General features: G+C 46.0%; 9 protein-coding genes across 9 annotated transcripts; 6 read left to right on the forward strand and 3 right to left on the reverse strand.

The window, feature by feature from the left end:
* Positions 1–4,691: 4,691 nt before the first annotated feature.
* Positions 4,692–7,999, forward strand: PtA15_15A477 (uncharacterized protein; the record flags this gene model as incomplete). Its single annotated transcript, XM_053163685.1, has 3 exons — positions 4,692–4,742; positions 7,258–7,719; positions 7,856–7,999. The coding sequence occupies 3 exons, from the start codon at positions 4,692–4,694 to the stop codon at positions 7,997–7,999; spliced, it is 657 nt and encodes a 218-aa protein (XP_053027636.1).
* A 92-nt stretch (positions 8,000–8,091) lies between these two features.
* On the forward strand, positions 8,092–11,724 carry PtA15_15A478 (uncharacterized protein; the record flags this gene model as incomplete). Its single annotated transcript, XM_053163686.1, has 5 exons — positions 8,092–8,535; positions 8,606–9,354; positions 9,420–9,959; positions 10,026–10,330; positions 10,403–11,724. The coding sequence occupies 5 exons, from the start codon at positions 8,092–8,094 to the stop codon at positions 11,722–11,724; spliced, it is 3,360 nt and encodes a 1,119-aa protein (XP_053027637.1).
* A 746-nt stretch (positions 11,725–12,470) lies between these two features.
* Positions 12,471–14,296, forward strand: PtA15_15A479 (uncharacterized protein; the record flags this gene model as incomplete). The annotated part of the gene is made up of 6 exons (XM_053163687.1): positions 12,471–12,836; positions 12,936–13,006; positions 13,102–13,414; positions 13,520–13,639; positions 13,709–13,995; positions 14,101–14,296. The coding sequence occupies 6 exons, from the start codon at positions 12,471–12,473 to the stop codon at positions 14,294–14,296; spliced, it is 1,353 nt and encodes a 450-aa protein (XP_053027638.1).
* Positions 14,297–14,714: 418 nt separating this feature from the next.
* On the forward strand, positions 14,715–17,389 carry PtA15_15A480 (uncharacterized protein; the record flags this gene model as incomplete). The annotated part of the gene is made up of 5 exons (XM_053163689.1): positions 14,715–15,509; positions 15,664–16,017; positions 16,097–16,153; positions 16,257–16,718; positions 16,853–17,389. 5 exons carry the CDS (start codon positions 14,715–14,717, stop codon positions 17,387–17,389), a joined length of 2,205 nt encoding a protein of 734 aa, XP_053027639.1.
* A 10,894-nt stretch (positions 17,390–28,283) lies between these two features.
* PtA15_15A481 (uncharacterized protein) lies at positions 28,284–29,618 on the reverse strand (the record flags this gene model as incomplete). Its single annotated transcript, XM_053163690.1, has 8 exons — positions 28,284–28,315; positions 28,383–28,405; positions 28,496–28,673; positions 28,745–28,835; positions 28,950–29,101; positions 29,175–29,204; positions 29,278–29,338; positions 29,448–29,618. The coding sequence occupies 8 exons, from the start codon at positions 29,616–29,618 to the stop codon at positions 28,284–28,286; spliced, it is 738 nt and encodes a 245-aa protein (XP_053027640.1).
* Positions 29,619–29,807: 189 nt separating this feature from the next.
* Positions 29,808–31,096, forward strand: PtA15_15A482 (uncharacterized protein; the record flags this gene model as incomplete). Its single annotated transcript, XM_053163691.1, has 6 exons — positions 29,808–29,918; positions 30,242–30,355; positions 30,421–30,517; positions 30,554–30,828; positions 30,898–30,992; positions 31,060–31,096. The coding sequence occupies 6 exons, from the start codon at positions 29,808–29,810 to the stop codon at positions 31,094–31,096; spliced, it is 729 nt and encodes a 242-aa protein (XP_053027641.1).
* A 1,302-nt stretch (positions 31,097–32,398) lies between these two features.
* PtA15_15A483 (uncharacterized protein) lies at positions 32,399–33,676 on the reverse strand (the record flags this gene model as incomplete). Its single annotated transcript, XM_053163692.1, has 3 exons — positions 32,399–32,560; positions 32,808–32,861; positions 32,957–33,676. The coding sequence occupies 3 exons, from the start codon at positions 33,674–33,676 to the stop codon at positions 32,399–32,401; spliced, it is 936 nt and encodes a 311-aa protein (XP_053027642.1).
* A 7,552-nt stretch (positions 33,677–41,228) lies between these two features.
* Positions 41,229–42,696, reverse strand: PtA15_15A484 (uncharacterized protein; the record flags this gene model as incomplete). Its single annotated transcript, XM_053163693.1, has 3 exons — positions 41,229–41,340; positions 41,397–41,532; positions 42,690–42,696. The coding sequence occupies 3 exons, from the start codon at positions 42,694–42,696 to the stop codon at positions 41,229–41,231; spliced, it is 255 nt and encodes an 84-aa protein (XP_053027643.1).
* Positions 42,697–66,927: 24,231 nt separating this feature from the next.
* PtA15_15A485 (uncharacterized protein) lies at positions 66,928–69,534 on the forward strand (the record flags this gene model as incomplete). The annotated part of the gene is made up of 6 exons (XM_053163694.1): positions 66,928–67,649; positions 67,746–67,877; positions 67,950–68,149; positions 68,228–68,761; positions 68,871–69,352; positions 69,454–69,534. The coding sequence occupies 6 exons, from the start codon at positions 66,928–66,930 to the stop codon at positions 69,532–69,534; spliced, it is 2,151 nt and encodes a 716-aa protein (XP_053027644.1).
* Positions 69,535–71,498: the final 1,964 nt, after the last annotated feature.

The raw sequence follows: 71,498 nt of genomic DNA on the forward strand, positions 1-71,498 counted from the left end.
ACTCTACTTCTTGCCACGCTCGTGAGCACCGCGGACGCGCCTGGTTGGTTTCTTTTTCTTCCTCTTTCTTAGGGCTTGGATTTCTAGGCATGGATATGGGACGAACAGTATAGGGACAGACTGCAAGTCGTGGGTGGATGTGGTGGACAGATCAGTACACGGGGCAAATTGAGGATTTCTTTGCGCACGACGCGCGCCGGAGGACGTCGAGATTCAAGGACTCAATATCTCAGGTTCATGGCGCAGCGTGGCGCGCATCCTCAAGACGTTTCAGGCCTTCTCCCTTCCCACTTTTTCTTTCCCTTCTTTATCCTTGTTTCTTTGTTGATGGTTTTTGTTTTCCTGTTAATTTTCTCTTCATTTAACTCTTGTTATTTTTTTTCCTTTTTCATTTTGCGCGCGTTGGTTAGGTTTTGGATGAGGAGGGTTTGTTTTGTTTCTGTTTCATTTTGTTTTGTTTTGTTTGTTGTAGCGCGCGCGTGCGCGCTAGGTTGTGATGAGATGTCTGCTACATGTCACCAACTCCAAGGTTTGAGTTCAGTTTGAACTCAGGCTTTGGAGCGGCATGGACCACTCTGAACCATAGTTTTCAGTTTTCCCATCAAAATCAAAGTTATACGTCTTGGCAAGCTGTTTGCCCGAAGTTTCTCCTCCTTTAAAGTTCATTACCCCGCCAACGCAGATCTCCTCCAACTCTTTGGTTTAGATCACACCCCGCCGGCAGTATCCCCGGCTCTCTCTCTCAAAACAAAACCCGCCAACGCGCATCTCCAGCCATTGTAAAATCAAAACCCCCCCACACTTACACGACTCTCAGCGCTTACTCACGGCCAAGCATCACCGGAGGGCATACGCAAGCTACTCATTTCTTTCCCATTCCCCTCCTTGAACTGCTGCCGGCCTAGCAACGGCCAGAGTTCCATACCGCGCGCTGATTTGATCTTCCTCTGCAAATCTGAGGATCTTGCTGCTGTCATGACTGAAACTGGAAAATGACTGGAAACTGCACGCAACGCCAGCACCACGAGTTTGGCCACCACAACGGACATCAGCTATTGTATCATCACAGACCTTCCTGAATCCCGCTCCTACAACAGCATACTGACTGTTGTTGACCGCCTGACAAGGATGGTGCACTTTATCCCTTGCAGAAAGTCCGTGAATGCGGAGCAGTTAGCGGACCTGATGGCAGAGCACATTTAGGAGCTCCACGGCACTCCAAAGACTATTGTCTCCAACAAAGGGAGGATTTTCGTGTCCCAAATCACCCGTGAATTGGACAACCAACTCGGCATCAGCCTCCAACCATCAACGGCATACCACCCAAGGACAGATGGACAGTCAGAAATTGCAAACAAAGTGGTTGCGCAATACCTCTGCCACTTTGTGAGCTACCAACAGGACTATTGGGCTCTGCTCCTGGCAACGGCGGAGTTTGTGTACAACAACAGCGACCACACGTCAACAAGGGTGTCCCCATTCCAGGCAAATTACAGATTCAACCCATTGTACAGCGGAGTTCCGTTGGCGGAGCAGTGCGTACCAGAAGTGGCTGAGCAACTCCGCCAGCTTGCGGAGGTGCAGGACGAACTCAAGCACTGTCTGGAAGCGGCACAAGAGGCCATGAAAAGCCATTTTGACGGCGGAGTGCGGAAAACACTGGAATGGAACAGCAGAGACAAGTTTTGGCTAGATGGACGCAATATCACAACAACCCTCCCCAGCCCCAAGTTGGAACACCACTGGCTTGGACCATTTCCAATAGCTATCAGAATTCCAAACTACGCTTACAAACTGACCCTTCCACTCTCCATGCAGGGAGTTCACCCAGTTTTCCATGTGTCAGTACTCCGCAAACACAAGCCCGACGAAATTGACCACCGACAGCGGCAGACCCCGCAACCGGTAACAGTCAATGGCGGAGATGAGTGGGAGGTCAACAGCATACTGGACAGCCGGCAGAGAGGGCGGACGACTCAATACCTTGTCAGCTGGCGGAGATTTTGTGGGAACCAGAGGCAAACCTGAAGAACAGCGGAGACTTATTGGCGGAGTTCAACTCAAAATCTCCTCAGGCGGCAGCCACGCATCAGAGGACGCGGAGAAGAAAGTGAGAGGGCAATCTTTTTCCCACTGGGTTTTTTAATGCTGCCCAGGGACAGAATGCAGAGCCAAAAGAGGAGGAATTTTTTTTATTTTCATTTTTCATGAATCAAACAGAAAAGGGGGTGGCTTGAACATTAAAGGGGGGATAATTTTATGAGCCGTAGCGCGGGCTCCGCAGCGCAGACTCACATGTACATAGACTACACGTACATGTCACGGACCATACTCAAGGTTTGAGAGGCTGGAGATCCAAGCCTCTTCCTCTTCCTGCAATCTACCATCTTGGATCCAGAACCCCAGACCCCAGACTTGGCCATCTTCCTCTCCCCAGAACAGACCATAACAAAGAGGAAGGTCCCGTTTGGAGCTGATATAATTGAGCAATATAATCTGGAATTTTGTGAAATCTGATCAAGTTTTGGCAGGCCTGATCAGATGTCACATAGGATTTCAGGAAAAAAAACTCATATATTGGCTCCAAACAGGGCCAAAGTTTGCAGTTCTTCTCTGCTATTTTAGCATTGTGTTAATTTTTTTTTCAAATTTGAACCAGATGTGGGTATCTTACCAAAAGTTTGAAATTTTGTTGATAAAGCGCATTAAATTTACATCAAAAGTTTTTTGACATTCAATTTTGAAGGCCCCTATTGAGAGCAGGTTGGTAAAAACACAGCCAGTACACATGTTCCTGATAGGAATGGCTTCACAATAACACAAAAAAGTGGGGGAGGCAACAATGCATCTATTACACTATGTTTAGAGAGTAATACACTAATTTAGTGAGTTTTTGTTGCTGCAAGGCTAAACTAAAATGTAGCTCACTGTATTACAGTAACAGCTAATATAAATTCAGGGGAAAAGTGTGATTTTAGCTCCAAATTACAGCTAATTTAGCTGTATCAGACCACTAATTAGCTGTAATTTAGTGTTAGTGGCTTTTAGCAGCTTGTTATTACACTAAACTAAAGCCAAAATCATGAGCAGCCAGGGCTACACTACATCTCAAGATCCACTAATTAAATTTAGGATAATGGATGCACCATTTGGGGAGGATTGCAAATTTGTATTGGTGGTTGGAACATCTGGTATTTTGGGGGATGTTGATGTGGGGTGTGCTGGTGCTGGCTGTTGGATGAAATGTCTATTACATGTCACATGCTCAGTTGCGAGCTCAAATCAACTTCCAAAATTCTCCCTCAGTCAGTTTTCTCAGGGAACGGACTCAGAGCCATCAAGATCAAACTCTCAAATCAAGTCTCAACACCAATCAAGGTAACGTCAACACTGTCTATTCATCAAGAACTATCACTTATCAGAAAACATTGCTCAATAGTGTAAATTGGTCAAGACTGTGTGGGATTGTATAACTGTCCGAGGATACTTTTTCAAGGGGAGGAGAGGTACTTCACTTGGTCAAATGTTATTTTCTCATTTCTCAAATTATCAACTTAGGCCCCGTTTGGCACCAATATCATTATAGGTGATATAATCACTGATTAATTCAATAAAACATACAAAATTCAACATAAAGCCTCCAAATATTTTTTTAGGCAACCTACAGTGCTGGTCTCTTCAACTTTCAAATCAGATTCAACTGATTCAGCCATCTTCAGCACCATAATACCATTATATCACTTTTGACTAAGATGAAGTGATATAATGGTATTATGGTGCTGAAAATGGCTGAATAAGTTGATTCTGGGTTCACAGTTGAAGAGACCAGCACTTTAGGTTGCCTACAAAAACATTTGGAGGCTTTATGTTGAATTTTGTATTTTTCATTGAATTAACCGGTGATTATATCACCTATATTTTTTATCAGTGCCAAACAGGGCCTTAATGTTTCTTTATTTTTTAGTTGCTTGTCTCTCAATATCATTGCCTTCTCATTAGTCTGCTTAATCACAAAAACAAAAACACAATAGGTAAAACATTGAAAAACTCACTACAGTATCATTGTTTTCTTCATTTATTAACTTTTGTTTTTTGTTAAGTTTTACTACTAATGGTGCTTAAAGTGTTCACAATTATAAAAAATCTCGCTGAACTACACTGGCAAAGAATGTGTCCCAATTGTGAGCTAGCAGAGGTGCAGCAGCGCCTTGAGCCCTGCAGTGGCAAAGCCGCCTTGGCCTCTAGTTATTTTCAAATTCACACATTCAGGAGGAGATTAGCTTCAAGTTCTTGGTAAATGGGTTTTTTTTCAGGTTACTGGTAATTTTTCCTTGTGATACATCTCAAAGATCTTCCTGAAGATCCCAAGAAAGTTGATGGACTTTTATTAAATCTGTGACCATTGTATATGTTGATTTTTGGTCCATTTTGGATTGTGCAAAATGTGAACTTTTTTTGCAGCAGAAATTGAGATTTCACTAAGATTTTACTGGACTGCACCGTGTCACACTTGATAAAGATAATCATGTGGGGTCTCATGCACAGAAAATGTTGATTTTACCAGGGAAATCATGCCATCAAGGCTTTAAACAGGCTCTGCATGGTTCCCAGATCTTGATGGGAAGTAAACCAGTAATGGCAACAATAATGGATGCATGAGTATATGAATGTATGTACTAGCTCCTCCCTGAATGGCCGTCCCGCTTGGACCCTTCGGAGGCGGGCGCTTGGCGCCCGGGAGGGTATGTACCACCTAGCTACACAGCGGGCCCCCGGCGACCAATCGGGGATGCACCCGGATGGTCGCCGCGACCCCGCAACAAGGCGCGGGAGGTGGGAGCCGGTTAGCTTCGGTCGCTGCGGCAGGGTTGAGTTAGCCCCCTCAAACTCTTCGCATGAGGCCCAATCCTCTACGTTGTATTATTTGTACAGCAGACACAACAAATGCTTTGGAAGTGTCAAAGCGATCGCCAGTCCGAGGCCGGGAGACCGGGACTTCTCGGCTCGCAGGTGAATACAGGGTGCACTCATGCATTGTTGGAGGCACATTTGCATAAGTTCTACATAGCCAAGGCCACACGGCCTCACGGCTTGCCCGGCCGGACAGACAAGCATCAGTTTGTGTACCGCCACGTTATCGACACAAGCAGTCATATGTACAGCAGTAATCGTACCGCATGTTGCCCCACCGGTGCTCATCAGCAGTCCTCAACCTTCCTCGGCTCACTTGGCGGCATGTGTCTCGACTCGCTCCTGCAAGTGCAGCCGAGGGAGTGTCATTTGTGCCTGTGCAGTCATTTATTATGTACTCCGACTTCTCCCCGATCCAATCGCAAACATGGGCCGTGGGTGGGCCGTGTAGCTCGAGCTAGTGCGACAAAGTTCCTCAAGTTTCGTAGGCCAAACTTGCAAAGAAGTCCGGGCTTTTCATGGTCGAATCGGGAGGCCGGATTCTAATCGGCTGAAATTTGGATGGAAGATGACAATCAATGGATAGGGGAGGGGGGAGCGAGGGGATCCCGATCAAAACGATTGTTTCGATCAGACTTGAGCCTGAGCAAGGAAAAAAGTAAATATTTACAATGTCTTGAGGATTAGCTCACCGGCCTTACCGAGGCATCAAAAACTCGGTGCTTGGCTCGGTCGTCGATGGACATCGGATGAGACAGGAGTCCAACATATTTCAATACACATTTGCATAGGATGATGATGGGAGATAAGAGGTTTTTAACGTACCGAGTCTGGCACCGGCTGTTTCGGCTCGCAAAGATGTACCGATCCAGCCTCAAATCCTGAAATCCCTCCCTGAGACGGCGCATCACATGGCCCACGGTGACAGGCACATTGTATCAGCCGGAAAATTGATAGATAGCACAGCCCGACTCCAAGGGCTCATGGGATCGTTTGTCCATAGCCGTTCCCCAAAGATTACCTTAACTACATGGCGGCCGCAGTTCTGCGGGATCGGGTCGGATGATCGATTATCTTCAAGGTATGTAGCAGTGCAGCCGAGGAGGTTATATATTTTGTGCATACTGGCGATGAACCCTGTTATAAAGGTATGTATTCATGTACCTTATGCTGCTCGAGGGTCCGGGTCACGAGCTGCCAGTTCCGCAACAGATTGCCTGAACGACCACATATTAACTAATATTGTCTGGCAACAGCTGACAAGCAATATGTTATCCCGCCGTCGAGTGCTGGAAATATCGCTTCTCTCCATCATGATAAACAGTCGACTGTGACACCAGTGAAGCAGGTAGTCCGTGTAGATCGATGCCGGTCGGCAGCAGGCGTATGCATGGGATGTATAATTGTTATATTTACATGCGATGAAGCATGGTGGCGAGTGCCGACGGTTACCGATGGGGTGTTTGCGACTCCGTTGCAAGGTGGCTGGTATTGTTGGGTTGTGTAACAAGAAACCCCGGTCATCCGATGGGAACCGGCGGGCATGGAATGAGTTGTATCATGCGTAACGGGGGCATTTCCATCACAGCAATGAGGTGATTTCCTCCTAGCGCAAGTATCTTGTTATATGGGTTTAGGGCCTCTGATACACGAATACCGTCCTCGGCTGCTCCGTCCCGTTGCAGCCGGGGTGGCTCGATTAGAAAGGAGCTCAGTCCCTGAATGCACGGATCGCCATACATACAACAGCGCCGCCCAGCCCACAGTGATTATGTTGTATTATAACACCCACTGCGGTGACATGCTGCACCGAGGCTCGGACGGTCGGACCCGCGACAGCCAGCTGGATGATGTTCAGCTGACTCTGGGTCCCGCCTGTGGCCTGCGATCGAGCTACACGCACCGCGCGATATCCCGGCCCCGGTCCTCGCCTGGATGCCCAGCCCTGTTCTGTTTCCATCCACGCCGGACAGTGGTGGCCGTGGGGGTCCAGCCCAAAGCATGTCTAGCTTGGGCAGGCTGAGCCGAATACATACGCATCGGCACACAGTCTCGACCGACGCCCAAGTCCATATTGGCATACCGCATAGCTATGCAGATCCGGCTTTCCATCTCCTCCACTCCCGGCCCCTTTCTCGACTTATTCAGATTAATACATGTCTATAACCTGTCAAATACCCTGTTTTCCCGGCGCCGCCCCTAGACCCATACTCCATACGGCCACTTTTTTTCCTTCTGGCTGCTTCTGTCTCGCTCGGTTGCCTGCTGTCCCTTTTTTTCTCTGCGTTGTTATTTCAACCGCCTCCGCCCCATTCTTTCTCGATCGCGCGCGCACCCCTCCTGCAGCCCATCCCGGCCGGTGGCTGCCAACGAAATGCATCATCATCCCACCCGCTGGTGACCAGCCCGAGCCGCACCGCACCGTGCTTCCCCCTCTTCGCAACGTCCTACCGAGCCAGTCAATCATCCATCTCCCCCCAGTCTCGCTCGCCATCCACTCCCCCTGCCTTGCCCTCCTGTCACCCCCCTCCGTCTCGCCCTGTACAGCCCGCAGCCTGCCTCGGCCTGCTCCGTCGTCAGCATTATAAGTATTCCCCTCTGAAGCCACTCCGCCCGTCTGTCCGCCCTCCCCACCCAGCCTCGTCCCGTCTCCAGCTCCCCCTGTCCGTTAATTTACTCTACAACTATCATCTTATATATACTTGTAATCCGCCCGCCATCAACCACCCTCGCAATTGTCAACTGTCGTGCTACAACCTCCAGCGCTCCGCTAGCCACCCGAGCTGTCTCCTCCCGTATTGCCTTTACGTGATTGGGTGGTGCTGTTCCACATAAACACTATCATCCGCTCAGCCTACATACCTTCCCACCCTCAGCACATTGTCTCTCTTCACCGCCGCTCTGCCGCTGTCTTCGTGTTGCCCAGTTTCCCTTTGGTTCACAGATCATCCCTGGTACCACCAACAGCCACCCTCTGGATCTTTGCACTGCGTGCCATAACCCTTACATCCCCGGCGATCCACCCGGCATCTCTATCATCACCTCGAGGATATTATACGTATTCTTTGAGGCCCAAGTTCCCGCTTAGCCAAGTTTCCTCCTCCGCAACCTTCTTCTGCTATCCGCCCCCCGCTCCCCAAATCAGTTTCTGCTATTCATACCTCGCATTCCTTTGAGACCATGTTGGAAGGCTCGTTCCGTCCGGCATCTTCAGCCGCCGGCCATCATCCTCAGTATCCTATCCCCAAGTCTGGCTACACCGAGCAGGCTTCCCCTGTGGTCAGCATGCGCAAGGATCCCCCCGGTCCATCATTCACGCCTGTGCATGATCGGCCGGTTTCGTCCCACTCGCCGGACTATGAGTCTGAAGATCATCAGCAGTCCGGCTCCCCACCCGGCGCTTCCCATTTCTTTCAATCCCACCACTCCATGGCCACCAACCCACAATCTAATCAGCAGAGCTCCGCCCACCAATCCGCTTCTGAAGTACCTCAGCCTCCTTCGATAACCAAGTTGGATGGCAGGCCTTCGCAGGAATCCATTCCGAAAATCTCCAGTATAGGTCCCGTGCGGGCCAAGAAGAAACCGGCCGGCTCGGCTTGTAATAGCTGTCATCGTCTCAAGGTAACTGCGGTCTTGCCTTTACTCAATGGTTTACTGGCGGCTGACGTATGCTTACTGCTCACTCCCGCAGACGCGTTGCTCCGGGGGTCATCCGTGTGATCGTTGTGCGGCTCATAAGGTTGCCTGCCAATTCGACCGGGACCTGATTTACCGGTCACCCCTTGCCTCTAGCTCCCAGCAGGCCTCCGCACGTCATCCCCATGGCGCTATCAAGGGTGAACCCTTGCCGGGCGGCAAGCCCCGGTCCCGCTCTGGTCCCAAGGCCGGCCGCAAATTCCCACCGGCTTCAGGCCCAAGCGGACTAACGCAATCCGCATCCACCACTCCTATCCTGTCTATGTCTTTACCCCAGGTGACTCACCTTTCAGCCCCCTCACTGCCAACGCTCTCTGCTCCCATCCCACCCCAGGGCAGTTCTTTCTCGGCAATGTCTTCCAAGCAAGGGAACAAGTTAACTCCGATCTCTACTCCCCAACCGCACGAGTCATATGTCAACTATGAACATAACTTGCCCCACCCCAACGGTTTACATGTCCGCTTAGCTGCACTCGAGAATAGTGTCTCTGGGCTGCTTCAAGTTCTTCGAGCCCAGCAGTCTTCCAACGCAAACTTTCCCCCGCCTGCTTCCGAGCCTCGACCTCCTCTGTCGCCACCTACCCCTCCGACTCTGGTGGTATCGGGTTCTTCGACTTTTGGCCCCGAGAAAGATCAACCGAATGACCCCAACAGATTGGGTTGTCCTAACCCTACTCCCGGTCTAGGGGATCCTCTGTCAGAGGGCATCCTATCTGCTACGCAATTGCAATATCTGTATGATGTGTGAGTTTGGAGAGAGATTTTTATGTATACTTCTAGATCCGAGGCTCATTTGAACCTCTTCACAGTTTTGTAGAGTTTTGTCTACCCAGCTTACCGATCCTTCATTCAGTTCAAATTGCCTCGATCCGAGCCCGATCATCGTTTTTATTCACCGTCATGGTGGCTATTGGGGCTCGTTTCTGCTCTTCCCAATCGGTTGCCCGCATTCCCCCTCAAAACTGCCTGATGTCAAGCTCGACAGGCGCCCGAGTCGATCTGTCGCAGATAACGATCGACGAAACAACATATGCTCGCTTGGTTGCTCTCGCCCACCAACACCTGTCCATTACCCTCCTCAGATCTATGAACAGCTTGGAGGACGTGAGAGCTATACTCTTCCTAGCCTGTTGGGCACTGGTATCCAATGAGGATCCCAGCGGGGCTCCGAATCGATGGGTGCTTATTGGTCATGCAGGACGCATCGGCCGCACAATTGGATTGCACCGCTTGGAATCCGAATTACGGACGACTAGCAACCTTTGGAATAACCCCGAGCTCCATGAACATCGTCGCAATCAGCTGGATGCAGTCAAGGCTAATCACGCACTACAAGCTGTTGAGACCATGTGGGCTTCTTGTTTGCACTCATCTATCATCTACTAATGCCAATCGACTGATTCCATTATTTCCAGCCTGAGCTCCAACCTTCGATTGGAGCCCAGTCGTGATTTTTTCCCCCCTCTGCAGGCGGCCACCGAACACGAACCTAATTTCACGATCGTCAAGCTTTCCAAAGGCTCCCCTTTCCAGTACGACGTTGTTAGCGCTGCTCAGATTGAGTCGCTTGCCGAGCTAGCTGAAATCTGGGCTGCAGCCAACTGCTTCTTGTCTGTAGCCGATGACCGAAGTCGCACTTTGACCAGTGAACAACTCATTGAACTAGGAGAACATCACAACAAAGTGATGGATGCATGGGCGAAGAAATGGACGTGGCATGGTATGCAAAGCATCAACCACTTTTGATTGAAACGTGCAGCAGCTGATATCAGTTTTCATTTCGTCTTGCTAGGTTCTTCTTGGGCTCCGTTGCTTGGTGCCAATTTAAGGACCGTCCGACTCCTGTCCGAATCACTGCGAATCACCCTTAATCTCGCTTTTACCAATGTTCTATATGCCATAGCTGCTGGCACTAGAATTACTCCAAAATTTCACGACACATTGGCCATGGCAATCGAAAGGGTAAATGGCTCGAGTACAGCAGTTATCCAAGCACATCGAGACTCGGTCCGAGAAGGTTTCAGCTTGGCCTTTGCACCCGATTTGGTAACCGACGGTCTAGTTTCTGCTGCCATTACCGTATTGCAACTTGCGTCTCCAATCGGACTGCCTACAATGCTCGTGTCAAAAATGAACGCCCAGGATAGCAAAAAGCGAATCTTAAATCCATATGGACCATCCTCGAACCTTGAAGCACTTCCCCGTGACGAGCGACTTCCGACGCCTCATTCTGGGGAAGACAGAGCGGATGTTGACATGACCGGAGCCAATGCTTCTAGCGCTAGCGGCCCTCATCCTCATATTCCCAAAGGACCAGCGTATGAATCAAGAACCTCGAGTCCGGGTAGCACACCGCGCAGGCTTTCTAAAGCAAGTTCGCCTCACACCACTACCTTCTTGCCGGATGCATTCGCAGGAGGCACTCAACTCTTCGGCAAGAAATGCTTTATGGAGCCCCCCGTCGCGGCCCACTACATCAGAATGGCGACGGATGTTCTTCAATCGAGCGACAGATCTCAGACACGATTGGGCACTACCATGGCGAGTAAAATTATGAAACTCGCCACTCAAGCTGGTTTGATGGGTCCCCCTAGCACGACAAACTTAGTGGGGCCGACTTCAACTACAAGTTACTCACCCAATGGCGGCATGTTGACTCTTGATGAACGCCCATCGATTTCCTCGACGTCCTCACTTTCTTCCACAAGGCCCGCGCCTATTTCCAGTGCCGAGCACCCAGAGGGCAACCATCAGCATAAACTTCACCAGGACGGTGTGAATGGCTCCGACAACAGAGCAACAGACATTTCCAATCCCGAATCCCCGACGAGGCAAGCCGAAGACGATGATGACTACAGCAGTGAAAACATCCAAATAGCATCCCAACAAAGGGTTGCTCACATCGCCCAGCCAGGGTCCGAAATTCCCGATGCGCAACAGGATGTGCACGAGGATGAGTTGCCGGAGGGAAACGAGCTTGGGGATGACAGTTGCGAAGGAAATGGGGACGTGGACGAGGAAGACCAGATGACTGGTGACTCTCACTCTTTCATTCATCATGAACATGAACCCATCGAGAGAGATGCGCACGACATGATGGAAGAAGATCAGTAGTCATCATTCCTTTTTTCAATTTTCAATGCCGAGTTGCCCTTAACATGTTCTTTAATATTTCGTCTCCTTCAATTTATTTGTTTTGCTTATATCTTTATTGTGCCCTAGCATTCTTTTCTGTAACCCCGCGCCCACAAAAATGTTTTTTTGAACTTGGGTCGTTGGCCCAATGTGACCCCACACATGCATGTTTGCTTTCGATTTTGGGTGTCTGCAGCACTAGCAAACCCAGAGCAGGCCCAGTAAGAAGAGACAGCTTGAGCGCTACAACATGCATACGTGTTTGAATTGTGAGTGGCAGATGACAGATGGCTCTAAAAGAGAGGTATTTACATCGACCTTAACACAAGTCCCAGCCTCCGTGCGGGCGTGCAGCATTTGGCTGGTCGCGAAGCGACCCCGACCGGAGGGAGGGAGACTGGGTTGTCACCCAGACCCGCTCACCACGAGTGGCTTGGTTAAGCTCGCATTTACATGGTTTATGTATGTGCTCGGCGTTGCCCAATGTTCGAGAGTGGCACTATCCGAGCCCGAAACCCCGCATTGAAGCCTCGGATTCCGGAGCGGCGCCGGCGCGTACAGCTGGTCGGATATGAATATATCGATGTGTACGGGTTATCCGGTAAGTCTCCCGAACCATCTCGAAACAAATGGAATTCTTGAGCAGTTCAAATGGGAGAGCTGAGTTGAAACTCATTGCATAAACCAATCGATACCCTCACTACACAATCGAACTCCCCGAAAACATGGCCGAATCACATGCAGAAAACGGGGCCGACGACAAGCCAACATGGGGCTCCGTGAACACGCTGGAAGGAGGAGGATTCACTGAGTCTGAGGAGGCACCACCGCAACTGCCGGTACCATCGGACTTGCTGTTCAAACCGGCGTCAGCCGACCATGTCCGACCGAAGGTCTTCTTCGATATCACCGTCGACACTAGACTGGTGGGCAGGATCATCTTCGAACTCTTCGATGATATCGTCCCTAGGACCGCCGAGAACTTCCGGGCGCTCTGTACAGGTGAAAAGGGAGTCAGTCAATCGTCCGGCAAACCGTTGTGCTATAAGGGTAGCACATTTCATCGAGTGATCAAGAGTTTTATGTGCCAGGTTGGTTTCATTCTTTCTTTCTTTCCTCTGATTCTTCCTGTTTCATTCTTTGGGGGCGGAGTAACACATTTCTGATGCCTGTGCTCAACTTGTTACCAGGGTGGCGATTTCACCGCGGGTAATGGTACTGGTGGCGAGTCGATTTATGGTGATAAATTTGAGGATGAAAAGTAAGATTAGCGATGGTCAATCCGTACCCTCGGTTTTCATTTGTCCTTGCTTCTACATACGTGTCTACTGATCTCGGAAATAATGGTTCTTGCAGCTTTGAGCTTAAGCATTCCAAGCCTTTCCTCCTGTCGATGGCCAATGCCGGTCCGGGCACGAACGGCTCCCAGTTCTTTATCACCACCGTCCATACCCCACATCTAGATGGGAAGCACGTCGTCTTTGGCAGGGTGATTGCTGGCCGGTCCATCGTGCGCCTGATAGAACAGACCCCTACCAAGCCTGGTGCAGACCAGCCCACGGAGTCGATTATGATATCAGACTGTGGAATGGCTACCGAAGAGGTCCTCGTTGACGGCAAGAAGCAGCCGGATCAGTGGGGCGACGAGTGGGAGGATCACCCTAGTGATGTGAGCATCTTAGACATACCCTCTCTGTATGGTTCAAGTCCATAACAGCTTGGAGACCTGGTCCTAGATATATAGACCCCTGATTGACCTCTGAACTTCCGACAGGATGATGAAAAGATTGAATATATCGAGACCTGCCTGAAGATCGCCACCAAACTGAAGCAGATCGCAACCACAGCATTCAAAGATGGTAACTTCGAGGTGGCAGCCAAGAAATATATCAAAGTGTGTCTAATGGAGAAATTAACCGATGGCTCTTGGTGAATACTCACGGTTTAATGACACTCTTCTCAGGCTGTTACCTATCTTGACACTCATACGGTCCTCCCCGATGGCTGTACGGAAGAAGAGGTGGAGACGTACACCTCCCTGCGAGTTACGATCCTCTTGAACGCCGGCCTGGCGTCGATTAAGGCTGCCGGCCAACCGGATGCATCCCCCCCGGTGGCCAAGAAGCACGCACGGACGGCGATGAAGTACTGCAGTAGGGTCTTGGATATGTACCATCCTGCCGGACAGCCACTTGAAAGGTCCAAGCAAGGCTTGATCGGGTGCTACAAGGAGCTGAGTAATGATGAACGGTGAGTGATTATAAGCATCAGCTATCTGTTTGACTCGACCCAGCCTGGCCAGAGATCTGAGCCACCTTCTTCTCTGCATCACTCTTGGCTGCTTATATATCATAGAGCCAAGGCACTCTACCGAAGGGCATTAGCTGGGGTGATCGTCCAAGAGAACGAGGTCAGCTTGAAGGACCTCGTCGAAGCCCATAAGCTAGTGCCCGGCGATCAGGCCATCAAGAAGGAACTCGAGCGAGTTCGACTCCAGATCGATAACCAACGGAAGAAGGAGAGAGCAGCGTTTGGAAAGATGTTTGGTTGAGAAATTTAGACCCATCTCCCTCCCCTCCGCCCCCAAAAAAAACGCAATCTTGAAGAACTATGAAACTTCCTCCAGTTTGATTTTTTGTTCTTATTGGAAGATGCGTTGGAAGAAAGTGTGAAATGATTGTTTTTTTTTCTTCTCCTTTTTACTGCGCCAAATTAAAGAAAGGTTGGATTGGTTTTACGAGGTTTTCTTTCTTGGTGGATGATAGACAAATCAAGAAAGCCAGCCAGTTGCGGAATATGTTCGTCAGGCCTGCAACTGTTGATGTGAATAATATGAGTTCCAAGAAGTGCTTCCCGTAATAACACTCAGACCAACGGAGTTTCCACGACGATGATGCCGCTCTTAACTTGGCCGGGGCTGTGATGGCCCAACTGGCTCGAGTTCACCCACTTCCCCCTCATCAACCACTATGCCAGCCCAGCACGAACAGTTCTCACTCTCCTTCCTCGTCCGAGCTGTTGCCGGACTGGCTTCCCACAAGCTTCCTACCCAGGCCCAGCTCTCCAAGATAATCACGGCCATCCTAGACTCACCCCTCTTCGATGCTGGCAGGGATAGTCAGACAAGCGGCGCGGATCACCAGCAGCCAGCACTGCTCAGCTCGATCGCTGAGTTCCTCGTGGTGTTCAAAAACCTGACAGACACCAAGAACAGGGACAGCCAAGCCCAACGATTGCTCAGTGCCTTGGTGGTCGACAGCCATCAGCCCCAACTCAGGCTGCCCACACTCCCCCCAAGTTTATCAAACCCATCCTCCAGTTCCCCAACGATCTTCCTAAAGAAATTGCTTCTATCCAGCGTAGAAATACCGCATGACGTCAACGCAATCGTCCAAGAATCACTCGATCTCCTCACCGAACTCTTCAACCCATCAAAACGAAAGATGACCAAGGAAGACGACCAAACAGTCGATCGGATCGTCTCCAAGCTGATCAAGCTCATCGTCCATCTGCGCAGAAGCATCGGCGGTCTGCTGAGGGAGGAGATCGAGTCCTTCCGGGTCACTCTTGCCGAGGACTTCGAGGGATTCAAGGTCAACGACGAGTTCCGTGAAATCATCGGGCTCGTTGGTCAGTGTGTCGATGGCTTCTGCGCTGGAGAGGATCATGCCCCCTCTTACTGGCACTCACTCACCGCACCTTGGAACCAACTCATCGAATTGTTTACGGAGCATAAGGATGAATTGCTGGCGCCTTTGAAGAAGGTATGTCACCATAGTCTCATTCTCTACATCATCTGAAGCCTCCGTATTCAAGGTGGAACCAGTCCGATCTGTAGCATATTATGTGTATCTGGAAGTCCCGTAGAGTATAACTTCCTACTAATCTGAGTCTCCTATCTACGAATGACCGATCCAGGTTCAAGTGGTAATCGTTCAGATGTTCGACGACTCTGACGACCAGCTGTATTCGCCCAGGCTGTATGAGAGCTTAGCTGTCGCAGTCAAAGAGTTCCAGGAAGCGAGTAGGCTGATTGGCCAGCCGATGGGAGAGATCCTCCAAGCCTTGGAGAGAATCCGGCTTCGGATCGTCGTCGAAGACCCTTCCTGGCCGGAAGCTTACCAAGCATTCCAAAGAGTGTCGACCGAGCTCCTATGCTCTACCACCGCCAACTCGAAAGATCTTGCTCGACACGTGACCGGAGGGGTGGCCAAGGCAACATTCAATACCTTGCTCGAGTATATAGTGCCTCGTTTGCTGTTGTTGATTAACGTATTTAAATGATTTCAATCTACTATCGGATCAAACCAATAGTGCTGGGATTCTGAGCTTATTATTTGCTTACCAACAGGAAATACCCTCACCAAGGATCGAGTACGTATCCCCTACGATTGACGCAGTTTTTGACGTGAGTTTTCAAGTCTCATTGAATTTTCGTTTAAATTTTTCAAATAAAAAGTAGGGGTCTAACAATCAGCTGCTGATATACCTTTGGACTATGTATGTATCAGCCGGCAAGTTTCACTTCGACCTCTGGCTTCTTGCCCAGTTCAATGATCTCGACAACCGTTCATCGGTTAGAAGTCAGTCAGCGCTCCTCTGAGGATCAACCTGGGAGGATCCCAGGACCCAATACATTATCGGTCCGGCCGAACACTTACCAAAAGATCTCCATCGTCGGATTAAGAGTGCTTTCGAAGAACGTCGGCTTCTACTTCCACAAGAAAGTCGACCAGGATAAGAACATTGTCGCTCAGAAGCTTGACTTTACAAACATTGAAGACGAGGGTAAGGTCGATATCTTCCTGGGTATGGGCGACCAGGATGGCCTGTCTCTAGACTTGGAGCTCGACTGGAATTATCACCGTCATCTTGATTGCTCCTCCGAAGTTCCCAGACGGGCGCGCCATGCTCCGAGCCTCCAGAATCCGGATGGATTGTTTTTGATCAAGTCTTTCAAAGTTGACTTGAAGGTGCGACATCGATCATTCCTACTTGAATTTTTGCGCTCGACTATCTTGGAAAGACTGGATTTCGATCATTCTTAAATTGTTTCTAACCATGAGCAAATCCTTCGCGCTTTGAATTCTCATTTCCGCCTGTATAGGGCTTTGGAGTTTTCCCGCACGACACCAGTCATCCTGTGCTCAACTGGATCTTAAAGCCGGGATTGGAACCATACATACATGGCAAGATCACGGAAACCCTTCAAGAATACTTACTGGATCAATTGACCAGGCTCAACAACTTGCTGGGTAAGATGCGGATCCGATGGGAAGAAGTGGCAGACTCCGGTCGAGGTACGACGTGGGAGAAGCTCTGGGAAGTGATCAAGGTGATTGCGTCTGGCTCGGAGGAGGCCGAGGAGGAAGACCAACCGGAGAGCACGTCGAGGATCGACGGGAGCGGGTTCGAGCTCGAGGCCGAGGACGGCTCATACACGATCCGAATCGGGATCGGCCAGAAGATGCTCCCCGGGAAAGGCCTCGGCGGGCCTGGAGGATTCAAGGAGCGGCTCGCGATTATCGCCGATGACGCCGGCGCAGCTATCGACCGTCGGGTGACCGAGATCGCGGACGGGATCAAGCAGGCCACACTCGATGGCGAGCGTCCAGGATGGCAGTCTGATGTCTTCGATCTCTGAACTCTGTCGGATCAGCCGCCGAAAGTTGCAACCATTTTATATTTCATAAAATATTCCAGTCAGACTACCGTTCAGCTCTCTCACTACTCAGCTGTTTCATATTTCATTCTTCCAGACAACATGTCCTTTACCGATGTGTAACACTACCTTGTAGCACGAGTCCCTGACCGATCTGTAACTAGTTATGCTAAAAAATGAGGACTTATCATATCGCAGCATACCACCATCTGTAGAAACATTCTTTGCATTCAAGCGCATATTCTACAATCAAAGAACGGCTTGTGTTTTCATGTGATTTACTGTGATGATTTTGCATGCCAAACCCTATTAGCTACATAAATAAAACTGTATATATGTATCTGACAAATTTAACAAAACCCATCATCAACATGGGAGTTGTCAATTTTCTAATCCTTGTTCCATCTTTGAAGGGCTTCTGGCCAATATTTAACTTCCCTACATGATGTCTTGAAGGACGGGCTGTAATCCTGTGTGCAACCAATAAGTTTGAAATTCACTTGCCACGCACGCGCATAGTTGGGTATTTCTGGTCTATATGTTTGTCTTGATACATTTCCTTTGGTTTGAAGAAATAAAAAGCCAAACAATACACATAATAATTCATGGTGGTGGCCTGTTCCATTTCTTCCTTGAGTGCAGGGCTCCATCCAAGCTCTCCATTTGGATGTCATAGTACCTGGAAATGGTAAGAAAAAGAATGATTACCTTCTACCCATATTGCAGCAATTTGGTCACCAGTTGGGAGGCTGTAAACTCTTTAATACACATTTTTAGCATTGTCAGTGAGCCTGTGTTGAGTCCAAGAGATTTAAATGCAAAGTTGACATTTATCCAGAATATGGATTTAATCACTTGATTTCCCTCAGCTGTGTGTTCTAGGGTTTCAAATTTCAACATTTGAAGTAATTCAGGTGGTGTTCACTGCAAGAAAAACTCTAGAAACTGCTTGCAGTTGAGATGCAAGAGCTCAAGGCAGATTACATGTGAATTGCATAATTTATGCAAGAGTGAGTCTAAGCTCCAAAAAAACTGAGTTCAGGCTCCAAAATACTGACTTGACACCTGTGTAAATTCCCCTTTTGTGTGTACATACTCCTTCCATGTGCACATATCCCTTTTTACGCATTCACCCCTTTCATAATGTGTCCATACCCCTTTCATATGCGTGTATCCCTTTCATGTGCATGTATCACTTTCACAATGTGTACATACCCCTTTCATCATGCGTTCATGAAGCTTTCATGTTTACATGTTGCCTTTGAGTTTTTTACATCCCTTTCAATACCCCTTTCATCATTCAGGTTTACATACCCCTTTGATGTTTGCATATCCCTTTCATGTGCACCCTTATTGCACATACTCCTTTCATACATACAAACCCCTTTCATGCATACATACCCATTTCATCATGTGTTAATACACCTTCTCACATTCCCCTTTAATGCTTGGATATTCATTTCTTATGTACATATCCCTTTCATGTGTACACACCCTTTTTATGTTATTCTGGCTGGATTCAATGGCACATGGAGTGTTTAATAAAATGAAATAAGAGGGTGCTCAGGGGGATGCTCATTTTCAAGGTTGAAAATTTGCCTCAGCCTACTGCATGATCACTACAGAATGTTCAGCATTGGGATGCTGAACAAGGTATACACCCAAGGTGCACCAGCATGGAATTTGGATGCTTGACTCCAGCTTGAGCTGAGACTTGATTCAAGCTTACTGCATCTCAACTGCAAGCAGTTTCTAGAGTTTTTCTTGCAGTGGTTGATAGTTTTTCTAAAGTGATCTTTCCTTGGTGACATCAAAATGTTTTTTTTTCTGCTGTGAAGAGTATGGTATCACTATCATACTTCACACAAATTCTTGCTGCTCTCAAATTTTATGGCCTGAATCAAGAATGTTTGGCCCAGCCTCATGAAATTGGCTATTCTAAATTTTAGGGCAAGCCTTTATGCACAACAAAAAAACCCACGCGCACGCCAAGGAAATGGTGTGATCTTCATTTCACACCAAATAGATTGGTGTGCCAATGTTGTCACGCCAATGAATATGGCGTCCAGTAGCTGTACACGCCATTTCTGTGGCGTCTTGGGTCCCACACGCCAAAACTTTGCTAAATAATGGCCTGTGGGACTCAAGACACCACAGTAATGGCGTGTACAGTTACCGGACGCCAAGATGTCCCTCCAATCTCATGTCACGCACGATTTCTGGCATGCATGGATGATTGTAGAGCTTGAGCCCCGTAAGAATCTTACTTAGCCAACCTTTAGCAGGAACAGACCGGTCATCAAGGGTGAGAACACCTCCTCTTGATGACCGGTGATGAACGGTCATTGAGAGGGCTCACACCTCTCGATGATTGGTCAGACCGGTCATTGAGGGGACTCACACCTCTCAATGACCGGTCATCACCGGTCATCAAGGTGAGTCACATCTCTTGATACCAGTCAGACTGGTCATCGAGAGGAGGTGCTACTCCCCTTGGTGACCGGCACAGACCGGTCATCAAGAGGAGGTGCTACTCCCTTGGTGACCAGCACAGACCGGTCATTGAGAGGAGATGTTACTCCCCTCGATGACCGGTCAGACCGTTCATTGAGAGATTTGACTCACCTTGATGACCGGTGATGACCGGTCATCAAGAGGTGTGCCGGTCTGACCGGTCATCAAGAGATGTGACTCACCTTAATGACTGGTAATCAAGAGGTGTGAGTCCTTGGTGATGGTGTTGTGTGCTTTGGGGTGCGCATGGAGATAATACAGAGCTATGTGGCGTGCGCAGTACTGCACACCATCTTTGGTTGGCCAGATTAGCAGATCTTTGGAGTGCACTGCATGTGCACTCCATATCTCATGGGGTGTAAGCAATTGCCACACCAAAAAAATGCTTAGGTCTGGCGTCTGGCCCTCCTCATGCCATCCTCTTGGCTTGTCTGCAGCTGCACACCAGAAATTCTGGGCGTGCAGGACCTTTTGGCGTGCGCGTGGTGTACTTTTGGCGTGCATAAAGGCTGCCCCAAATTTTATTGGGGAGTATTTCTTCAGGATTTGTTGGAATCTACTTCACCCTCTTAAGAGGAGTAACACTGGTGAGTAGTACTTCAAGTACACTTGCTAAAGCAACTTTAATGAATATTCATATTCATGTGTTATTTCAAACTTGTGACAGGTTTCCTGGACAAGTCAAATCACAAAATGCTAGGCGCTGCCGCGCTATTGTGCCGGAAAGTGACGCAAGCAATGTCATTGCCCAAAACTCAAGTGATCCTCAATCACTAAGCTCCAAGAAATTCAGTCGGAGATTTTGTTACTCTGTTTGATTGATAAGCTCATTGCTTATCTGTTTGATCAGAATGAACTCCAAAATCAAAGCTCAAAGCAAAAACCAAGAGCGTCGACTGATTTAATAACCCTCTAACAAGTCTATAGAGCCGTTTAAGCTTTCCAATTACTGACAAGCTCAATACCAAGACTGCCTAGACTTCTTTGACTTTTTTATGTTTTTTTGGATAGAAAATAGCCGTTAGCTAGGACTAAGTGAACACAAGCAATTTTAGTTATATTGTCAGGTCTATCAGATTTTGTCTGCCTTCAGGTAAAACAAATCTTAATTTAATTATAGTTATAATTAAACATTGTATTTCTTATTTTATCACTACTTATAAGAAATACAATTCTTCAGTTTTCCTATTTCTCAGGATTGGGTGTGGCAATGGTTGGCCAGCTACACTAACTGTCTTAGTCTGTAGCATAATTTTGCCAAGCTTTAGCATGGTGTTAGCACAATTCTGCAGGATCTGCACTAACGCTACGGGTGTGCTACACTGTGTTGCAGCACATTTCAGCGGCTTTTTGGAATTTTTACGGGTAAAAGCACTGTAGATTGGCACAATGTAGTTTAGCCGGGGTATTGGCATGATAAAACTACAGAAAAAAAGGGGCACTGTTAGCACCACTACTCTAATATTCAGTGACCCTTTAGCAAGGTTTAGCATAGCGGCCTACCACTGGTGCAACAAATCCAATACATCACCATGGGAGTTTGCTTGGCACTTGCATGCAAGTGCCATCACAAAATATTATTTAAGAACCCTGTTAGATATATCCTGGAACTTGAGCCTCAATGTATGCTGAATCCATGATGAATTTATGTTTAACTTATGCTCAATTGAGCTGAAGGCACTTTGGAAAGGAGTTGAATTCAATTGAAAACCAGCTTCAACTGAACTCTAGTTATTACTAGAACTATTTTAGACAACTAACTTGCAAATCAATATCAAATACTTGGCAGAAACGAGTTATTTACCACGGGAATCATATATTTCTAGAGCTGGCCCCTATCATCTGTTGGCGGGTACCTGTGGAAGTGCACAGGTATCTGCTGGGTGAGGGTGAGGTTGTCCAGTCTGGGTCCAAATTCAGGCATGTACCTGCGCACAAATCACCATTCTGCCACCAGGAAAAATAAACTGTTACTAGACTATAGGTGACATCAGCCTAAGTCCACTGAGCTACCCACCAGCTGCACAGTTGGCCGCATGGATAGCCCCCTGTAGGAAACAAAGGGGCCATTGTAGCCTAGTTGTGGTAGCACCAGAGCTGGAAAAAAGTGACAGTCATTGTTGCTTGATGTCACCTGATGTCTAGTGAAAATTGATTTTTACTGGAATGCACAGCTCTGCTTGCCCCTAGTGCCCATTGGCAGGTACTAAATACCTGTGGGTGGGTACACTACCTGTGGAAGTATGCAGGTAACAGCCAGCAGGTGCAGGTGTCCATTCTGGGTCAAAATTCAGGAAGGTACCTGCACCCGCTGCAGGTACCCGGGTGCAAAGTTCCAGCTCTGTATATTTCATTCTATCATGTGTTTATCATAAATCCCAAAAAGCTTGAGATATGTTAGTGGTACACAAAAAGATACATGTGTAAGTTTGTGTGACACATTCTTTAGTTGGTGAATTTTTTCACAAAATATTTGAAGTTCTGGGAAAAGTCCAGCGGAAAAAACCTCATATTAATCAGGAGTTGTGTATGAATTCAGAAAATATCCCCAAAATCATTTGTGTGCATATGGCTGAATGTTATAAACAGTTTTTGAAGGTTCCACCTAAGCCCCTGTCTGCATGAGCACTCAGGTTGGCATCACTTGGCTGAGTGATGAAAAATGTGACACACCAGCACACATGTGTAAATTTGTGTGACACATTCTTCAGCTGCTAAATTTTGTCCCAAGGGATTTAGAATTCTGGGACAAGTCCAGGGGAGCCTCAGATTACCCAGGGTTTGTGAATGAATTTCAGAAAATCTCCTCAACAGGATTTCTGTACTGATGGATGAAAATCAAATACAATTATTAAAGGATTCAGCTAATTTGCCCCTGGGATTGTGGGGCACTCATCTTGGCATGATATGGCTGGGTGATGGTCTACGTGTCACACAAACGCGCACGCGTATGTTTGTGTGACACAATTTGTCACAGAAACCCGCACAGCTCACATGGTTTTGTGACAGTTGGCCCCACAGCGCCAAAGTCAAACTGTATTACCAGAGCAAAATCAGACCTCTCACTAGAGCTGACACTTTTCACCTGGTTACCGCGGCGGGCATGTGGTTACCTGCCTGAATTTTGACCCAGAATGGACACCCGCACCTGTACCCGGCACCCGCTGGCAGTTACCTGCGTACTTCCATGGGTAGAGATGGCATCAGGTACCCGCTACCCGTTTGCGGGCACCTGCTTTCAGGAGCAGGTACCCGGAAACAGGTGCCGGTGCAGAACTCCTACTGTGCCAGGCGGTAGGCAGTTAGTGGAGGGGAATGGGGAAAAGAAACTGTGTGCCCTCCGGGGTGATGGTTGGGATGAGCAATGAGGATTGGTAAAGCAATTAGGTTTTTTTGGGGGAAGATTTTACGACGGCGTTGAGCGCGCGTTGGCGGTTTGTTGTTTTGAGGGAAGAAGGAAATGAAAAAAGCAAGAGACTCTGGGAGGATCAATAAGATTCAGGATAGCGCTTTGGAGGGCGCCGGATAATGAACAATAAACTTCTGATGGATTCCTAATGGGATCAGCTAGGTTCCATGCCCCCCTTCCTCTGAGTTTGTGGGCGAACTCAGACTCCAGGAGGAGCCGCGCACTGCGGACCAATCATCACGCCCTGCACACACAGAAAACAAACAAAACAAAACCCAACACCAACAACAAAAAGAGGAAGAAAACCAACCCTCCACACAACCAACCATCCAACATGCGCAAAGAAGAAACAAAACAAAAGACAAAGAAGGAAAAAAAAGGAAGACAGAGAAAAAGGGAAAGAAAGAAATGGGAGGACAACACTACATAGGAAGAAAAGAGCTCCTGCGCACCGTAGCACTCTTGAGGGTGGGAATCTTTATCTTGAGGCTGTCAGCTCCTGTCTCTTTGGTGACACGGAGATGATAGGGTTTTCGACGATCTGCAGCGGCTAAGTAGTGGCCAGATGTCTTATGGGTCACACTATAGCCAGAAGGCCAGTGGAATAAAGTCCAACTCAACGCCAAAGGGGGAGGGACTAGAGTAGACTAGCACCCTTACGTAAGTAAGGGGACGCGGCAATTACTCTAGCCAAGCGCCGTTGCTCAAAACAGGTTTACGGAAACTCTGTTCTTCTAGGATACAGGTATGAATACCTGTACCTAGGAGAATACTCAAAGGAATATGAAGCTGTAAGAGAAAATAGGTCAGTAGATTACTAGGAAACCCCACTCACTTTAATTTTAAGTAAGGTGTACGGGTTTGTATGTGCAATAATCTTGGGGGAAAGATCCCCCCCTTTTATATTACAGGATCCTGATCTTCCTTCAAGTCAAGGCACCAGAGGGATCCTTAACTCCAAGGAGAGGAAGAGGACCACAGAATTCAGAAGAGGTATTTACATAAATAATTATGTAATCTCTCTATTTGTGCATAGTTTGTTCTCAATGAAGATAAATACATAGAGAGGTAAGTTTATCTCTCTCTGTATGGAAAATACATAATAAGTGTGAAATCATATAGTTTAGTACATATAAAGTAATGATTGCAACAAAAGTAATAATATAAGACAACAGGAGGACTTGAACACAGGATCTTACACAAGATCAAGATCAAGCTTAAGGAAGCCTTTAGCCATTGGGTTACATGAATTGTAACTATCATTGTAGACACATGGACAATTGTCTCAGTGGCTGACAGAGGCCCTGTACCGGTTTGACCACCACACCGGGTGCGGGTGCGGGTGTCCAATATCAGTGAAATTTCAGGTAGGTACCTGCACCCGCCACAGGTACCTGCGCACAAAGTGCCGTCCTACAGGGTAGGGATGGCGCTGGTTACCATTTTGCAGGTACCTGTTGCCTGCAGGCGGGTACCTGTCTGGCGTGGCAGGTACCCGCCAGCCGGTGCCAGGTGCGGGTGCGGGTGTCCAAATTTTGTGAAAATTTGGGCAGGTACCCGCACCCGCCACGGGTACCCGGGTGCGAAGTGCCATCTCTATCCATGGGTACCAGCCCACAGGTACCTAGTACCCGCCAATGGGCACTAGGGGCAAGCAGAGCTGTGCAGGATGGTGATTTGTGTGCAGGTACCTGCCTGAATTTGGACCCAGACTGGACACCCGCACCTGCACCCAGCGGATACCTGCACACTTCCACAGGTACTCGCCCGTGTACCCGCCAACGGGTACCAGGGACCAGCTCTACCTCCCACAGTTTGACTACACTCCATCCAAAGTGTTAACCATGTGTAATAGAAACAACTTAAAAATAACTGGCAGCTTTTTGGTGTGTACCCTGAAAATAAATACAAAAACCGTTTCAGAGAAACCTACTGGGTATGGGTTCCCAAAGAGGTCAAAAACCATGATAATTGAAATATGAGGAACTTTGGTCAAGCTTGAGGATCAAGTAAACCTTATCATTAAATTGGCCTGGTTTTCAGCATAGGTATGGCATGAATTTTACACAGACATTGCACAACACATTTGGTATGATTCCAGTTCTTATATACTTACTTTGTGGCAGACATGAAATTGCCTTCCAACCAGCATCTAACTGAGATCCAACCAAATCTATGACTGAGTTCAGAGATGGCACTTGCACACAAGTGCCAAGGAAACTCCCATGGTGTGAGCCTAATAAATCATTATGCTCTGCCCGCCTCTCACGCAGACAATCCGCCAAGCCACACTCCCACACTAAAATGCATTTTGTTTCCACTCCACTCTCACACAGATCTTCTGTCAGATTTGCCACACATTGTTGGACTCCTCTTGCCCTAGCTTCCCCGCCCCTGTCTATCCTAAACCTTTAGGATCCCACTTGCTGCATCCTCCCCATCTACACCCGCTGACATAGACTGCTTTGGCTGCCACAGCTTCCCTCAATAACCACCTCTACTAGCTAGTCCCCTCTGGCCTTCTTAGTTTGAGTCCAGTTCTACCATTGAGCTCTGCCTGCGGCGGCATTGTGTACAATCACCCCACACACCGCCTTGGTGAACTTCCTCCGTGATGTGCCTCTCCGCGCCAGCCTTGCACACTCACATTCTGCAAGATCTGCAACCTTGTCCAGAAATATTTGAGTCCCTGGCCCAAATATATCACTCCATTGGTCCCAGGTCTCCAATCTTGTTTGCATTGCTAAGCTGATTGACTAACCTGCACACAACAGTCTGGTGGTGGGTCAGCTCTCACATGCTGGTCCCAGGTCTCCAATCTCTGTGAGGAAAGAGAGAAGCCCTGGAATGATATGCCATAACTGTAGGTGCTTGCTGGTGACAGGGATGGACATGGTGCCTCTCATTGACAGGTGTCAAACGTATGTACAAAGTGGTTCTAAGTACATAAGTCTAGCTTTAGCTTTTGCATGTTGTGATGCTAGAACCTGGTTGGGGACCCAAAGTGTCTGCATAGGTTTGCGGAGGTTGCGGGCTGCGTATTCTGCAAGGCTGGCTCAGAGCGGCACAGTGCGGAATGTGTCCACAAGGCGGAGCGCGGGGCTATGTCCACGGCGGAGCTGGACATGACTTTAGCAGGCCGGCGCGGACTGGATAGTATAGGCTGTGACTGGGGGAAGCCGTGGCAGCCAAATCAGGCTACGTCAGCGGGCGTAGCTGGGGCAGAGGCAATGTGTGGGATCTCAGCATTGAAGGCTAGACAGGGGTGAGGAAGCTAAGGCAAGAGGATTCCGACGGTGGGAAATGACGTGCAGCGACGTTGACAGAATATCCGCGTGAGAGCAGAATGGGAGGATGACGTGCGTGGTTGTGGGAGCGGGGCTTGGAGGATGGCGTTCGTGAGAGGCGGGTGGAGGAAGATGGTTTCTTTCTCTCATGATGTTGTTTTTCCTTTTTGTACAAAGGGGGGGGAAGTTTTTCCCCCATCCATCCATCCATCCATCATCTGATCATTTTTTTTCTTTACGGATTCTTACTTCTTTCTTGTTACTCTGGTACGGATTCCCAACGGCGGAGCTGTTACTACTTGCGGAGTTGTCTTTTGTGTACTTTACGGCGGATTTCACAGTGTTTGCTGCAGTTTTTCTATTTGTCTTGCGGTTATTTATACGTTACTTTACTGGCTCTTTGATCATTGTGCCCTTACACGTACTTGCAGAGCGGAGCAGAGTTTCCCAGATCACCCAACTTTTCCTGGGAAACATCTTGGAGCAGCGGAGGTCCTGACATTTCTACGCAGTGACCACTTTTGCTCACCACAATGTGTGCATGCCTAACTCTAACACTTACTTTGAGGCAGGTAGAAGAGTTAAAGTCAAGTTATATGTAAATATGTATTGAAGCCACAGGATGGCCAGATGGCCACTGGCACAATCCAAGTATTTGACATTATTGGACTTTAGTCCTGGATACTTGTCTCTTTTTTCAAGGCAAGTTATGGATTTGCAGTCAAGATTGTGTTTTAAGGAGCTTGGGGTTGGCTTTTGCAGTCCACCATCTTCAATATGGTATTCTAAGCAAAGCAGGATAAGCCTATGATGATTCTAGTGAATCAAAAATTAGAAAAGATGCACAGCTTTCAGAAAATCAAAAATAGTGGTGGATTCTTGGGAGGTTGCGGAGCTAGAGTAACATTTGTGAGGCATGGTGTTTTTGGGCATTGCTCTCAGTCCTAAATCACCAATACTGCATGAGTCCCTCCCATTTGCGCCTCCACCTTTGGAATTAGTTAAGTTAGGTAACATCATGGTTTTGAAACTGAAACAGAGTGGGCGTGGTGAGAAAGTTGATGAACAGACTCGGTGAGCGACTCCGTTCAAGCAGGAACATCAAACGGAGATACTGGACTCAAACCGAGTCCGTTCAAGCAGAGGCATTGAACACACACAGTTGATACAAAAGAAGAGCATTGAGACCAGTGTTACATTGCACACATTACCAAGGCTGGCGTTACATTGCATGACAGGCAATGTACAGGTTTGTTTGGTCCCCAGAGGCTATTCCTTTAGTTATATGTAGATGTAGATGTAGCATACTGCTGCATCTCAGTTGGTGGTCTTATCATCCAGATGATCAAACATTGGACATGCGTATATGATGAGATTAAATCAAGAATCTTGTGCGTAAATCTCAGTAGAGCGTGTATGGAGGGCTGGTAAGATGAATCAAACTCAGCATCTTTTTTATAGTGTTACACATTACAATGGGCTAGCCGCGTAAGTATGAAAAAGAGTGATAAGATAGGGTCCACCCGAGGCATATTGACAACTACCAATTATTTTATCCTTTAAAAGAGTTCAGCATCCCAAGTTTGTCGGATGAACATCTTGGAAAATTAAAGAGGCATATCTTTCCTCACTGGTTTTTTTGGGACGTCTGAAGTATTAGGTGTAATCACGAGCTGGTAAAATATCTATCTCCAAAGTCTTAGCAAATCAAATTTACCAAATGGTGTTAGTCCAAGTTCCTCGGCTAAAAAAAAGTTGATTTTACCTCCAAGTCCAGGGATGATATACCTGCAATATGTGAAGAATGAAATACAAATATAATGCTTTAGCTATCTTGAGGATGCTCTCAACATCGGGAAGTAGATGGGTTGACCCAACTTTTTATCATCTAAGCCTTCGTCGACCCAAGCACTGACCACCTTGACTGAGGGATGCTTGAAAAAGACGTTTGCTAAACCTTCCGGCGCAGCAACCAAGTTTAAAAATAGGATCCTCTCTTCGGGAACGCCATGTTCGATCAAGACGTCAATCGCCTTGATCGCGGACCCACCTGTAGCTGTTGGATGCACACAACATAGTCAAGACAAGTTCATGGAATCAGAAGTTGTCGACAGTGATCCAAGTTACCAAGCATGGGATCGAGCAGCAGGACGTATCTATCTTGAATATCGTCCGGAAGTTTTGCATAGAAGAGTTTTGGTAGCGCTGTTTCTTCATCCTGCCAGAAAAAACACACAAGATGGCTCAATAAGCAACACTTTTTTGTGATGGCGTCTTATGTGAAAAGATTTGAATGGGAAAGGAATTCGTAAAAAAAAAGATGAAAAACTACCCTCTGGATTAAAATTTTACCTATGCGGACTGATCTACAACATTCCCTCAAACCAGCTTCCATACTTTCTCCCGCTCTCATAATCGACACTCCACAAATTTTACCCAAAAATTTCACACCCTTGTATTCAGCGCCTGTGGGCGTTTCGACACCTGTAAAGGTCATTACAGGTAGTTCCTATTCAGTTCTCAAATCTCACGGTCAAGATTTTACTGGATTGCTCACTGCGAGACTCCACAGGCAGATGATTCAAGCCTGTGCAAGTTGGTAAGAAGCAACGGACATGTCAATAAGTATTATATTTCAAAGAAGGGATGACTTGGCAGACCTTCCTCCACGAGCAGGCGGATGATGCGATCAGCGGTAAAAATGAACTCCGATCGAGGGGTCTAGCAGTAGATTGCAGAGGTATCGCGGGTCAAACTCATCAGTTTATCGGTCTAATTATTCAGGCCATTCTAATCCCAAGAGATGATCGGATGATGTTTCCAAGCTCACCATTTTGTCCCGCAGGATAGTCATCAGTCCATCAAGTTGGGTAGTTTGAGTTAGCGTCAAGGAATTTGATGGTAGTTCAGAGCAGTTCGGTATTTCTCGAGAGTTTGTCTCGCGTGCATTATGTGAGTGAGCCCTCACGATCCCGTTGGCAGCAGGGTCAATTTCCGTCATTCTATTGTTGAGGCGGTGGGGTGATTGAAGCTTTGGCTATTTGGGTCGTCTTGATTCTTGAGGAGGGAACCGCAGTTGGATGGGACAGACAGCTCGTCGGTTGTTCCCTTTTGGCTGAGATCACGCCGGTCGTCAAACCATGCGGATCGCGATGACGGATTCCCTCTACTGGCTGGTAACCCGCGGAGCATGCTGATGCCCATCTCAGCGGATCCCCGCCCCCGAAGTTCACAGGTTCAAGCTGAGTTCCCGGACTCCGGCATCTTGAATTTGCCACCTGTCCATCGGCCGCAGCTCGCAGTCGAGACTGACGGAACCCCTTGTGACATGTCACATGCCCAACTGTGGGCGCCATGCACGATAACCACAAACAACTACCAGCAAAATACAACAGAGACGAACAGTGATTGACTTTATAGTATCGAGTTGAAAGATGGGTCAGTTATATTCTATTGCATTTTATGTATCTAACCCGAAACGAACACCATTATTATTCCAGCTAACTTCGTTCAACCCAATCAGATTTTCAGGCCAGTAGCAATCCCTTGCTCGATGAGACGACCAGGTGTGAATATCCATAAGCCTTTCGACTTACCTCTTCATATCTTTCTTTCTTCCTACAGAATCGAGTCGGATCCAAGTTTGGTGGAGGTGGTGTAGCAGGAGCCAGTGAAGCAAATGTCGATCGGCGTGAAAGGCTTCGAAAACTCGCGCTTGAGACGATTGACCTTGCCAAGGTGAGGAGTAGAATGCTAAGAATGACTGCTCTCACACTGCTGAATCGGTTGAAACTCCACCTCAGGATCCCTACATCCTACGAAATCATCTCGGTGGACTCGAATGTCGACTCTGTCTTACTCTCCACACCAACGAAGGATCATACTTGGCGCACACACAAGGTAAAAAACATCAAACAAACCTTGCTCGTCGAGCAGCCAAGGACGCAAAGGATTCCTCCCTATACCAGTCGTCCCTCCTAGCTCAGCAAGCTGCTCAGTCACGCTTATCGATTGTCAAGAAGCAGTTCATCAAGATTGGCTCGCCAGGTTATCAAGTCACTAAAGTTCGCGATCCTCTCACCGGTCAACTCGGCTTACTGTTTCAGATTCATTACCCTCAAATAACTGAAGGAGTCAAGCCGCGTCACCGATTCATGTCAAGTTTTGAGCAGCGTGTCGAAAGTGCCGATCGAGCTCATCAATATCTGCTGGTTCGTATTCAAGCTTATCAATCAAAACTCTTTTCGATCTAGAAACTTATGCTTCAAGGATTCATTTAGATTGCTGCCGAGCCATATCAAACTATTGCATTCAAACTTCAATCCCAAGAAATCGACAATTCCGAGGGTAAATCTTGGCATCATTGGGATTTGGAGTTCGTAAACATCTTTTTCATGTTTGCTTCCTCCAGCTATACTCATTTTGGCATCATTGGTCACCAGCACAAAAACTTATAGCATGCAGTTCTTGTTTGCCTGAGAGGCCGCTCCGACATTATCCACGGTTCGATAGGCTCTAGACAACTTTCATTTCTAGTTAGATAATTGTAAACCCTCCTCCCCACTTCATTGTACTTACCCTATGTATGCTTCTTGCATCACTTTGGAATACTAACAACGACAGGAGCATCGTCTCATTACCCATACGGCCAAGTCGCATGTCAAATGAAATGGGATCTGTCCGTACTTCTTGCTCTAAATAATGATCAACTCATTCTTCCATACAAGTGATTCTTCCTGATGAGCAGATAGAGAAGTTCAGAAACTGATGCGGCTTGACCCCGAAGGTCGGGAACCAAACCAATGCTCATCAGTTTAAAACTCCAAATCAACGTGATATTCGTAGCGCATCCTACATGACTTGATAAGAATGTGAGCGTAACAGGAAGGATAATCCTGTATGTAGCAAAAAAAAGTATGTCATGTATCCTCATTTTGGTTCACAATCAGCAGCGTCCATGATTCAACCTTGCAGCCATTGTTCGTGTGTTTATGCGGTCAATCTTTTCGAATCTGAAAGTTATACTCTGCTCAAGGCCCGAAAAAACTCGAAATTTTCAGGCAGAAACTCCGAAATCACTCACAGGCCCTGCATCGGAGGAAAGTAGCCAGGCCTCCAAAGAGAAAGACTTGGGTTGGGTCTGGATTGACGACACGTTGCGCCCGCGCTGAGTACCCTGTCACCCAGGAGATGCCAATATCATCAATTTCTTTCTTGGGGAATCTTTAAAGCGCGCAAGAATTCAGAGATTGTATCATTTGTGAACCCCACTAATTTAGCAGTTACACATTAAGGTAACTTATATAGCATCAAAACAACGATCACAAACCAATGATGAAATAACTCATATAAGAATTGACTAAACGATAACATAACGTGACCAGGGCTGCAAAACGTCAATGATGAACAACGAGTTGGTCGAGAAAAATTAAGTGAATAATAGCGAGGGGGCGACATAGAGAATAAATCTCCCGAATATCAATCCAATCGGTTTTCAAAAGCTAGAACTGTGGGACGATAGGTGTGTGTGATGACGATGAAAATGCTTAAAATGAAAGAAAGCAGCAAAAAAAAAAATAACAGTTCAACCAAGTTTAACAAACCAATGGTCAATTTTCAGCAAATCAACTCTCGCCTTGATGACAATGAGCGGATTCCTATAATATGACTGATTATTCTTGGAAACAGGGGTAATAGTTTAATAGAGAGCTAGGTGTCGAAGGCAATTCAGACGAGTAAGCTACGCCAGCAGACGGAAACGTCGAGTGACTCGGGACTAAATTAGAGGGTATAAACGTGTGGTCGCTTATAGAAGCGGAATGCGGAGGAAGACTGCCGGTACTCAAAAGTGGCAACATTGCCTGCGAATTTTCTTGCGCTGGTACCGGATTCCATGATAAGACACCCGGGTTGATAGAATGGTGGATGAGTAAGTTCGTCAAACTGAGGGAAGCAGGTTATCAAGTCAGCGATTAGCCGGATCGAAACAACGCTGGGCTCTACTCAACTAAGTCACTTTTTCACGCAACATGGCATTCTCTGCCACAATGGAACTCATGTGAATCTCTTGATGTTGCGCAGCTCTCTGTGTTGTAGAGAGAAACAAAGGAAAACAGATTAAGTCATCATGTGAGTGTAGGAGACACAACACGAGCCCAAGGTCAAGTTACATTCCGGACGTGAAACTCACTTTGCGACGCTCCCGCATAGCCCGTTGCGCTGCCCTATTTTGCTGTCGACGCTTCTATGAGTTTCGAACGGAAGTTACAACGCCACGGTCATTAGACAATTGATAAAACACAAGATGATATAAGAGCTGGTCTGTGGTAGCAATCTCACCTCTGATACTTTCAAACTAGAAGGCTTCTTGCCTGTCGCCGATTTGGATTTCGGGGAGTGTTCCGACTCAGATAATCCTGCCTTGTCAATATTCGCTTTGGTGAGGTCTTCGGCGTACTCTTCTTGTCTGGTGGGTGGTTCGTCTGCTGAGTAACGGCTATCGGGAGTAAGCTGATTGTTGATTGGGGGCAATGTCAACTCTTGGACGCCGCTAGAGCCGGATCTATTCTCTACCGTAGAAGGCCTTCTGTCTGGCGCCTCGTGAAATGGATGCGCTTCGTTCTCCGAGGAAGCTGTGGAAGCGTAAGGACGGAAGGAACATGTGGTATTGTGGTATCCAAACTCGAAAGGGTAAGCGGTCGGATGTCCATTCAGTAGCTCACGCTCATCTTGACTCTTGAGGTCCGATTCCCACGAGGAGGAAGAGTTCGGCCGGCAGTTCTGGTACTTACCGGCTGCGTCTCCTAAATAAGTAAGAGGTGGTCTATAGGTTGACGGGGCAGCCGGCAGCGGAAGTTGGGTACGATGGTAGGGGGTCTGAACGCCATTCATTGGAAAGTAGTATTCACCCATCTCAATCTTCGGGGGAGCCACTCCTGAAGATTTTTGGTATTCTTCAGGGTAATCAGAGGTGCATGAAACACTGTTTGGACACCCAGACGAGCAATGACCGACTGGATGCGAAGCTGGGGGATGTGAAGTATGGGTGAGCGGATCCATTGGTGCGCCTAATCTCTTGCGCGTCGTGGACGTTCCAGAAGCTAGCTAATTGACCTCTTGAAAGTCGAGAGATAAGGAGGCCCCAACAAGATCTAGCATCACGGCCGTCAAATGAGAGTGGAAGGAACTGTCAGCCAGAAATCCGCGAAATGATTATATCCTTACTTCGAGGCAGCAAGACACCAACACCTCAAGCGAATATGACACAGATGGAAAGGGGGGGGGGGGGGGGGGGGGAAGAATTCACGAGCTATTGCGCCGTAGTGCCAACAAGAAGGGGATAGTTATAGCTCCGTATTTTTTTGTTAAATCGTATCTCACTTACCAGGTCTAAAGAGCGTGAGGGGACACTGGTTTGTATCGTATCAAGCTGGCGTGAATCGTCGGCCAGCCGGAGGCGCGTGGTTGATTAATGAATGCGATGTGATTAAATTTTGGAAGCAAACTGCAAGGCCCACAAATTGCTTCAATAAGGCGAAACGATTTGGCGCAGGTTCAATAAGAGAGCGTGAGGGGCCAAGGGTAGGCGGATATGCCGGAGATGTTCTGGGCGCAAAGGATCCTAGCGGAACATTAGGCGAATAGGTACGTTCAACCAGTAGCAATGATATCATCAACAAACGCAAAAGCGTTAGATAGTCAGAAAGCAAGTTGGAGGGTTATGGGATTCCACTATACTTCAACTAGCCGAGCCACACAAGGATTTAGAAGTTAGCCTCAAGGAAAAAGTACATAGAAAGTATGCGGCTGAAGTGTGTTTGTGTACTCACAACTCTTATGTAGACTCCCTCTCGAAAAAATCACTGCAGTTGAAGATTGCCGCTGAGTACAAATAAAACCGCCCAAATATTCAATGAGCCGCCTATGGATGAAGGTCGAAGTCGCGCCGAGAAAGCTGAACAATCTCCTTGATTCGGGTAAAAATACTGCAAATGGAAGGTTGTAGCGGTCCAAGATATCGGTCTCAATTACGCGATTGGTCCAGCAATATTGTGTATGGTGGAGCGTAACCGGGACGAATTTTCAAGTTTCCAACTTTGCTGCTTAAGAAATGGCGTACCGGGGCACTAACAATGTCAAAAGCCCCTCCCTATAGTTTTGGGTCCTGACAGGTCGTTAGACTTGGGGAGGAGGTGCGGGGAGTTCGGAATTCAAGATGTTAAAGTATGCAAAAAAGATACCACCAGAAAACCAGATGATCCGGCGGTTTACTCCTTGCCAATCAAAACAGTATTGAGGGAAGGGTAGTTCGGTGTCCCCAAGGCAATCGAATCGGATGCTTAGGGAAGGGGACGTGATGGACAAAAAGAACTGGTTCAGCTTCGGGTTTCTAAATACCTGTTCAGCCGAGCAAGTCGGGGCGAAGAGCAGAAGTTAGATTTTTATGCGAATAAATGAGTATTTTCATGCAGTCACTGCTCTGAGCAATGAGAAAAGTTGATGAGAGACACAATGCAGTCATTTCGCTATCGATGCGATAAGACTCGGGGTCGCTCTGAAAGTTGGGTTTGCAAAAATTGCAGAGGGCGGAGATGAGACCACTTCAAACTCCATCAGGGACAGCCTATATGTGTACACTGCAAGAAAATTCGCATCTGGGCCCACGGTTTGGCTGTTTCCAGATGTGATTGACTGGGTGCACAATATGGAGGAAACTGCTTGTCCAAACATAACAGAGTTATTTTTTCATGTTTTAGCCTGTAGAATAACTCTAAAGCTCGTTCGTGATGGCATGACAGCCCGACTTCAACTAGACCTTTATCATTGACTCCACTACTTCTTAGGACAACCATCAATTCCGCACCGCCAAAAAGTCAACGAGCCCCGAAGACTTTATTAGACGCTTGCTTACAGCCCGGTAACGTGCTCTGCTGCGACGAACCAGTCAGTTCATGAACTACTCATTGTCTGGTTCGATCGAGAGGTCTGCAGCTGGTCTCTTCAGGCCGAGTTACAGAAAAAATGCCCGCAAATCGCTTTTCTATACTTCTCTACCAGCTTTTCTACCACCTGCGTACGACAAACCAAAGACAAACCTCCGTTTGTCCTAAATTGATGCATTAATCAAACTTTAGGAGTATAGCCATTTGGGGGTCTGAAATCAGTCTGAAATTTAAAAGCGGATTGTGATCAATCGCATAGGCATTTTTGGTAGTCTCGTGTACGAGCTTCCGCTCAAGATCAGAATCTTTCATGGTCTCTGGTGTTCAGTTTCAAGAGTAGATCAGTCGCCATTGCCCAGGTTCAAACTCACCGTAGCCTTTTCGCTTGAAAATTCTCGAAGCATTTTCGAAGTGGATATTAAAAACCTTGTTTGAGGGCCTAGAATCTATGTACATAAAAAAGAACATTCAAGTGTATCTAAATATGTGTATAGGCTTTCCGAAATGAGTTGGTTTTTGTTGATGCAAGAGTTCCCGTTTCCGAACTGTACATTGTAGTTTCTATGAAGACCTGGTACACCAGGACCCTGGAACACGCGGCCAGAACATAGTAACCAAAATGTATGAATGTTCCAAGCCACTTTGGCTCACAACCAAACATGATATACTCAATCTGAAAAGATGGGCACATGTACGCTTAAAGGGAAAATAATGTACTGCTATCTTATCCTAAACATGTGGCAAAAGTTTGAAAGAAATGAAGAAAAACCTCTTTCAAAAATGTATGAATCCCACGGTTTTGAATTGATTTTCGTTACTGTGTTCTGGCCGTGCGTTCCAGGGTCCTGGTACACCACGGGTGCACCAAACGTTTTTGGGATGGTTGTGAAAACCAAATTGATTGGTTAGTGGTTGTAGTGCTTATTGATTTGACATTGCGCACTAGGTGAATACTAGGTTATGTAGATACATGTGATGATGTTTTGAAGCTGTGGCTGTGTTGTCAGGGCCAAGGAGGGTCTGGTCCTGTCTGTTTTAACCTGGACAAATATTGGCAGTGGGATCTGGATGGCATATAAAGGAGGGGCTGATACAAGTACAAATATCCCCAGGGCATCCTCTGCCGCTGCACTTCCAGCTGGCGGTTTGTACTCAACCTCCTCCGCTGTTGCACTTACACAGTTTGAGGGGTTAATTCTTGGTGGCCCCCCTTTGCAATTGCCTTAAATGCGGCGCGCTGGGAGTCATCTGCCCAATACTTGCACCCTCTCTAGAAGAGGATGGGTATTGGGCTGAGTGTTTTTGTTTGGGCTTTTTTTTTTTTTTTTTTGATTATTTTGTAGGGGAAACCCTTGATTTTTGATTTTGTGATTGTCTGTCTTGAATAAACTTAGGGCCTGTACCATACAAATTCTGTTTTTCTTGCGCAGAGAAAACAATTTTTTTTTGCACTTTTCTGTTTTTTCAAAAAACTCTCATCCAGAAAAACAGATTTCAATAATGTGTACCACAACCATCACTTCAGATTCCACATCCACACTGCTCCTCCACCATCCATCTTGATCATCATAACACCAAAAGAAAATCTTTGGTACGCTCACAAATCTTCATGAGTAGGGAAGGGGTCAATGTGGTGCTTTCCCTACTCATGAACACCTTGGACAATCATCAGTACTCTGGCAAATCTTCAGACCCGTCCAAGAGGGAGGAGGCCTGCAATCACTCATCCAGCCCAAGAGGAACTCCCTCCTCCTGGTGTCAGAGGCAATGGGAGGATCAAAATATAATCCCCTCATCTTTCCTGTCGGATTGATTTAGCTCTATACATATGTCCAAGGGGAGGGAAGGAGGAGGGATCCGAGGTTTCCTCCTCCTTCCTATGGCAAAGATATTTCTTGTTCCTCCAGGAACAATTGAGTTCCTTTTTTTCTCTCGGAACAATCAACTTCTGTTTGGAGAGAAAGGAGAATTCCTCTCCAAACAATAGTACAGAGCGGTCCGAGTGGGAAGAGGGAGAAGAATGGTCCAAGGGAAAAGAGGAGAGATGAAGGACTCTCTTTTTTCCTTTGTCCGATTCAATTGTAGCGAACTCCGTTTGTTTTCCTTGGACCAATCCAGTTGTATGCTATATAGATTATCCTAAGGGGAGGGAGGAGTTCTCTGAGACGACAAGATGATTGATTGTCGGACTGCTCTGGTCTTGGAGTAATGAGGTGATGGGGCAGGAAAAATAGTCTTGAAAAACAGGGTCAGACCTGTTTTTGAAAATCGACCATATTTAGGGAAAACTGTTTTCTGGATGTCCCAAAAAACAGGCGCTGTGGTATGCGTTTTTTGGGGAAAACTGTTTTTTGCACAAAAAATTGATTTCTGCGGGAAAAACAGTTTTTTAACCCGCTATGGTACAGGCCCTTAGATTAAGTGTGACTGCATGAAATGTGCATAGCACAATGTAATGAGTGCAGCTGATTATGCAATGTATATGTAAAAGGGTAGACAGGTTGTCAGAGTGGTTCATGTAACGGATTAAATGGTCCTGGGTAAGTGTGGCTCATGGAACAGATTACATGAACTTGAGTATGGTGTTGGTGTGTATGTAACTGAATGATGTGTCTTGAAGGGACTGTAACTTCTGATCCAGAGGGGTGTAAGGTGTGTTGTCCATGGGGTCCTGTGTAGTTTTGGCTGTAGAATTCAGTGGTGCTGCTGTATTGGGTTATTTGTGAGTGTACATATGAGAAAGAAGAAAATTTTGAAATGGACTAGATGGGTAGCCATAAAGCATACCACAGCGCATAGCCTTTGCCAGCGCCCAGCAACAGTGGGTCAGCTACGCTACCATAGCTGTTAGCGTAGTGTAGTGTAGCGCAGCGCAAATGCACTATTTTTTAGCGTAGTGTTAGCGCAATCGCGCGCATCTGCGCTAACGCTACGCGCACAGGGTGCAAAGCTATTTTAGCTTTTAGCTTAGCTTTAGCACAGATTTGCGCAATGGCGCTAACGCTAAGCACGCAGGGCACAAAAGAGTGTTTGCTACGCTGCGCTACAGCGCTATTTGAGGCAAAAAAGGCCTTTTTTCCGCTAAAAGCGCCTTAGCGCAACGTAGCGGCTGTAGTGTAGCGCTAACGCTAAACAAAAATTGGCGTGCTGTTAGCGCTGCTGAAAATTAGCGCAGCGTAGCGGCGCTAATGCTATTCAAAAAAGGCCAGTGCTTTTTGCCGCTACGCTAAACGTTAGGGCTAAAATCATGTAGTTTAGCGTAGCGGCCCACTGTTGCGCCCAGGTACCAAATTGGCTGCCTGGAAGCTGTAGAAAAGCATATCAGGTTTGCCAAGGACTCCCCGAAAGGCTTCATGACAGCTTTAAAATTCTGGGAGTCCTTGGAAAGCTTATTGACTCACCAAGCCTGCTCGGCAAGAGATAACTCAGATAAGCTTGCCATCAGTACTTTCAAGCTAAAGTGCTGAACCATATTACCTGCACTCCTTGGAAAGCCTTTGCATTCTCACATAGTTAGCCTCAAGTCTGCCTTTTTCTACTCTTCTACACCCAAGTCCCCTTATATCTTTTTTATCTTAGAAGTTATCTTTATTTTGAATTCAGATTCTGTTTCCTCATGCAATTTTAACCCTGTTTAAAACTCACCACTTCTTTGTAGAGAATAACAATTTGGTTGGCACCCGGGTACCGGGTTTGTTTTTTTTCCCAAAGCAGGGACCAAGTACCGCGCCCGGCACCGCCTGTCAGGTACCAGCGGTATTTGTGGCTGTTAACGGCGGTTCTTTGTGCCTTGTTCTCACCTAATTGGCATACAGGACTGGGGACACCAATGGGGATGGCCGCTGGTGCCTGGTATCTGTCAGCGGGTACCCACCAGCGGATACCGGGTGCGGGTGTGGGTGTAAGGGCTAGCCAAAATTTCAATAACCGGGTACCTGCGCGGGAACCCACCTATCTGACCAAGCAATATGCATGTGAAGGGTTAAAAATGCATATGGATCCGTGGGCTTGCACATCCACCACCTCATTTAGCTCCTCATTGATCTCACTGCCAGCATATTTGGCTGGGATGGAATCATCCCAGTTTAAATGGGATGCACTCAACCAATTTGTAATGGGTTTATCTCATCCAATGAAATATAAAACCAAGGGGGGTAGATCAACCAAGTTTAAATTGGTTGATTTCATCCCAGTTTAACTGGGATAACCTCAACCCAGCCAATTATGCTGGCAGTGGATCTTGTCACCCCCATCAATCTCATCACCTCCATCACCTTGAACAAACTTGTACCCCCCCCCCCTCCAATAACAGCCCATCGCAATGACCAGGAGCAGCAAGAAGCGTCACAAGTTACCCTCTTCACCTGCATCTGTCAGTCAAAGGATAATCATCATTCAGCAAGGAAGGATAACAGTGAGGGGAACAACTAGGCTATATACATGTACAGTATAGGCTAAGTTGTGGGTGTATAGATTAGAAGCATACTACATAGAGGGATTCTAGTATACCATCTCAATACAAACACATAGCAAATTGGGAATTTTAATAATTTATTTAGGGAGAAGTACAGGCAAATCAAACTATCAAAAAAAATCACCAAATGGTGGCTTTCAAACAGTTTCAGTTTTCAGGCTGTGCACACACAGCAGGGGAAATTAAAAGTTGAAAGTTCATCCCCGCCGCTTTGCAATTGTGAAATTGCGAAGGGACTACGGGGTGTTAATTACCTGCGCAAGTGCAACAGGGTTTCAATTAAGTTATTACTTGACACCCGCTGGCCACTCACAAGTGCAATTGGGGGAGGGGATCAAGGACAAGTTCCCCTCAAACAGCCCAAGTGGAAATGGGGAGTTCAAACCGTGCAGGATATTCAAATGGGACACCAGGCTTCTTATTTATGCCAAACATCCTGCCTTCCCCCTGCATCTTCTTCCAAATAACCGCACTTGCAAACAACCATTTTGGGACCGTGGATGCCCCAATCCAGCACATGCTTCCGTATTCAGTTAGGAAAATCATGAGTAAGTTCTGCTGACCTCCTCCCTACTGTTTCCTGGCCAATGTTTCATGTATAATGCTCCCCCCTTTTGCCCGTTTTGCCGTATCACAGCGGGGATACCAGAATGTGTGTGCACGACTTCTCCAAGCTTCCCAAACACTGCGGTCAACAAGGACAAGTCGCGACCCTCACTATGCTTCAGCTTACCTTTCTGCCAAGGATTGGTTTTGAACTTAAGTGAGCAGGGTTTGACAACAAACCACACCCCAAAGATGAGGTACAACACAATCATGCCACCCCCATGTCACATGTCTAGAATTCAAAAGCAAAAAAATCAAAGAAAAAGATTCAAATCCCTTTCCTTCTTGTACTCAGGTGTCATGCTCTGAATACACCCATAAAGGGAATTTGATACCATCTCAGCGTCTTTTCAGCCTCGCAGTACACAACCATCACCAATGCCAATGTATATGTATGTTCACAGGCCAGTGCACATAACACCCAGGCTATCCATACAGCATAAAACTTGTTGCATGGCTTCTGTAACCTACAGGGAAGTCTGTGATGCTTTGTCACAGACCTGACAAGCGTCCAGCATAGGCCATTACACTACGGGTGCACCCAGACGGCAATCCAACGTCGGATACAACCTGTCTGACCAACCAGGGATCAAGCAGCAATCCGACGTTGGGAGGAAAAGTGACGGACAGGTCGGCCTGACCCTGACGTCAGCATTGAGGGTCGGATTGACCCTGACGTCTTCCCCGGGGTCGGATTGACCCTGACGTCAGGATTTTTTCCTCCCCAAGCAGAAGCCGTTGGGGCAGTCGGGCTGACCCCGACGGCGGGGTGGGTGTCGGGCTGCCCCTGCTGAGATGGCCGGGTAAAAACAGGGTGAGGGTGGGGTTGATCCCACAACCTGGTACGCCTGGCAGGGGGGCCGGGCTGACTGCAGAGGGGACCTCTCCGCCGGCTGCACTATCGAGCCATTATCAATACCTGTAAACATAAAAACATGTTAGCAAAGTTCTCAAAGATCACCCCCCATTGGAGGAAGTCCCTGAGTGAAATTTTAGACAAGTCAGCAAGGCATCTTTTTTTTTCTTTTTTTTTCTTGGTGTGGATGCTATGTAGATGCTCTTGTGCATCTTGTGGTGTAGGTTGAGGACCACTTTTTTTGAGTGGTTTCTTGAACTTCGCCGACGGACAAAATGGTCCGACTGGACGAAAACCGGTTGGATTGACTGGCCCGATAGCCTTGTCAGACAAGTCGGTTTATTTCCTTCGATAGCCGACTGCCTGACGAAGTTTTGGGCAAGCCGACGCTCCTGCCCCAGCCATTGGGACTGTCGGCTTGATCCATGCGGCGAGCCGACCATGCTGACCGGGGAATCGGCACAGTCGGGCTGCCCTTCCTGTCGGGAAGGGCAGTCCGGCGTCTATTTGGCTTCGTCGGACAGGTCAGTCTGACCTTGTCAGACAGGTCGGCATTTTTACTTAAAAGTCCGACCGTCTGATGACCTCTCGGACGAGCCAACTCTCCTGCCCTGGCCGTCGGGACTTTCGGCTTGATCCATGCGGCGAGCCGACCATGCTGACCGGGGCATCGGCACGGTCGGGCTGCCCTTCCTGTTGGGAAGGGCAGTCCGGCGTCTATTTGGCTTCGTCAGACAGGTCGGTCTGACCTGCTGAAAAGTTAGACATCAGCTCAGCTGGGCCGACCTGAATCTGATGTTGGGGGCAATTTGACGTCGGCCACCTTTTACAAGTGGAGCCGTGGTGTAGCCACCCCAATTCTGAGCTCAATGGGTTGGGTGACCTAGCTTAGCACAAGTGCTCCAGCACTGTTAATAGTGGCTCCAGCACTGTTCATAGTGCCTCCATCACTGTTAATACTTCCTCCAGCACTGTTCATATGCATAGTTCCTCTGGCAGCACTGTTAATAGTGGCTCTGGCACTGTTAATAGCACCTCAAAAAGGTGCTAGTGCCACTATTATATTAACAATGCTGGAAGAAGCTGTAACAGAGGCACTGCTATTGCAATCTAGTTCAGCTGCACACAATAAAATAACAAAGATTCCAAGCTATGAAAAGGATAATTTATTTCAGTGGAACCAAATATTCTCACAGCCCATGTGATTTTCCCCTATTCTATTTCTTAATTTCTCTCCTATAAAGTAGAGAACATTTTGGGAAGAATTTGAGTTACCTCAAATGCGTTGTGGTGATTTATATAGGCGAGTGTGGTAGAATGTCCACTCAGGGATAGCATGGGCGGGAATGCACAGAGCGGCGCAGGCAGAGTGCTTTCCGGTGACATGAGCACTGAGGATGATGTCAGAAAAGCACACTAGGAAAGCTTACGGAAAGTCATGCGCAGACCGGAATGCATGGATTGCGGATTTTGGATTGGGTATTCAGATTGGAGCGGAAAAGACAGGGCTGGACTGCGGCGGACTACACATGTGAACTGGTAGCAGCAGTGCGTCAGCAGCTGAGCCACAACAGCGAAGCGGGTTCCACCAGCGGGTGGAGCCGGGGTGGAGGCGGTGGCAAGAGACCGACTGGCGGGGGCTAGACAGAGGACGGTGGGAGGTCAAGCGTCGGAGATGAGCGGAGTCTGGGAGAGTGACGTGCGGAAGAGCGGGCGGAGCTGGAGGACTAGTGCGGGAAAGCGTCAGATGTGCGGGATCGGGTGGGGATGGTGTGGTGATTTATATAGGCGCGCGTGGTAGAATGTCCACTCGGGGATAGCGCGGGTGGGAATGCACAGAGCGGCTCAGGCAGAGTGCATTCCGGTGACATAAGCACTGAGGATGATGTCAAGAAAGCGCTCTAGGAAAGCTTACGGAAAGTCACGCGCGGACCGGAATGCACGGATTGCGGATTGGGTATTTGGATTGGAGCGGAAAAGACAGGGCTGGACTGCGGCGGACTACACACGTGGACTGGTAGCAGTGGCGCGTCAGCGGGTGAGCCACAACAGCCAAAGCGGGTGGAACCGGGGTGGAGGTGGTGACAAGAGACCAACTGGTGGGGGCTAGACAGAGGACGGTGGGAGATCAAGCATCGGAGAGGAGCGGAGTCTGGGAAAGTGATGTGCAGAAGAGCGGGCAGAGCTGGAGGACTAGTGCAGGAAAGTGTCAGACGTGCGGGATTGGGTGGGAACAGCAATGTGCGTGGAGGGAAGGACAGGAAAAGGGGGCTCATGGATTTTTCTCTTCTTTTTTTGGGGGGGGGGATCCGATTATCCTATTATCTTATGGATTACTCAGATTATTGTACTTACACTTACAGCCGTACTAGAGTTATTAGGAGATATATTTGTGACTTTACCCTTACTTTTCAAAGGAACTTGCGTATTCTGTGCTTACGGAGTGCGGAGCTTTATTCACTTGTGGATTATTACGCTATAGATCAGGCTCAGAGAGAAGCGCTGAAGGCTAGCAGATAGTAGCAGTGCGGAGCCAAGTTACCGACAATCACACAGCCCGGACACTAATATTCTTGAAGGAGGCGGTCAGCGGACATTTCCACCGACTAACCAGCTTTTATTCTCACAATGGCGATGTGCGTGGAGGGAAGGACGGGAAAAAAGGCTCAGGGATTTCTCTTTCGGGATCCTTATCCTATTATCCTATCATCAGGGGAATTACTCATTATTGTACTTACAACTTACAGACGTACAAGAGTATTAGGAGATATATTTGTGACCTTATCTTTTACTTTCAGAAGTGACTTGCGGATTCTGTGCTTACGGTGTAAGACTCAAAAGGTGTTGTGAGACCCTTTTGCTGAATGGCGAAAGGTATGGATGAGGTGCAAGCTCTGCCTTTCTGTATATCAGAAAACAAGACCACCAAGGTAAGCTTGGCAATTTATTTTGTGATAGGATATGTTCAAAGATGAGATATATAAGAGGATTGTTGTTGATGTCCGGGGTTGACGGGGTTACTGATGTATGAGATAGGTGACGGTGACTTGATGTCTCAAGTGGGGCTTTCACCTAGGTCCTTGGCCTGGGGGTATATAAGTTCAGAAAGTGAGGAGTGATGAGGGTGAGAGGTAAAAGAAATATTTTTGATGATTTGAATTGCTAAGTGAAGCCGACACACTTTGAAAGAAACAAGTTAGAAGAGTAGAACAAGAAATAAAGTAGAGAAACTTGAGACCAACATTTAGAGCAACAGAGATGTGAGGTGAGGCAGGGCTTGAAGAATGGACTCGGAGGGAAGAACAAGGAATGGACAGAAGACTGTGTAGAGTTTGTTAGTTTGAGAGTTTGAGATGTGTTTTATGAGAAGCAGGATCTCACCAGACAGAAAGGACTTGAGTTCGGAGGAAGAAGATAGAAAAGAAAATAAGAGTAAAGAGAAGAGAGGAGTGAAGCGAGGATAGTTGAGGAGTATGAGTGTCGAGATTGAAAGGGAGGATTTGAACAGATAGTCGATTGATCTTGAGGTGGTTGATTGAGGTGGGTAATTGAAGAGGAGCTGTCACAGGTGTGACAGTGTTGTGATTTTTACAAGAAGGAGCTAAGCTCAACCGGGAGTGGAACCGGGGACTGGTTACTGGTGAAAGGTGTGTGACTGAGTGGTGATATAAATTTCAAATAAAGTGTGAAAGTTATGTGAAACTGAGTGGTGATATGAGCGGATAACTGTGATATGGATAGAGTATAATATGAGTGATAGGTGAGTAGGGAATATAGACCGCCGGATGGCATGAGGAGGGAACAACTGGCAGGCAGAGGCCTCCTTATATAGACAATGATGAGGGAATTTAGCTCCAGGGGGACAGCTTTGAGGGAATTTGGCTGGTGAGAAAGTACAACTGAGGGAATTTAGCTAGACTATCTACAATGTGTCCCTTTGATATGCAAACAGGATCATATATATTCATACAAGGATTTTCCAAGATCAAAGATATGCAAATGGGAAACAAACATACACTGTGAAAAAAACTCAAGAAATTAGTGTCAGTTGACATGCAATAACTTTGATATTACTTTGATTTGAACCTGGGTTCTTCCCTGTTCATTCCATGATTCTTCCAGACTAGATATTTTCCATGTTCATTCCATCATCAAAAGATGTAGTGCATGCACCTATGAATGGGTTATGCTTGCATGAAAGGGGTATTTCCACATGAAAGGAATAACATCAAAACTGTATTCACACATGAAAGGGATATGTACGCATGAAAGGGATATGTACGCATGAAAGGGATATGTACGCATGAAAGGGATATGTACGCATGAAAGGGATATGTACGCATGAAAGGGATATGTACGCATGAAAGGGATATGTACGCATGAAAGGGATATGTACGCATGAAAGGGATATGTACGCATGAAAGGGATATGTACACATGAAAGGGGAATGTGAAAAGGTGTATTTACACATAAAAGGGATATTTTCACATGATGAAAGGGGTATGTGCACATGTAAGGGGTATTCATGAAAGGGATATGTATACATCAACGGGGTATGTGAAAATGAAAGGGTTACGTACACATCATGAAAGGGGTTTGTACACATCAAAGGGGCATGTAAAAATGAAAGAGGTATTCATGCATGATGAAAGGGGTGCATGCACAGGAAAGGTGTGAATATGAAAGGGGTGTGCACATGAAAGGGATATATACACATGAAATGGGTATTTGCACACAAAAGGGATATGTGCACATGAAAGCGGTATGTGATGAAAGGGGTACGTGCACATGTAAGGGGTATTCATGAAAGGGATATGTATACATCAAAGGGTTATGTGAAACAAAGGGTTACGTACACATGATGAAAGGAGTTTGTACACATCAAAGGGGCGTGTGAAAATGAAAGAGTTATGCATGCATGATGAAAGGGGTGCATGCACAGCAAAGGTGTGAATATAAAAGGGGTGTGCACATGAAAGGGATATATACACATGAAATGAGTATTTGCACACAAAAGGGATGTGTGCACTTGAAAGGGGTAGGGGAACATGAAAGGGGGATTGCACAGGTCTCAACTGAGTATCTTGAAACCTGTGCTAAGTTTTTTGTAGTTCAGAATTAGCTTGCATAAATTAGGCAATGTGCAAAGATTGCAGGGTAGAAGAAAATTGGCATTCATGGGTATGATCCTTGTTCTAATTGAGGATTAACTTGAGTATGCTGGAGGTCAACTGACAGCAGTTTCTTGAGTTTTTTTCATAGTGATATGCAAGGGGAAAATAGGAGGTGAGGACTGATAAAAGGAAGGAAGAAAAGTAATTCATGTGCCGTATGCATTATGCCAAGTATGGTAGCCAAGAGTTGAGTCTGTGTGTGAACCCACTCAGACTGGTGCGTGAAAGGGGTGATTTGCGTATCTTCTGATCCGGTAGAGATATGAGAGTGGTTTCAGTGGGTGACTAGGGGTTATTTTGGTCCTAGATTCCATTTCTGATTTCCATTTGGCTGTATCTTGAGGCGTTTTGTGAGTACACATAAAAGTTTGAATTTTTCTCCTACAAACACAGGAATAATGACCACAACGGAGTGCGGAACTTTATTCACTTGCGGATTATTACGCTATAGATCAGTCTCAGAGAGGAGCGCTGAAGGCTAGCGGATAGTAGCAGTGCGGAGCCAAGTCACCAACAATCACACAGCCTGTACACCAATATTCTTGAAGAAGGCAATTAGCGGACATTTCCACCAACTTACCAGCTTTTATTCTCACAGCGTAAAACAGAAAACTTCAGAGTAAAACTCAGACCACATTTTTTGGATGGCCACATTATGATAAGGTGGTTTGCACACCTTTGGGCTATTCAAAAGCTTTCATGATTTCTACTACTGATCTGAAGAATAAACCATTTCTGCACACATCCAAAATGAGAACACTAGATCTATGAATTGCTAAGAGGTTCGATGAAATGAATATTTTGTTTTATCATTAGCCCTGGCAATTTCTAGTTCTTGTCTCTTTTGCCAGCAAAGAATTTTTTTTTTTATTTCTTCAGTTTAATAGCTCTATACATCAAAGGCTTACTAATTTCAAGGTAGGAGCCATAATGAGTCATTGTAGGAGTTGTTTTAAACAGATCTGGTGGAAAACAGATCTGGTGGAAAACAGATCTGGTGGATATTTAGTGTGGTGTTCAACTGATTTACTTGCCCATAACAGCTTGATGATGCCCGGAGATGTTCCAAAGTCATTCTCACAATTAAATTCAGGAAATCAAAAGGCATGTCCTGGAGCTGAGCTTTCAGGGGAAATTGGAAGGCCTGTTGATGGGTTTATGTAGCTGAATAGACCGTATGTCCATGGGTTCAAGTCATCATCCTTGTGAGGGTTGTTTGAAAAGTTTGAATGAATTACAATTGCACTAGAGAAGATTCTGCACAGTCTTGTTTGAATTCATTCCATTTGCTGTTTGACCAACTTGGGATATCAAATGATTTCATAATATTGGCATTTTCCTGGAAAAATTGCTTCAAAAAATGTTGGACTCAGTGACATAGAAATTGGTTATGGTACTGGAGCTGATCCCAGCGTCTGTTATCATCATCCAAGACTGCTAGAGGAAGATTGTGCTGGCGCGCATACGTGCCTGCATATGCAAAAATATGAATAGATTAGATAAAACATTCATTGTGAGCCTGTGTCTCTTATGTGACAGCAGGACACAAGGAAATATAGGGGAAATGTTGGGATTTCTTGGGACAAAGAAATACAAACATAGAGAGAGAGAAAGAGAGAAGATCAGGCCTAGACTTTAAGGCCCCGTTTGGAGCCAATATAATTGCGTGATATAATCTGGAATTTTGTGACATCTGATCAAGTTTTGGCGGACCTGATCAGATGTCACATAGGATGTCAGGCAAAAAAACTCATATATTGCTGGTATTATATTGGCTGCAAATGGGGCCTAAGTCTTTCAATAAATGATATGGGCTATTCTCAACCTGGAAAATTTGGATGCCAGCTGTGCCAGGCCAAAAGAGAGCAACAGCATCCACTCACAACAAGGAAACATTGGTGGGATTCAGAATTAGGGTTACTACTCTGCTCTGGTTTTATAGGTCTTAACCAGAGATAACCTTTTGATCTTTGATGATTGAAAGAGTTGAGAGAAGCTGGTGAAGAGAATTCTGGAGCAACAGAGTTTCACTCTGAGATAAACAAGACCAGTGAAAGAGGGTACTACTGTCAATATCCTGTGGTGATACTGGGAGTGAAGTGGTATCTGGTTTAGTGATCCTGGGTGTCTCTGGGGTGTGGTTCTGGTGTGCTGAAGTCTGTAGATCCTACTCAGGCATGGGGGATCCTGACTTTGTAAATTTTCAGAGTTTGCTTACATAATTACATATGTACAGGTGGTTGGGGCGCCTTGTAGTGCTGCCACGTCACATCTGCGCATGCACGCCACAACTCAAGAACTCAGGGAAGGATTAGAGTTACAAAGAAGTAGAGCATAACAGTTTGGACCCATTGCTAGGTACCCGGCACCCGCCGGGCAGTGCTGGGTGCCTGTTTCTTTGTGAAACGTGGGGGGGTACCTGGGTACTGCTTGAGGTACCTGCTCAAGTGCCTTGCAATGCGGCAGGGGCTGGAGACCGTGCCTAATACATCACACCCCGAAAGCCAGACTTTGACCATCTCACCTAGAAAAATCCACACCTCTTGGCGAGCTGGATTTGTACCAGCTCGCCGAGAGGAATGCCTCCCTTCCGGTGAGCTGGAATTTGACCAGCTCGCCAAGCAAAATCTACAACTCTTGGCAAGAACTCCATCTTGCCAAGGGGTATGTCTCTTGGCGAGCTGGTCAAAGTCCAGCTCGCCGAAAGGAATACACACCTCCTGGCGAGCTGAATTTTTACACCAGCTCGCCAAGGGTGTTTTTCCCGGTGAGCTGGTCAAAGCCCAGTCCGCCGAGAGGTGTGCATTCATCTAGGCAAGCTGGAATTTGACCAGCTTACCAAGAGACATACCTCTTGGCAAGCTGGACTTGAGGGAATTGGTGTCTAGGGATGGCACTTCACACCCGGTGTGGTAACCCTGTTCCTGTTCATACTATCACCCTCATATCACCTAAACCCTTCATAAATACCTCATTATTACTTCATATTCAGGTTCTAAACCCCATTTTACCCCTAGTCACCCACTCATTTCACCTAGGATTTCCAAATGGATCAGCAGTTATTGGCATGTATAGTTTTGGCAGGCATTTTCTTCACACATATCATTAGCATTATTACATACATCATTCATTAGTATCATAGCTACATAGGACTGCAGATTATACATAACTTCATTACTCATTTTTCTCTTCATATGATATCAGCAGTACATTCCTTCATAGCTCTTGTAGTTATTATCAAATGCTCATCATTATTTCATCTTCCACATAGTTACCTTTCATGTACACTCCTTGGTAATTGCACCTTCATCATTATTGCTCATCTTCAGATATTGTTACTATGTGCTCATCATGTATCACCCCCCTGTAGTACTTCTCACATATATAAACACCCCTCTAGATGTTGTATCCCCATCATGCACTTTCTACTACATCCCCTCTGTAGCACCTTTTAAACATCACCCTTATATGCACTTTAACCCACTACACTTTGTATGCACTTTCCCCCACATACACTCAGTAGCACCTTTACACACCTCACTTAGATAACATTTCACCCCTCTGAAATATATCCCCAGCATATACCTCATTACACATCTCAGAGTGACTCCCAAAAGAGCTTCTGCTTTTCCCCTTCTCACTTCTCCTCTCTCACTCAGTAGGATTGATACTCCTCAACTCATTAGTGTTAAAGCCATCTAAGTCAAAGAGAATCATCAGCCACACCCTTTTCTTTTTCTTAGTGTAACCCTCTCTCCATCAGCATTAGTCAAGAGGGCAGCCTCACCAGCACCTGTAGCTTCTTCTACATTATTAGTAGTGTAGTTGACTATTTCCCCTCACAGCTCTTTCCTGATCTTTTAGGAGTTCCACACCGGGTACCCAGACAGAATTTCACTAAAATCAGACACCCGCACCCACGGAGCAGGTACCTGGCAGGTACCCAGATGCAATTGGCCAGTAGTACTGGCCACTTGCACTTTCACTCAAATCAGACACCCACACCCACGGAGCGGTACCTGACAGGTACCCAGGTGCAATTGGCCAGTAGTACTGGCCACTTGCACGCAAACGGACAGGACACCCATTTTGTGTCCTGTCTGTATGCGTGCAAACGTACAAGACAGCCCCAAACCTCTGTCCTGTCCGTTTGCGTGCAGGACAGAGGTGTTGAGGCTGTCCTGTTGGTTTTCACGTAAATGGACAGGACGATGATGCTGGGGTCCTGTCCGTTTGCACGCAAACAGCCAGGACAAAGGTGTTGGCCGTCTCACGCAAACGGACAGGATAGCCCCAACACATCTGTCCTGCATGCAAACGGACAGGACGCCGATGTTGTGTCCTGTATGTTTGCACGGAAACAGACAGGACACCAATGTTTTGTCCTGTCCGTTTTCACACAAACGGACAGGATGGTGATGTTGTGTCCTGTCTGTTTGTGTGCAAACGGACAGGACTTGGGTGTTGTGGCTGTTTTATGCCGTGATAGGGTTGCGACATCAGTCCCGGGATCACCCAACCCCCCAAAGGGTCCCGGTTACCGCCCAAGGAGTACCCCTTTGCCATCTTTAGCCAGTACTGGGGTGCAATTGGCAACTAGAGGCCAAGGCGGCTGCGCCGCTGCAGGGGTCACTGTCTGTAGTGTAATGATGCAATCTTCCTATGCATGCCACACCTCCAGGGAGCCCGCCTTATATCTACACACACTCCAACCATTGTACCTAATGGGTGCGCCACTTTCAAAATGTCAACCAAATTTTATATATTTTTCCTGATGTCCCATCTCTCAATAAAATCCAGAGGGTATTCATTTTGAAAACAGTATGCTGGATAGAGCAAATGAACTGATGGATGGGAATTGTGAAGCCCCAGACACCGTGGTTCACACAACTGTCACAACTTGGATTACATCAGCCACAAGGACGACTACTTAGCGCTCACTTCCCCGCGTCCCACCTAGCTCAGCAGAGAGAGCTGATTCCTCTCTCCTGAGCTAGGTAAGCTCTTATTTCATTCTCCCTTATCAACACCATTTTACATAGCAGAGAGAGCTGATTCCTCTCTCCTGAGCTAGTAATAATAAACATAAGTGGTTCCTAGAACCTTTGCTTTGGCTTTGGCCTATTCACAGTCTGCTCAGTGAAGAGTCCTAACGGACTCTTACAGGAATTCAGGCAGAAAACCCCATGCTGTTATCCTATGGCAGGCTTTCTCTGAAAGACAATTGACATAACATGTCCCTGCTGATAAAATAGGAGGGAGGGCAGCGTGGAGGACCAACAGGTTGCAGGTGGTTGGGGACCTCAAAGGTGGTGGACAATATGGGCAAATCAGGTTACATACGCAGCTACATCTTGATCATGCTCAGTGCCCCAGCATGCTTGCCGGCCAGTCTGCGCGACGCCTTGTTTGGGAGCGAGTTTGTGTCCATAGGAGTGGGCTTGAAGCCAGCATGATCATTCACAGGACGGGAGAGCAGACACGGGTGCAAGTTGGGCATGGCATGGAAGGGACTGTTGGCAGCCGAGGGCGCGTGGCCAGGAACTTGTAGATTGTCATCTGGGACAAACAGATGATTGGGAAGCCCCCCCTGGCTGGCTTTGGCTGCGTTGACCGGGGATGGGCGTGTAGTTTGCATTACTGAACAATTGCGGGTGAAGCCAAGGAAGCAATGGAGTGGGTTTTAACCTGTCCGGCCATACATTAGCATCCAATTCCTCAAAAACTCCGCCTGGTTATCTATCTACTAACTTTGTTTGTCACGGATTTTGTATAATGATAAAACAAATATAGGCTGACTATGGTGCAAAGCCATTGGTACCTCAATCAGATGGTCAAGTGATTTGGTGTACCAAATTCAACACTCCTCAGTCAAGGATGCCAGGCAAGACCCTGAGATCAAAAGCAACCTTATCAATCCCACTCAGTGACCAAGACAGCTTCTTCATACATGGTCAGTGCAGCTTTGCCAAAGGTTGCATCTCCATCAGCACCACTGACTTGCAAGATATCCAGATCCAGCTGGCCGCCTTGACCAACAATGAGGCCTTGATCAATCTGATGACGGTCTCTCATGTCAGTAGTAGCCCAGCTCAGAGTTTTGATCAGTTAAAAGTAAATCACCTGTCAGGTGGCAAGATCACATGAAGAAGCATGGGTTTGATGACGAGTTGATCAAGCCAGGATAGTAAACTTTGAATTTTTGGGCCAGAGGGTCTGGATTAAGGTGGTTAAACTGTATGATGATTGAGAGGGACAAGCGGCTCTACAGGGATGAATTTGGTTGCAGAAATTTAGCGAACGCAGTGGAGAATCAAGCACCTGAGCTTGAGACAGACGGATAGGTGGTAATTTGGGTTGCTGTGAAGGAGCTCCTAATTTATCAAGAGTGGTCTTGATGAAAAAGTTGTGAATCCTACTGGACTGAGTGGCAATGTGTTTGTCAGCCTTAGAGATACATCAAGTATCCAAAAGACTGCAATAACTCAGTAAATAATAATAATTATTAAATTATTATTGCAGAATCAGATTCCTCATCATAATTTAAGGGGGGTCACCCACTTGAAGTATCCCCTTATTCCTATTCCTTCATGTACTAAATGTATAAATAAGAATTGGCCACAGAAAGCGCCCAAAAATAGTATTACATACAAAAAATTAGTAAAACAATTAAAGTACATAAAATTAAACTGTTGTACAATAATGAGTAATATTACTCGTGTAAAAATACCCCGTGAAAGTATTATGTAGACTTCTACTGAAGCTCTTTCACATGACAATTGGTTATAAACATGTCATGTGACAGAGTCAGGGAAATTAGTCTATTTTAATACAATTAAAATACCCACAGCCAAGCCCTTTTCACGGCTACAGCCCTGGATACTCCCATAGGGAGAAAAGGACTCAGTGTTTACGCCCACTGAAGTCCCCTCTATATAAATAGAGGCCTATTTGGCCCTCAGGAAAAGATCCCCCAGACCATTCACCGCCCATAAACTGTAAGTTTGCCGTGAATATTCTCCTCTGCTACTATTGTAGCCACTTTTCCTTTTAAACCATCCCCAGCACGTAAAATCCACTGGATTAAACCTTTAAATATCAAAAATCCCTTATTAGCATATTTACAAGCTTTATCCTTAAAAGTAGTTGCCGTAAGACCTCCGCCTCTGACAAGCAGCCAATCAGTTTAAGCGCTTACCACCTACTTTTTACGCCAAATTTATTCCCTGTAATTAATAATTATATATTATTAATTACATAATAATCCTCCTCTTTTTAAAAGAGTGTTTAAAAAACCCTTCCAGTGGCTAAATTACCACGTAACAAGTTTAGTAATTTACATTACTAGTGTTTACATCAGCACAGTTATAGTGCTAGGGCCCAAAACCCTCAATTTTGACGGGTTTTTGCCCTAAGCTTCATAAACAGAGCTGTAATTTGGGGGCCTCATTGTGTTTTTTTACCCAGAGTACCTGTCAAGGATAAAACTGATTTTTTCCTTATTTTTTAGCAATTTTCCCCATATTTTTGCCGTCAGAACTCCAGTTTTTACATAAAAAACCAATTAAAACCACTAAACAAGTACGCCTGTTTCCTTGTTTCTGACTTATTGCGCAATAGAGATAAAAACAGTAAAATACGTATAAAAAATACATAAAAACTAAACAGTACAAAACATATCTTTTACGTTTTATCCTCTTTTCACCGCGAGTTTAGTGTCTGCTCCCGTGCCAGTTACTAAACCAGCCAACAACCACCTGGATACGACCAAATCAGCCAATCCGAAGACCGCGCCCGCAGACAAACCAGCAAAGAACAGTGAACAAACAGCCTCGCTCCCGCCAGGTTTTTTCCTTAGTCCGTACCAAGAGAAACGTAGACCGCACCTGGCAACGTTGCCCGCCAGGATCATTGAGAAGCAGTTCAACCCGAAAGCCGCGGCACTCAAACTCCTTGAAGGTTTGTAAAATAGTCTAAAGATCCGTTGAGCATAACAAACCTCCTCTATTACAAAAAAAAAAAAAACTAACAACCACCTCCCCGAACATGGTCGGAACCAGATCAGGAAAGGACCACGCAGCGAACCCTCCCCCCACCAAAAGAGGTAGAAGAAGGGGAACAGCCCGAGGAGGACAAGCTCGAGGTCATAACCGAGGAACCCCCTCGAGGTTTGTAGATACCCCTTCAAAAGATACCGTAGCTAACGATTCAATACTGACTTCCTTGGGTCCCAGTCCTGAACAAAGCCCAGGAGAACGCGGTGTCGATCTACAAAGCAACGAAGGCGGCGTATTTCAACGCCAAGAACTACGAGGAGATGGATCTCCTGAAATCCTACCTCGAACAGGCGATATCATCTTTCCGGGTGATAGAGAAATTTCTCCCCTGGAAGGAACTAATCACCAAGTATTCGGACGGGTGGAACCCGTACACGGAGAGGAAACACATCAAAGTCCTCAAGAACAACAAGAAAGAGATAAAGGTAAACAAAGCAAAAGAACCGAAGAAACCTTACAAGATCCCAAAGATCAACCGCTCCAAACCAAAAGCGTCAGGCTCAAAACCATACGAGCAAAAACCAAAGACCGGCGAGAACAAGTGGAAGGAGACATTCAGAATGGCTCGCGTTCTCATGGAAGTGAAAGACGCTATCGAGGAGTAGACCAGAACATTAACGAGCCTATCGCCTCATCTTCTTACTCACTTCATAATATCGAGCCCGTAGTATCAACTGAACTTGTCTTACTGTCCGCGAAAGAACCTATATTACCGTCTGCTAGCAAGTCCGTCTTATCGTCTGTCTCAAATGTCTCAATGTCTAGCAAGCCTGTCGTATCGTCTGTTTCACAAGTTTCAAAGTCTGCTAATGCGCCTGCTTTACCGTCTATTGCACCTGTCTTACCATCTGCTAAAGAGCCAGTAACAAAGTCCTATCTACATGTTATTGAGAAACATAGTCTTGTAAATCCAAGCACCGCTGCCATAGTAGGAGAAAGCAATCACATTCCTAAACCAAAAACTAAGATAGTGCGCCAAGAAGTTCAACGCTTAGAAAAGCAGGAACACAGTGAGAAACAACCCAAAGAGGCAAAAGAAAGTAACAAACAAAAACTCGAGGAGCTTATTGACCCAAATGAGCCTCTAGCACAAGTGGAAGATTTTTTTAATCAAATTTTGATTAAAAACATTGAGCATATAGATAGTAAAATCAATGCAATCCACCTTAATGTACATGATAGCGCTTTTAAAATTAAAAACTTAGCAGAAAATGCGGTAGAAAGCGCTAAAGATATTAAAATTATTGTACCAGAGGTTAAGAAAACCACAGGAATCATACAACAAATAAGCAACATAAAATTAGGACTTGTAGACTATAATAATAAATTACAAAAAGTTACTACAGAAATACAGACAAATGCTAAAGAAACTACAGTAATTGCCAAATTAAATGCAATACATACTGATATTAACAGATTGGATATTACCAGTAAATTAGACCAATTAAAAATAGATAGTGAGCATGAGTCAGAAAACCGTGAAACTCAAGATGAAAATATACTTGAGATAATGGACAAAGTTGATAAACTAGAACAACTTATTATACACAACAGTGACAGTATGGCAGATGAAATCATCAAAATTAATAATAAGTTTGATGAAATGCAGAGTAAACTCATGGCCAGCATGGATAACATAGCACAAAAAATTGGCCACAATACACAAATGCAACCTCAAACTCAGACACCATACAAACAAGGAATGAAAGATGTACCACCACATCAATCTAGTAATCCTTTCAGAAGAATGGCAGAGGAAGAAACACCCTTGAGAAAGGAGTACACAGTCCCACCAACACCATTCTTCAAAGAACAATCATATAATCCTAGTATCCAAACTATGAAAGACAACTCTAAAGATGTACCTAGAATTAAAGATTGGCCATCATTTAGAGGTGAAGGAGAATATGATCACTTGGACTTCATCAAAACAATTGATTTGTATCAAGAAGATTTTGAATTAAGTGATTCCTCAATTACTGGAAGACTTAACAGCCTCTTCAAAGGTTGTGCCAAGCGCTGGTTCACAGACCTACGCTCAGCAAATGGCAAACAATCTTGGGAATGGTGGAAAGAACAGATCAATAGCAAATGGGGAAGCCCAGCATGGCGCTTCAAAATTGAAAATAAATTTGATGAGAGCACATTTGATATTGAAAAAGACAATCCACTTAAATGGGTAATATCTCAGAAAGATAGGTTGAAAGCCATTTGGCCTAATTTAACAGGCAATGAAGTCCACCTGAGAATCCTTAAAAAATGTGGAGGAGATCTAGAGCATCCAAGTTTATTAAAGACACAGTTTTTCCAAAACTAAAAAAATCAAGATCAAGGGTTTCCCCTTACAATTAAACAAAATGAAGAAAAAAAAAAACATGGGTTTCCCCATTAACAAAATATCAAAAAACAGTTGGTGGGTTTCCCCATCACAAAAAAGACACACAATTTCTCAACCCAGCCTTCCAACAGCGGCAAAGCCGTGCCCACAGGCTCAACACCCAGCCCGTGTCAAGTGCACGGGTCAAAAGTGATGGACGTGAAGGCCCCCGGTCCACAGCAAAGGCTGCAGACCCGTGGGGGGCCCACTCTTTGCCCCTCAGACTGCGCATGCGCAACAGCGGAGGGGTTGAGGACAACGGATAGCTGGAAGTGCAGCATCTCCAATCTCCTGGGGATTCAACTCACTGCCAAACTATCCGCTTTTTGAGCTCTCCGCTCACAACCCCTGGACTCGAATTTCAACCTACTCTGGCCAGAACGCCCGCTCCCCTCTACGCAAACGCCACGCCGCCGCCCCGTAACCGTAATGGATTCCTCAGCAACGGCGTCAGCCATTGAGAATTTCAGGATGCCTGTGTACTCTCATCTCAACCCAACCCACCCCGCGGCCCTCGCAACTGTTACAATTACTTTGATCCCCTCACCACAGGTATCCCCAGGCACATGCAGTGTCTGCTGGAAGAAGAACGGCTACCATCGCAACATACGGCCCAGAGCATCCAAACAGGCCAATCAGCTTCGTCGGCCAGCCATCATCCCCACCCGCTCTTCCTCATCCCGCTCATGCCCCTGGCCGCGCCAGCGCCACAGCCTTCCAATCACGAACAAATCAACAGTCACCCAGGGGAACTTCAACATCCAAGATTGCATCTACCCACACGGCCTAACACCACCCTTACACCACATCCAAAAGCGACGGTTCAGGAAGCGGCTCAACAAACGGACAATTGAGACCGTCGAGAGAGCGGTGGAGAGACTACTAGAGGAGGATGGCCGGGCGGGCCGAGTGATCATTGACATTGTCAACAACGTCTGCGATCTCAGCGACTCGGAGGGCGAGGATTACCAGCCTCCTCAATCGGCAACCGTCGGATTCGGAAACCAGCCGCCTTCCAAGATTGTCTACAATAAGGCCCGGCCAAGTATCAGTCACACCAAACGCAGCTCCAGCCAACCATTCGATCCACATGGCCACCACCATCAACAGCAGCGTCACGACAAGCGTGCCAAAGATTCGCGATCCCGTCAGCAGCATCCGCAGGACCTCGATCCAGATGGCTCGGCCCAGACAATCACCGTCGAGACGCCAATGGGAGAGTCGCTTGGCGCGCCCACGCCAGCCGGAGAGGAGTTTGAGGATAGAGGGGCGATGGACTACAATGACAAGGGGAGCATTGACAGCGAACTCGTGGCGGAGATCGAGGCGGGCTTGATGGAGAGTGCGGCGGCGGAAGCGCGTGCGGCGGCCGGGCTGACGGGCCCTGAGGACAAGGAGGACAAGAACGACAGCGAAGACCTCTTCGGAGACGGCGATAACGATGACAATGATGAGAAAGAGGACGATGACAATTACAAGGAAGAAACAAACGAGATGGTGGAGGACAAGTAACGGATCAGACTGCTTCAGCGCGAGCTCAAGGACCTCGAGGCCGCCGTCAGCCGGAAGAAGGTCGAGACCGCAGGCGCGACTAACTTGATTGTCCGCAAACGGTTCGAAGAGGCTCCCAAGAAACTCAACCTTGAGCTTGAGTCCAAGAAGAACCAACTTACCTCGACCCACGCCACCCTCGCGTACGCGGTCAACTTGCGCTTTGTCTTGGTCGCAATTGCTGTCCCGAGGTGATCCCGCACATCCAGCAAATATAAAATAGATAGTGGGGCCGTTCGCGGATCTCAATCACTAGGCTATTGTTTTAACTGGAAAGGCATGCAAGATGGCTTCAGATGGCGTCCATCTATCTTCAAGTTTGCAAATTTCTTCAATGGGAGTGTGTGGCGAAGAGTGGAGCTGACTAGCTAACTGTTTTTAACCCTCACTCTTGCTTTTCTTCCTCTCCAGAAGCGTCCCAACTTGAAGAAGCATTGGAAACTTCGCTTGCCAGGGAAATGAGTGACAAGAAGGTGAACTGGGACCCTGCCAACCAGCCAACCGCGTGTCCTTCATGAACACCATTTACCATCTAAACTACCTTTTGAGTGCGTCCTATTTGTTTGCTTCCAATCAAAGGCCAACACCAGCCGCAAGCTTGTTCCCATCCATCAGAGGCAGCCAAACTGAACCTCACAAAGTTAGCCGCTGCTCCTAAAGAGTCCTTCCAGTTATCCCTTACTTTGTTTCTTGTTGTTCAACCAAACAACTTGCTGTCAACAGTGGCAAATATAATTTGGGAGGGATCAATGGCTTGGGTCAAGTACTTGCGGGTGTCATAATTGCTGAATCACAACTGCCTCATTAAATCTGAGCAAACAATTGTATTGGTGAATCATATCCTACAACATGAGAAACACTATAGTGATTCTTTTGTTTGTTTGATGTAATGAGAATTTCATTGCATAAGCCATTGGGATTGGGATACATACTCTTTTGCTCTTTCTTGGCGGGGTTTTTATGGTACTGCTAAATAAAAAATGAAGCCATTTGAATAGCATCAATTTTATATGGTAAATTTTCAGATTTGTGCAGGGAAGAACCTCCCTGTTTACAACATGTGGCAACTTTTCCCAGTAATTATACCAGGCACAAATGAGGACTTCTCATGGGCATTGAGAGAACTTTAGATGTGGCTGTAAATCCCAAATTAACCCAGTCATCAAAACAACAACCCACACAAAATGATATACTAAATCCTAGGCTTAAGAAATCAAGTTTTTTTTTGCCAAAAGTTAAACTTTGTGGTGTGTAAATTGAAATCAATAGGGGTTGCAGACCCAAGGGGAAGTCCTCAAATATCATGTAGAAACTATCCAATTTTGTACATAGTTTGTGCTGATAAATACCCACTTTTTGTTGTGATAGTTTGAAATCTGTTTGTTTTCTATCTCTTGTTGATTAGAGAAAAATTGTGGTTATTGCTGGTCAAATTTAATGGTCTACTACTCAGAGCCTGATTTTAAGACTTGCAAAAGTTATCAGTTAGCAGAATGTTGAACTGCACAATTACTAAGATTACAAGAAAACAGAGGCCTGGGTGTTTTACCTTGGCTTTGCAGCGGCGGAGCCGCCTTGGCCTCTAGTGCCATTAAAAGTAGACTACCCTACAATGCAAGTACTGAAGATATTGTTAATACTTTAGAGGACATAACTACACGTACACGCATTGGCAGAAGATATAAGCCTAAATATCAAGGAGACAAAACTGAGAAAACAGAAGAGAAAAAACCATCCTCTTCAAGAGACCAGAGTTATCAGAAGGATAAGAAGTGCTACAACTGTGGTAAAATGGGCCACACTTCACCAAACTGCCCTCAACCAAAGAAAAACATTAATAATGTCGAAATAGAGGCAGAAGAGACAGCTGAAGAAAAGACCCAATCAGACACAGAGGAAACACATGATGATGGGTCATCAGTATCATCAGGGTCCTGTAATATGATCAACATAGACATAGAAGTGGCAGAAGCTGAAACAGAGCACAATTTACCACAAGCATGGCATCCTGGACAACCTATAGGAAATATCCAGGAAGCCAGACTGATGAAAACCAAACCTACAAGAGGGAAAGGCTACACAGCTGGTAAAACCAACATTACACATATACTGTTTAATGGTAGAGAAGCAGAAATGTTACTAGACAGTGGTGCATATTGCTCAGTAGTACCTGAGACATACTTGAGAAAATTATGCCCAGACTACAAGGATATTCTTCTACCACTAGGAAAAGTAAGAATAAACAGTGCCAGTAGTACCATGAAAACAATAGGAGTATTTGAATGCCCCATAATAATTCCTCACCCAACAGGATCAGTCAGAATGACAGTAGAATTCATTGTAATAGAGGATGCAGTAAGTAAACACTTCATCCTAGGAAATGACTACTTAAATATCTATGGCTTTGACAAAAACCAATAGCAGAGAAAGATACTTCACTATTGGGAATGACAATAAAAAGAAGAAATTCCTATTTAAATCCAAAGAGCCTTTACCTGTGGAACAAGTAGAAATACAGGATGAAGAAAAAGAAAGATTTGGAAGAGAACAACTAGCAGAAGCTAATTTTAATGATAAACTGAGTGTAGATCAACTATTACAGTTACGCAACATGCTGTATAGGAACAAGACAGCATTTGCATCAGATAAAGAACCACTAGGGGCAGTTATAGGCCACAAAGTGGACATTACATTGAACATTGAGCCCCCATACCCACCTTTGCTAAGGAGACCAGCTTACCCAGAAAGCCCTAGAGCAAGAGAAGAGCTTGCAAAACACCTGGATGAGTTAGTAAGGCTCAATGTCCTTAGAAAAGTAGGGCATAATGAAGAGGTGGAAATAACTACACCAGTAATTATAACCTACCACAATGGTAAATCACGCATGGTTGGAGATTTCCGTGCATTGAACACCTACACAGTCCCAGATAGATATCCTATACCAAGGATACAAGAGAAACTGACAAATCTGGCCAAAGCAAAATACATTACAAGTATGGATGCTTTAAAAGGATTTCATCAGAATGTAGTAACAGAACGTGCAAGAAAATACCTGAGAATTATAACACATAAAGGTGTTTATGAATACCTCAGAATGCCTTTTGGAATTAAAAATGCCCCATCACATTTCCAAAGAATGATGAATACCATCTTCTGTGAAGAACTTGGATTGGGATGGCTAATTATATACATAGATGACATAATTATATGCTCTGAAACATGGGGAGACCATATGAGCAGAATAGAACTAGTTCTAACAAAAATAATTAATGTTAACATGAAAATTTCACTAAAGAAATGTGCATTTGGATTTGCAGAAATTAAAGCACTAGGACATGTAGTTTCAGGACTAGCATTATGCATAGACCAGAATAAAGTAGCAGCAGTGTTACAGAAGCCAGCACCAACAAACAAAAAAGAAATGCAAAGCTTTCTTGGGTTTGCCAGCTACTACAGACAACACTTAGAAGGCTATGCAGCCATGGCTAGAAGCTTGTATGAGATAGCTTCCAATGATACTGCCTTTGAAATGACCACAGAAAGACACATGGCATTTAATAGGATAAGAGAACACCTGACTAGAGCACCTCTACTATTAATGCCAGATTTTAAGAAACCTTTTGTGTTATATGTTGATGCCTCAATGGAAGGACTAGGAGCAGCCCTCCATCAATTACAAATCATCAATGATAAACCAGTGGAAGGTCCCATTTGTTTCATATCCAGAAAACTCAAGAAAACTGAAGCAAGATATGGAGCAAGCCAACTAGAATGCTTATGTTTAGTCTGGGCCCTAGAGAAACTCCACTACTATCTAGATGGAAGTGTATTTGATGTCATCACAGACTGTATTGCACTAAAATCACTCATCAATATGAAAACCTCTAACAGACATATGCTTAGATGGCAGATATCCATCCAAGTGTACAGAGGTAACATGACAATAATTCATAAAGAAGGGAGATTGCATAAAAATGCAGATGGACTCTCTAGATGGTCCCTACCAAACACACCAGATAATCCAGCCTGGGCACCTGAAGACCCAGAGGAACTGCCAATTATGGGACTTAGCATTACTGAACTAGAAGATGAATTCTTTGACAAAATCAGAAATAGTTACAAACAAGACAAGAACTGTACATTACTAGTACAAATATTGTCCAAAACAGATTCAAAGGATGATGACCTGATTGCAGCACTAGATACAGCATGGAAGAAATCATACCAAGAAGGAAGATTTCACCTATTTGACGGTATCATCTACCATAGATCCAAACACACATGTGTACTAACAGTAATGGACAGAGTATTGATCAATACACTACTACATGAATGCCATGACAGTACATCATCTGGCCATCTATCTTCAGACAGAACAGAAGACAGAGTAAGAAACCTAGCATGGTGGCCAACATGGCAACAAGATGTAGAAACATACTGCACTACATGTGAAAGATGCCAGAGAGCAAATAAAGCAACAGGCAAAAGGTTTGGACATATGATGAAAATAGAAGAACCCACTAGACCATGGGAAACAGTTAACATAGACTGGGTTACAGGATTACCACCTGGAGGAAAGAAAACTTATAATGCATGTCTAGTTATTGTAGACAGATTTAGTAAAACACCTATATTCTTACCATGTCACAAAGATGATACAGCTATGGACACAGCTATAATGATTTGGCAACAAGTGATTTCATGGACAGGACTAATCAAAAATATCATCAGTGACAGAGATCCCAAGTTTACATCAGATCTATGGAGAGGACTGTACCGCCTATTTGGCACTAAACTCTCTTTCTCAACAGCCTACCATCCACAAACAGATGGACTAGCAGAGAGAATGATTCAAACCTTGGAAGACATGCTAAGGAGATTCTGTGCCTATGGATTAGAATTTAAAGAATCTGATGGATTTACTCATGACTGGGTCACATTATTACCAGCCCTAGAACTAGCCTACAGAACATCAACCCATGCATCAACAGGGAAAACACCAGCTATTTTAGAGAAAGGTTGGAACCCCAGACTACCACAAGACAGCCTGAAGAAGGACTTGGTAGAAGTACATCCCACAGCAGCAAGCTTTAAAAACATGCTGGACAAAGCCAGAAAACACGCCCAACAAAGCATGGATAATGCATTTGAATACAGCAGAGAAAAATGGGACAAAAAGCATAAAGTACCCAGCTTCAAAATAGGAGATTTACTATTAATATCAACTACAAACTTTACTAATATTAAAGGACCTAAGAAGCTTAGGAATGCATTTGTTGGCCCATTTGTAGTCAAGGCATTACATGGACCAAATGCAGTAGAAGTGGAACTATATGGAGAATTAGAAAAGAAACATCCTACATTCCCAGTAAGCTTACTCAAACACTATAATGAATCAGATGCTGAATTATTCCCTTTACGCAAGGAAATACATGAAGCAGAAGTACCTCCACTTGAAGAGTCAGAGGAGAAGAAAATTCATAAGATCTTGAAAGACAAGAAGATCAGAGGAGAAAGATAAATTATATCTTGTAAGATACAGGAACCCAATTCATGAAGATGAATGGCTACCAGAAAAAGACATTAAAGATGCGGATAAATATCTAAGAAGATTCAAGAACTCTAAACACAAAGATTAAATTATTTCAGAATTTAACCTTTTTAGAGGGGGCGAGTGTCAGCCTTAGAGATACATCAAGTATTCAAAAGACTGCAATAACTCAGTAAATAATAATAATTATTAAATTATTATTGCAGAATCAGATTCCTCATCATAATTTAAGGGGGGTCACCCACTTAAAGTATCCCCTTATTCCTATTCCTTCATGTACTAAATGTATAAATAAGAATTGGCCACAGAAAGCGCCCAAAAATAGTATTACATACAAAAAATTAGTAAAACAATTAAAGTACATAAAATTAAACTGTTGTACAATAATGAGTAATATTACTCGTGTAAAAATACCCCGTGAAAGTATTATGTAGACTTCTACTGAAGCTCTTTCACATGACAATTGGTTATAAACATGTCATGTGACAGAGTCAGGGAAATTAGTCTATTTTAATACAATTAAAATACCCACAGCCAAGCCCTTTTCACGGCTACAGCCCTGGATACTCCCATAGGGAGAAAAGGACTCAGTGTTTACGCCCACTGAAGTCCCCTCTATAAATAGAGGCCTATTTGGCCCTCAGGAAAAGATCCCCCAGACCATTCACCGCCCATAAACTGTAAGTTTGTCGTGAACATTCTCCTCTGCTACTATTGTAGCCCCTTTTCCCTTTAAAACCATCCCCAGCACGTAAAATCCACTGGATTAAACCTTTAAATATCAAAACTCCCCTATTAGCATATTTACAAGCTTTATCCTTAAAAGTAGTTGCCGTAAGATCTCTGCCTCTGACAAGCAGCCAATCAGCTTAAGCGCTTACCACCTACTTTTTATGCCAAATTTATTCCCTGTAATTAATAATCGGACTTACTTTGCGCACTGCGAAAAGCTCTTTGCGCACTGTGCAGTGCGCAAAGTTTGCAAACACTTCGCGCACTGCGCGTGAAGGGCGCAACTTTTTCAAATTATTTTTTGACCAATCAATAGACAAGCTTATTATTGTCCTCTGTGAATTTATTTGGAGTTTTTTGAAGCTTCCTTGTATGCTTAAAAATCCCACCAATAAAAAAAACAAGTACAGCCATTTGGGGACCTGGAATTCATATTCCCACCAGTCAAAAAATCCATATAATTTAGTGAATAATGATACTTATGAATTCAAACTTTTTAGAATTTTTTGGCCACTTTGTGCAAGAATAAGGCTTTCAAAAATTAGGAAAGTTCACCACTTACTGGCGCATTTTGGCATATCTTGAGAAACAGTTACTGGTTTTTGAAAGCCTTGTCCTTGTACAAAGTGGCCAAAAAGTTCTAAAACTTTTAAATACATGTTTAATATGATTCAATAAATTAATTGGATTTTTTGGCCTGTGGGAATATGAATTCCAGGTCCCCAAATGGCTGTACTTGTTTTTTTTATTGGTGGGATTTTTAAGCATACAAGGAAGCTTCAAAAAACTCCAAATAAATTCACAGAGGACAATAATAAGCTTGTCTATTGATTGGTCAAAAAATAATTTGAAAAAGTTGCGCCCTTCACGCGCAGTGCGCGAAGTGTTTGCAAACTTCGCGCACTGCACAGTGCGCGAAGTGTTTGCAAACTTTGCGCACTGCACAGTGCGCGAAGAGCTTTTCGCAGTGCGCAAAGTAAGTCCGTTAATAATTATATATTATTAATTACATAATAAATCCTCCTCTTGTTAAAGAGTGTTTAAAACCCTTGTAGTGGCCAAATAACCACGTAACAAGCTTAGTAATTTACATTACTAGTGTTTACATCAGCACAGTTATAGTGCTAGGGCCCAAAAACCCTTATTTTTGACGGGTTTTTGCCCCAAGCTTCATAAACAGAGCTGTCAGTGTTGGGCCCCTTTTTGGGGCCTAGCCTCTGACTCACTAGACACGAGTACTAGCTCTCCATGTTGATTTGCTCCTCCGTAATCAACATCGTCTCAAACCATCACAAAACCAAGGGGGGTCCCTTGGATTTGTATATCATCAGTTGAGATCAACCAAATTTAAATTGGTTGAGTGCATCCCAGTTAAACTGGGATGACTTCATCCTAGCCAAATATGCTGGCAGAGCTATCAGAGGCTTGCTTCACACCCGCAGCAGTGAGGGACTTGTGTTAAGTTTGACAAAAGCCACACATAAGAAGGCTTTTTTGAACTTGGGTGTATTGTATCATAACCTTCAGGGGTGTCACTGTCTGTGACAGATGAGGGCGTGGACGCTTCATTTCGGGAGGGCTAGTGATCGGTTCATATTGTGTACTTCTAGGCATACATAGTTTGCTGCCCACCACCAACAACCACCAACCATCATGCCACAACCATCCCCACTCCACTCAGCCCCCAAACCAGCCACCCTGAGCGCGAACTCCAGCGAACAGCCCAAAGCACCAGCACCAGTAACACCGGACAACGGCCTCTCAAATAGGATCGACGTGCTAGACTCAGACCATGGCAGGATACTCTGTATTGCCGACCTCAGGGGTGCCATTTCTCAGATCAACCAACTCGCCAAACAGTTTAACGCCGTCGCCGTCATCCATTCAGGCGACTTTGGATTCTACGGTCAGATACATGTGTGCTCTGCTGGAATCGGTCCTGATCGCTGACACTGTTTTCTCCTCCTCAGAAACATCCTCACTCGACAGGATGTCCGATCGTACCCTGCGTCATCTCATACAGTACTCCTCACTCATCTCATCCCAGTTTAGATCCCAACTACTCGCCCCAAGTATGAACGGCCACTCGATCCGCCAGATGATCGTCTCACCCCCTCAGCCATCCTCATCCTCATCACCCGACTCGACAACCCCAAACCAGAACCCACCCCCTCAATTTGCACTTTCAGAGTTCCCCGATCTACTCACCCGCAAGCTCACCCTGGACGTACCCGTTTACACCGTCTGGGGGGCCTGTGAGGATGTCTCTATCATCGAAAAGATCCGTGCCGCTGGTCCATCCGCCCTCAATACATCATCTCAACCGGCCAACAAAACCCCAGAAACCAATCAGAAACATGGCTATCTAACCCCATACTCGATCCCCAACCTAACCGTCCTAGATGAAGCTACCACTCGCTGTTTGGTATTCGGCGGGATCAGGTTACGGCTGTTCGGTTTAGGTGGTGCGGTAGTCCCACATAAGCTGTTCGATAATGGTGAGGGGGGTGCGACGATCGCCGGTGGTCAAGGTACGATGTGGACAAGCATCCTACAGATCGGAGAGGTCGTTGACACCGCTCAACGTGTCTACGACCCAACCGAAACTAGGCTGTTGATATCACATGCCAGTCCCGGCCGAGAAGGCCTATTAGCACAACTAGCACTTGTCTTAAAAGCTGACCTGACCATCTCCGCCGGTCTACATTTCCGGTAATGACTCTTATCGCTCATCCTTCTTGCTTGATATCATCGAATCACTCACACTCTCTTCCTATTCCTTTTTTTCTTTTCCTTAACGATAAATAGCTACGGTGTCAGTTATAATGAATTCAGTGTCCAACATGATCAAGATGCTTTTCGTGCCAAGTTACTTCATGCCAAGGCCACATTCAACGAGATTTGGGATACGGTCAAGAACCAGGTCGATGCTGTCATCGAGTCAGTCTCAACCTCCGAGTCATCCTCCACCATCCGCTGACGTTTTTTTTATCTATACACCCTTGACAACAGTGACCACCAACGCCAACTGCTTTCTAATGCCCTAGCAGTAGCCAATCGTGTTCCTGCCCCGCCTGCCCCTGGCTCGGTTGCGGTGACTGAGGAACCTGCCTGGAAGAATTCGTGGAACTGGAACTTACCAGACGCAGCTTATGGAAGTTTGATTTTGGACATCAAAGAAGGTCGGATCGGCGCTGAAATGCGCAGTCAAGGTTTGTGGACTTCACAGGATCCTCCATCCATCAATTCGCCGCACAAATCTGTTTTAACATTACTCTCGTCAATGGTAGGGTTCAATTTTGCCTATCGATCGCAATCACAGACGAAGCCACCCACCACACCTCAAATCAATCCCCGAGCGCCTGTTGCGCATGTATCCACCTCTGCTGCAAACACTAACGACAACCAGGGCCACCAATCCCTGGCACGACCTCTGAATCAATCGTCCAGTCAAGGAATCCCCTCTTATGGAAACAAACCACCAACAGCACATCCCGTCTCAGGCCATACAAAAAATTCATCATACCCCCATCAACCCGAAACATCTGCCCCGCCCTCTTCGGCCGGACCAAACAATCATGTTCCTCGCTCTCACCCGCAACATGGCAGTGCACTCGGAAGTCAAGGCACTGGGCGCACTCCAAACCAATACACCAACCACCAGCACCGCTACTCAAAATCGCGAGAAGATAGGCGGGATGAGAGCCTGCGCACACCCCCCTCCACCCAATCAAATTCAGTACCCCCAGGCGCCGATTCTAGTACCAAATCGGCTCCCCAAGCACGGCCTAGATCTGGTCCAGATGAGCCAACCAAGAACCCTAGTAAGTCATCGTAACATATTTTTAGTTGATTAGATCTTGATGAATACATATGAAACCATGAACTTTGGAATGCAAGACTCAGGAAACCAAGAATCAACCGCATCCGCAGGTCAATCTGCTTCTGCTGCTCCCTCACGGAAATCGTCGTTTGCCGGTAAGAAGAAAAAAGGCTCTTCCGGAGGGCAAACCAGTGGCTCGAAGAGTGATTCCGAACGTGCAGCTCAGGAAAAGAGTGATGGCGACGCTGAAACAGGAACTGCGAAGAACGGTACGGTCAGTGTTGGATCTGCCAAAGAATTCAAGGGGAAGATCGATGGTGGACCGGCTGAAGAGAAAACAGAACCCAATGACAAGCTCGTCAGAGCCAGCACTAATTCCACCGAGTCAACTCCAACAATGATGAATGGCGATGGGACTAATAACCATAACTACCGAGGTCGCCCTGGATCGCGAGGCAGAGGTGGACAGGGACAATATAACATGAGAAATAACCGGGGCGGGCGCGGTGGCGGACGAGGAATGGATAGGGACGGCTTCAATTCTCGCCCTGCCGGTCCTGGTCTCGTGGGACCGGCTCTTGCTGGAGCGGGCGTGAGTACATTTTTCATTTTGGTCTTTTTTTGAAGTGAAGTATACTCAAATCAGTTCTTTTTCTGTGGCTTGTTCCTTTTTGTTTTTCTTTTGTGGCTTAGATCGGAAACAAAAGTTACAATAATAACCACAGCTCTCCGACTAATAATAGCGGAACTACTGGTCCGGGAGATAATAAATAAAAACAAGGAGGGCGAATAATGCTTTCAAAGTAACTCATACTAAAAATGAAAAAAATGATGCGAAGGACGAATAGAGAATTCGACAGAATTAATAGTATTGCTTTTTTGGGTTGCCCGATGGAATTGTAGTGAAGGAGTGCTTTTGAATATGCGCGTATTACACATACATAATTGAGGACATCCACCAAAAACAACGCGAAAATCTTAAATCCGGTGACAATACACAACAATTTTCCCTTCTTTTGGTCTTGTTTTGTTTTTGATCCTTCACTTCTCACACACACATTCTTAATTTCTCTTCTTTTCTTTCTTCTTTCTGTCATGATTGATTGATTCGAGTTCTGCAAAGTTACTAGAAAATTAAATGAAGTGAAATGAGGCAAAACAAAACAAAAACAAAACCACTTCAACTGATTGCTAATTGTTTAAATTCTGCTGTTTTTTGAAACTACTAGGACAATTGTGGCTGCGCCACTGCTACAGGCTTTTTTACATGGACATTACTCATCAAGTCTAAACACATCTGACGCAGTAATGCCCTTAAGGAATGATTCAAAAAGTAAGAGCTTGCTGAAAAGGAAAATGAGCCATGACACAAATTATAGCTAGCTCTGGAAGTAATGTTACATGATAGTTAAATGCAAGTTTCATCACAAAAAATGGCAGATGACATTGATAAGCAATCCATTCAGACCTAGATGCGGCAAGGGAGTCCAGGCCGGGAGGGCTGTGGCGTGCGCGCACTGCGGCTGAGCTAACTTAACACAAGTCCCCCTGGTGGGAAGCTTGCTGTGGCTGGCCGCAAAGCGGCCCCTCCCGCAGGGAGGGACTTGCATATTATCCCCAATTTCATAGGGGAGCAGAAAGTACCAAATGGCTGTAAGGTTTTTTAACTTTTTAATAGCTCTGCCCCCAGCACCTCCAAAGGTCTGAGCCACAGCTTTCTGACCCTTTGACATCTTCTCTACAATTCTGTCTCCTCAGAATTTTTGTATCACCATCAATGTATTTTTAATAAATTTTTGAAAAGTGACTTCTCAAGAAATGGATCTGCACAAGGATTCACAAGGCTGTATTGCTTGTAAATCTTGTGGACCAAAAAATCTGCATGCTTTCTAGGTTGTGTGTAAATTGACACATTGTATGTACAAAGCTAAGATCACCACTGTGCTTCCCTCTGGCCAAATGTGGATCCACACATGGATCCTCCAAACTTAAGACATGGTTTGGAATTTTGTTTTGCTGCCTTGACCAGGTTCCTGAACACTTTTGCCACTAGGAAGTGCAGTCTTTGGATTGAGAGGCTGGAACAGGGGTCAAAATTTGCGCATTTATCAAGGCTACAAGACTTTCTATTCAGTTTTCATTGTTTTTATTATAATTTATAGGGCTGTATTTTTATTTTTTGCACTGAATATCCCTTCTGCTCCTGCTAAAATTGAGGGATAGCGAGTAAGCCTCTCCTAGAGAGCACTCTGCGCGGGTCCCCCGGACCTCCGTTTGAGTGGCTTTGTTAAGTTAGGCGGCTGAGCCTATGAAGCCCAAGGGGTGACACACCTGCTCTGACTTCTGAGAGGCAAAGGTGCCTGAGGGCCGCTGTACCTTATGGCTCTCCCTCTTTTTAAGATCACCTTGCTTAAGACTTGTCGGCGAGTAGCTCCCAAGGGAGGAGAGGGCTGGGGCGGAGACTCCTGGAGCAGACAGATCCCCGAGGGGGAGAGGGCCAAGGCTGTCAGGCTTGGGTGATGTCAAGAGAAGGACTTCTCTTCTAGCTACACCGGCAACGGCGTTCAGTAGCGCGCAAAGGAGCGCGAGATATAAAAATAATAATGTTATTTTTAGATAATGTTTAACAGAGGGGCCACGAGCGCATGGGGTATTTAAGTGCCCTCCGGAGTGCTACAGTTGCACAAGGCATCCTATTGTACAAGAAATACCCCCGGGGGACCCCTGTCCGGAATTCC

The sequence above is a fragment of the Puccinia triticina genome, chromosome 15A (genome assembly GCF_026914185.1).
Source record: "Puccinia triticina chromosome 15A, complete sequence".
NCBI classification, from domain to species: Eukaryota; Fungi; Basidiomycota; class Pucciniomycetes; order Pucciniales; family Pucciniaceae; genus Puccinia; species Puccinia triticina.